The following is a 72,089-nucleotide window of genomic DNA, read 5'->3' as shown; positions in this document are numbered from 1 at the left end:
TTGAAGCTGTTAGACTATTACTTGCATATGTTGCTTATAAAGATTTCAAGGTATATCAGATGGATGTCAAATTTGCCTTTTTGAATGGTGATCTTGAGGGAGAAGTCTACATTGATCAACCTAATGGATTTTCACTATCAGATGATGGAGACATGGTATGTAATTTGAAGAAAGCTCTTTATGGATTGAAACAAGCCCCTAGAGCATGGTATGCTAGATTGGCTAAGTATTCGCTGAAATTGGGATTTAATAAAGGGACTGTTGATAGTAATATGTACTTTAAGATTGAGAAAGATATCATGTTAATTGTTGAAGTCTTTGTTGATGATATTATCTTTGGAGGTGATGATAACTTGAGCATGAAGTTTGCCGGTGATATGTAGAAAGAATTCGAGATGTCTATGATAGGTGAGATGAAATTTTTCTTGGGTTTGCAGATTTCACAGACTGGAAAAGGTATTTTTATATCTCAAACTAAATATGTGAAGGAATTGCTAAAGAAGTTTGGGTACCAGTTGGAACTGCTATAGTGACTGGCTAAAAATTATCTAAGAATGATGAATCTCTGAAAGCTAATTAGAGTTTGTATAGGTCTATGGTTGGTGAATTGCTATATCTTACTCATAATAGGCTGGACATTATGCATGCTGTGTGCATGGCTGCTAGATATCAAGTTGATCCGAAAGAGAGTCATGTCACTATTATGAAGAGAATATTCAAATACTTGAAGGGAATTATGGATTATGGTTTGTGGTATCCGAAGAATGATGATTTCATGTCATGTGCTTACATTGATGCTGATTGGGTTGGTGACGTTGATGACCGAAAGAGTACCTCTAGTGGTGCTTTCTTTTTGGGTAAGAAATTGGTTTCATGGGCTAGTAAGAAACAAGATTCAGTATCCTTATCTACTGTTGAAGCTGAGTACATTGCTACTGCTGGTAGTTGCACTCGGGTAGTTTGGATGAAGCAAATGTTGAAAGATATCAGAGTTATTTATGATGAGCCTACTGTCATATACTATGATAATTCCAGTGCAATTTACATGTCAAAGAATCTGGTGCAACATTCAAAAACTAAACATGTGTTAATCAAATATCATTACTTGAGAGAGAAAGTCAATGAAGAGGAAGTGAAGTTGGAATATGTATCTACAAAGGAATAGATTGTTGATATTTTCACTAAGCCTTTGTCTGCAAATAGATTTGTCTATTTGAGAAACAAGTTAGGGATATCCACCCCTCCTGATGAGAACTAGATGCATTATGTTGCATCAATCCGGTGGACTTCACAGTCTTATATTTCTATTCGGATTGATGAGTTTGTGTTGCTCCTCTGGTGGAGTAGTTTGGTTATGTGTTTTGAGGGTGATAGATTCATGAAGATGTGTTTTGGGGAGAGAAGCATAATCTATATTATGTCTTTGACATTGTTGTCAAAGGGGGAGAGAAGCATGCGAAAAATTATTTTACCTGCTTGATCTTAGGGGGAGTTTATTGGAGATGTTTCTTTCTTTTCATTGTTCATTTTTCACATTCATATGTTGCCATCAATGCCAAAGGGGGAGATTGTTGGACATTGTTGCTACTAGAATATGTTGTTATCATTGATGTCAACATATTCCTGCTCCAGTGACTGCATATTGGTTTGTTGGGATTATGGTTTGGTATTTCTTGTATCATTATATTCTTCTGCATTGGTTTTGGTGATCCGGGAATCTTTGTTGATCACATTAGATGATCCGGTTTTGCAGTTTGTTTATCTAATTAGTGCTTTGTAGAGTTCAGTATTTCCTCCGGTATATTCTGGTGTGATCAAATCTTGTGCTGAGATTTTGGGATATTGTTTGGGATAGTCTTGTGTATCTTTAATTTAGATGGTTCATGATTTGGTACTCTACAAGTTATCTTTTCTTCATGACAGTTGTTGTTGGTTGAGTGTTCTTGAGTTTCAGATGTTGATCAATGAAGATTTGATAAGTGGCATTGGCGCAACTATTGTTGATGATTATAATGTTCTTGCTGGTGTTTCCTAAGTATTTCCTATTTGTCTTGATGATCCACATTGATTGTTGTGCAATTTCTTGGAGATTTTGCTATGTCGGCGATGTTCTTCATGTTATGCGGTTTTCCTGGTAGTGTACGTGTTGCGGCTGATCTTGGCATGATTTTCGGTGGTGTTGCATGTTTGGATATTTGTTTTAGGTCCATGTTATGTCATGTAAATCATTATATTTGTCCGGTGGTTGATCTTTGTATCGTGTGATGTAATTTTGTGATTGTGAGTTGAGGGTTTAGCCGACCTTGTTATGAAGGTTGATGAATTGTAAATATAAGTGATATAGTCATGTAAATTAGGTGTCGAGGTTGTGTTTAAATTATCAAAGAGTGGTGTATGTGTGATCAAGTGATTCATCCTTTGACATTGTGATTGAGTAGAGTTTGGTGTTGTAGAGCAAATAATTGTGCTTAACCGAAACTGTCATCGGGCATTTGGAGATGCTATTATTGCAGTTCATTCCTTCCAGATTGTAGTCAAAATCTTGTTGTAAGTTAGTGAGACTTCCCTGAGGGTTGTAGCATTTTGGGTCATTATCTTTTGAGAAGTGAGCTCTAAGCAGTGTGCCTGAATGCATGTGCATTCCCCATTGTAATATTTTCATACACTATTGCAGAGTATCATCTTATTGTGGGTAGGTTCCCACCGTGGTTTTTCCCTTAATCAGGTTTTCCACGTCAAAATCTTGGTGTTGTGTGTTGTGTTATCAATTTTCTTATCTTTTTTATTGTTGTAGTTTATCGGATTTGTTTTGTGATTAAGTTTGTAGATCCGATGAAAACTGATTCACCCCCCCCTCTTAGTTTTCCCTCATTGGTGTTGCCAAAAATTGTTTCTTCCATACCATACCCTCCTCAAAATGGAATCACATCTTGTTTTAAAAATAACATGTATCCCATTGAAAAATATTTATCAAAACATGAATTATCAAGGCAAAGGGTTAGGCCTACATGAAAAAGGTATATTAGAATCCCTTCATCTCAAAGCAAATTTCAATTATCATGGCCTTGGCTACACAACTCACTGTCAAAATTTGGTGTCCCTACTAAATCCCACATTCCTCCATCTAAATCTAAACATACACAGTCCTTATCCTCCAAATCCATTTTGGGTCTTTTTATCTCAAAATAAGTCTTCCTCCCTTTCATCCATATTAGGCCCCTACGTCCCTCCATACATGATCCACATGATCCATAGCTTACAATCCAATTACCCTATCATAAATCAAGATCAACAAAGGCATACATCTTTGAGCACCTTCCAACCATCTACCTACATCAACCCATCCAAAAAACCTTCATATCATTCCTATCTATCCATGAATCCCATTCCCTTTGGAAGCAAAATGGTTGCCAAGAATAAAATCCACAAGTCCAAAAATCCACATACATCCAAAAATCAACATGTTCCATCTAAAAAACATGTCAAATCAAAGAAAAATTTGATCCAAAAGAAAAAAAAAAAATCCAAAAGGCTACAAAGGCCCATTAGGAGAAAATAAAAAAAACAAACTATATGGGTTCCTAAGTTGCTCATAGAAGCAATGCATTCCAAAGAATCGGAAAGAACAAAAAAATTAAAATCAATGTGGATTTCCATAAAACATTGCATCTTAAAGAAAAAACAAAATTGGCATCCAAGCTTGGTATTCCAAAAGATTCTTTCAATCGTCCATCTACACATCTCCCACTTTCTAACTCTATTCTTCCTTCATCCATTTTGGGTCCTTATGTCCCAAATTCTACATCCACTCCTCCATTAAAATCTCAAAATCCAAAATCCACTTGTCCTCTATCATTCCACCACCTCTCAAGGTGTGTGCCAACATTGATCTTGAAGACATTTCCATCCATCCTTGTACAAATCTTCCAACATCCTATCTATTAACCAACACCTGTTTTCCATCCTTCCATCCCTCCCATTCCATCCTTTGCATAAATCGTCCTTTTGTGAAATAGGTGTTTGTGTCATTTTATCTTGTGTTTAGTCCATTTCCTAGATTTCTATTCATGAAACGCTTCAGAATCCGAGGTTGTTCCTCTTTAACACTATCTTTTGGTTGGGATGTGTACTCGATACAGAGAGAGAATCACTTGTTGTATCTGGATACCAACATCTCCTGATTACTATATTTCACACACTTAATCAATTGGCTTGAGTCATTGTGGTTTCTTAGGTGAAGACATGGCTAGTAAAAAATCTAAAATCTTGGTTTAGCACCACTATAATTCTCAAATCCAGATGAGCTTCATTGCTTACAAGCCAATGCACAAAAAATAAAAAATGATGATAAAAGCAATATCAAAAAGATCAAAATAAAAGAATGAGCAAGAAAATAAATATCGAGAAAAGAAAAGCAAAAAATGAAATGAAATGCAATATCAAAATGCTTGGCTTAGGGAACATGTGAGTAACTCCATTGGGGCTATGGATGCCTAGCTGGCATGGAGCAATATTCGTGAGACTATCCAAGATAATTTTGAAGTCAGGATAACTCACGTAGCTAGTCACATCGGATTCTAAGAATTATAATGATCATATGGACCATAATGAATGCATTTGCACACATGTGGGTAATCAAAGACTAAGTACCTTGATCTAGTTTGGGATTCTTCTTCCCTTTTGAGTATGTTTCCTATTCACTAGATATGTTTGGTTGAATTTTTTAAAGGTTTTAAGTGTGGGTTGGGTCTCTATCTTTGAAATGTTCAAGAATACTTATTCAGGTGGCACTATATGTTCTTAAGATTTAACACATCACCCTTTTGCAAACAGAGACCTCTACACTTGGGGGCAAGTTTCATCCACTTCATCCTTCTTGTCACATCTCCTCTTATCCTTCCTTTAATGTCCGTCACCTTATCTACATCCATCTTTTTTTTCCATCTTCGATCTTGACAAAGCTAAGGATCTTCATAAGCATTAGACATCTTATTTGCTTCACCTTATCCATACCCTTTAGTCTATATCCCTTATCATATTAATTCCTTCCTTTTGTCATCCATTATTACCTATGATCTTACTTCTCCTATCCATATCCTATATCCATCCATATCCCTTTTTCCATCCTTGATGTTGAATAAAACTAAGGATAAAAAGAAAAATGCAAAAAACATTATTTCAAAAAAGCTCTTGATATGTCCCTTCATGTTTCATAATAAGCTACCTCCATATTTCTCCTATCCATCTCCACCTCAATATTGCATTCATCTATTCATAATAGTCCTTGTCTTGCTAGACATTGGGGGCAAATAAATGCATCTTGCTTGTAATTAAAAAAATCTAAAAAATTATTAAAAAAATCGTAATTTTTTTTTGAAAAAAATCTTATAATGTCCTAAAAAAATCATAAAATGTCCTAAAAAAAGTCCTAAAAATCGAAAAATAAAAAATTGAAAATCAAAGCAAGAAAGCATAAACCATCCATCGAATCAAATCAACAACATACAAACTCTCAAAGTCTGCAATCAAACTGATCAAATGTCTTGTTAATTAGTCCATCGATCAAACTCTATCAAACATCAACATGTCTTATACAGGGAAGTGTGCACTCCAAACCAATGGGGTAGTCACTCTCTAAAACCAGACATTCTTATCAATCATCACATCAAGCAATCAAAACAATGATATAGATCAGTATGGTTGTTGGATTTTGTCCTAGTTGGTCTTATCTTTATCAATTGATGGCAGGTCATATATTTTTTTTTCAAAAATCTCTCTCTAAAAAAAAACCCTAAAAAAAAAACATATAATGTCTTGAAAAAAATCCCAAAATATCAAATAAACTCCAAAAAGCCTAAAAAAACTAGAAAACAATAAAAAACACAAAAACTATCCATCAAACATAATTCACAATAAATTATCCTTTGCAAACGACAAGCATTTCAGCAGACAAAACACAAAACAAATCAAAACATTGAGCTTAACAAACCATGCATCAATAGACAAACTACCAAGAAAGACTACAACTTAATCAATCAAATGCCTATCAGTTTTCAACATACTTATCACACAATATGCCTTTATGGATACATCGTTCCTAAAACAAGCACCTATTAGATATCATGTCCTAATGGATACATTTTTCCTATAATGGAAATCCTATCAAACAATCATCCTATCCAGAAACACTTATCCTTGGCAAGAAGATAGATATGGCTATTGACTCATTTGCTCATGTTAGTCTTATCTTTTATTTGATTTATCTTTATCAATTGGTGACAGGTCATGTTCTTACGCTACTCAAAGATGTCCACAAATGACTAGAGGAGTCAAGATGGTTTGTGATCCTTTTTCTTTGTTTGTTGTTTATGGTGTGAACCAATGAAGTTTTGGGGCAATGGTACTTTGGGTGTCTATGTTGGTATGTTCATTTGGCAAGTATCCTATGCAAAAATGAAAGTCAAGGATAGCTATGCTTGTGACTATCTCACATACCTCAACCCTTAGTGCTACACTCAGAATAGAGGGGTTCATTCCTTATCTCCCATGATTTATTTATGTAATGAGATATCATTCACACCTTGGTTCCTTATACCCTAGTTTGCAAAGCTCCATTGAAAGATAATAAGGCTCAATGATGAAAATGTTGCGCTATAATAAAGACACAAGAATTCGTGATAGTTTCATTTCCTCATATCAACTATTGTATCGATCAATCAATTCTATTACCTAACATTCTTCACTTCTTACTAATCATTCTTCACTTCTTATGAATCATTATTCACTTTCATAATATCTTCATCATTCATCCAACAATCATTTATCATCTGTCTTATATAGGATGTGTCCTTCTTGAAATCGGACGCTGTCATCTATCATTTGTCTTATATAGGATGTGTCCTTCTTGAAACCAGATGCGATCATCTATCTTCATCTTATACAAGATGTATCCTTCCTGAACCCAAACAATTTGATCATCTTTGTCTTATACAGGATGTGTCCTTCCTGAAACCAGACTTGATCTTTATCCCAATCAATCCAATCAATTTTATCAATCAATCAATTTACAAATCATTACAATCATCTCTTCTATCCAATCAAAATCATTCACGTCATCAACTAACCGTTCTACTATCTCAAATTCTTCTTCTTTTGAGAGATCATTCGTGTCTTTAATGCACAAACAATCTCTTGAGGGGGCATACTGAGTTAGGAATTTTTTATTTTCTTTGAAACAACATTGTTCCAACATTGTCTTAGAAAGGGGCAAATGTAGACACCTAAAAATGTCTCATTGCTAACATACTAATTATTTGTCTTTATTTATTAAATAATTCTTTAATTATTTAATTTATTTAATGTTTGTTCTTCTAAAACTAATTTAATCATCATTTTCATTATTACTAATTATTCAATTTCTCCCTAATCAATTAATCATTTAACCTCCTTTCTTATAATTAATTTTAAATTGATACTTTTAATTAAAGAATCTTTATTATTTAATTAAATTCAATTTCTAATAATCAAATAGTTTCTTTTTTTTTGGTCGGTAATCGCTTTTGACTGGAGCTTGAACCAATGAGTCCACATTGTTGAGGGGCCTCATCCTCATTTTCACGATGTTTTTCTTACACTCTTATCTCTCCTCGATGCCTTCCTCAACCTTATATCTCCAAAGCCAACAACACAAAACGACGAGCAAGGTAGCCCAACAAGGATTACGAACCAATAGAGGTGAAAGACCCGCGAGGGCCCGATACAAAACCGCCAAGCATGAAAGACCCGTGTGGGTCCGACAGAAGTCCATGAGCAACACACGCCAACGAGAAACTGGATTTGCGAGCAACACATGCCTATGAGGAACAGGGGCCACGAGAACACTTAGCCCAACAAGGGACGAACATGGTTAGTCAGTCCATGCGTTCACCAAGATCACCTGTAAGTCCTCCAAGATCAGTCGCCATCAATATCTCCTACCAAGGTGGGATCAAACCGGTATATTAACATACCACTTTGGTCCAGGCGGGGACTTGAACCTAGGTTGGACCACAAATAATGCAACCATTTCATTGTTATACTAACATGTGATCCCCTAAAAGGGTTTGTGGTAATCCTAGTGAGAATTGAACCCGAGTTGATGCATAGCACCAAGATCATTAGCCTAACACTACGCCTCACAACTCACCTTCACACCAACTCGACTACACACACACCCTTATAACTAAATAGTTTCTTTAAATTATTTAATTATCTAATTCAAAATTCAAAAATCCCCAAATTCTAATTTTACTTAATTTCAATAAACGTGCATTTCATTTCACGAATTCTAAAATCCAAATTCAAACCAAATGCAAATGAAATTTGAATTTCAAGTTAATTTCCTACAACACATGTCAAAATCCTAACCGATATTGACACTCAATCTAACTGACAATCACCTTTTTCTAACCAAGCAATCAATACAGTCAACTTTCCAATCAATTCAGTCATCTCCTTAGTTAAATCATCAATCAACTTTTTTGAACAAACTCATCTATTCAGTCATCTAATCAATCTACCCAATTCACTAATCAATCAATCCAGTTAACTCATCAATTAAACGAGTTCAACTCTCAATCAGTTATGTCTCAACTGATCTCAACCATTGATTGATTCTGTTCTCAAATGCTTATCAACCATTCAATCTTCTCATTTGAAATCTATAAATTGAGCATCCATTTCCCAAATTCAATAATCATGAACTTCAAATTCTTGTGTCACATTACAGGTTAACAAGCGCAACTCTGAGAGTCAACATTCTGCAAGAAGTAGGAGAACAATAGAAGCGATGCTGAAATAGGGAGGTTTTTATTAGTTTAATTAGATTATGTTATTGTATACTTTCATTGTCATTATGGAATTCAACTAATTAGTTGGGTTTTTCGTGTTTTTCCTTATTCTAATTAACCTAGTTTTGATGAATTTTCCTGTAATACACTCGCCTCCTAGTGCCTTTTTCCTGCCCGTTGATTCCCTTTGAGTCCAGTTTTCACTCACTTGAACTTGTCATCTTATCCTTATCCCTTCTAGCCTTTTTCTTTTCAAGAGATTGTCCGAATTTTTGAAAACAAATTCACCCAATCTCTCAAGGGGGCATACCACTCTCGTACTGGGGCAAATTTTGTATTAGTTAATCTTATCTTCTTTGAGCCAATGCAACAAGATGCATTGTCTCAAAGAGGGGCAAAATGTAAACGCCTCAAATTGTCCTAACCTAATTAAATAAATATTTTATTTATTTAATTATTTTATCCTAAACCTTTCATTAATTAAATAGATTATTTATTTGTTTAATTAATTCATTAATTCTCTTCTAGCCTTTCCCTATTTAAATAAATTTATTTATTTATTTAAATTATCATTTCCCCAAAATTAAATAAATATTCTATTTATTTAATTGGCCCCTCCTTCTATTAATTAAGTAGATATTTATTTATTTAATTAATTCATTAGTTTTTTTCCCTCCATGACACTTGTCATTCATTTTATAATTTATCTTTAACCACCTCTATAATATTTTCCTATTTTCTATACCTACCCTCTAATCTTAGCCAACCATTTATCCTTCCACCTCTTAATCCTATCCCTCCATTTTCTAAGGTGTTCTCTATATAAGAGGATCCTTTCATCCTTGCCAAACCCTAACAAGCTAATCAATTTTCATGCGAACTTTCATAACGATTAAATAATCAAGTGACTAAACAATCACAATCCGTTCTTTATTGAGCTCTTATATACAATACAAAATTTGAGAATAATAATATCAAACAAGATCAATGGAGATAAGAAAGAATGGAGATAAGAAACAATGAAGATCAAACCCTACTAAGCATGTGAATGGTATAATCTTTCAAGATTTTGTGTTTTGCATGTTTTAGGTTCTTCATTGGTGTATGGTGGATTTTAATTGTAGTTTTTGGGGTTTTATGTGGTTGAATCTTTGTTGGTTTTACAATAGTTTAGCATACCAATTTTACCATATACAATAATAGTAATACTATAAATTAAATACATAGAAATCATTATACAATTCAAAGTTCAAAAATAAAAAATAGTGCTTAAAACTTGTCTAATTTTCCTCTCACACAATTATGCATTTTAGCTATTTACTCAAGCTACAATATTTCTTCCAAAATTTGACACCTAATCTACACATTAACCATTTCATTGCATTTGTTCTATAGGTCTCAAGACAAATGCCATATATCACAAAATCTAGTTGTCAAAAAGACAAAATGATTTTGGAGAACAAGACTACATGTTCATAAAATTAAGCACACAAAATTTTGTCTTTTTTAAAATTGTGCTAGTTGCATATAAGATACCTCAATGACCAACAACAAATGTACTATACATAGCCAATCTCTCGACTTAATGATTTTCATGTGTAGTAAAATAATTTTGAATTATAAAAACATTTTGCACAACATGCAGTTTAAATTAAGTTACATTTAGTTACAAGATATACCATTAACCAACGACAAGTGTACTCAATCCATTCAACCTTTTAAGTTAATTGTCTCCTTGCAATTGTAAAAAACATTTATGTTATAAAATCATTTATCATAACATATTTGTTAAAATTAAGTTCCATTTGTTCATTATGTCGAGTTATGTCGAGAAGCATCTACAATGACATACGAATATCCGTAAACAAAAAATTGGTTTTGAATAAATTTGACGTGTAGATGACAGGTAAATGCATGCATGTTTCAGTTTCTCTATAAGTCTTATTTTATTACTCTGAATAAAATAGAATCATTGCCACTTGTCTCCAAGTATATAAAACTGTTACATCTTTAATGAGAGTGAAATAGTGTAGCATTATTCAGTTCCATGTCCTTCTTGACAACTAATAAACATGCAAGACAATTATGTGATATCTCTCCGCATTATTTTACATTTATTTTTTAGAATATAGGTATATTAGTAATTGGTTCATCTCACATACCATCATAAATTGACTTGACTTTTACTGTAAATAATTAGTCTTAAGAAAGGAAATTTTATGGGGAATGGAGGGAAAGGGTATCTTCGATGCACTTTACCTTTCAAGGCAAACTGGGTTGGGTAAAGTGCTAGGTAAAGTGTTGGATCCTGGGGAGATATGACAAGTAGGTTCCTTCCTTGGGGCAATGCGACCTACATGACCTGAAGCATTGGTTTCACAATCGGTTGAGCGCTCTTCATCATAGTATCTAAGCCCTTCGATATATTACCAAAGTATCTCTGAATGCAACCATCACACCCGTTAAAATGCAAGTGCTATTTTTATTAAATTATAAATTAAAAACAATTGCCTCAATGAGAGTCTCATATATTGAAATTTGAGATCAATATTTAGGGGCTATTAAAGGTAAAGCATGGATGCTAATTGTACAACTGAAAATCAGGTCACTCCACCTTAGCTGCGAGACCAGTAGGTGGAAGATACCTAAAGAAGCATGGGAGGAAAGAACTTGCGTATTCTGCAATAAAGGGGTTGTAGAAACAGAATGACACTACATCATGGAGTGCGCAGCTTATGAGGACATCCACACTCAGTATGAAAATAGATTAAAGGTGGACAACATGCATCGGTTATTTGAAGAAGATAGAATTAATCAGATTACTAGTCTCTTAGTCAAAATCAATAGTAAAAAATTGGACAGAAAAAAGAATCCGAAGATTAATTAAGAATGCTATCTTTGATCCCATAAACTGATCAGTCTCGTGGACATCATTAAAATCTTTTTTCATTCATTATTTGCTACTTCAAAAAGACTCTTCTCCCTGACGTTATGCAAAAAGCATTGTACGTTTTAAAAAAACAGAGAGACAAACCCATATTTGAATTCATGGTTCGTCTTATATGACCAGACGACCAGAGTGTTCTGCCCGCCAATAATTATGCAAGTCAAATTACAACAAATTTCTATAAAGAATACCAATCGCTCTGACAGTGCCAGAGTTTGAGGAAATTCCATATAAAGACGAGGAACCTGAAGGGAATTTTATGACTTTCTGCTGTATCAACAATTTGGGATTATGATTTGCATTCAAGGTTGGTTTTATGTTTGAACTTTAATTCATGCCAATCTAAACATTTGTCTCAACTGTTGTTGACCGTCATTACACAGGCCTGGGTTGCCCATTGAATCCAAGCTGCCTTTAAAATAAGAAATGTTTATGAGGGCTTCTTTATTCTTTGCTATCTATCTATTTATTGTTTAGTTCATTATTATTGTGCAAAATCTTCATTTGGCTTATCTGAAATGTGTTGCCCACTATATTCAGACTGTTTTGTAATAAGAAATATTTATTTCAGTTGCTTTTTCCTTTTCTATCTATCCATAAATTTACGTGTTTTTTCAGAGCAAGCAAAATGTAAATATGGGTTAATCTGAAATCCTTTTCTTCTTAAAGCACAATGCTAGTTTGATTGAATACAGTTTGGTGTGGGTTGCTATTTTTTATTACGAGGATTGCACCATACTGCATAGCTATATGTGTATGCACCATGTAAACGGGGAACTAAATTTTTTATTGCGGGTGTTTAGGGCAAGGAAGCGGAGGGTTGTATAGGCAGCACATTTCAGCTAGAACTTCACTTCTTTATTTTGGAAATTTTGGCTGAGATTAGAGGCCCCTTATAATGTTGTATATTGTAGGTTCTGACAATATCTTAAGATTTGCTAGTAGGGGTTTTTGCAACAATTTTTATCTCACAAGCTAGAAAATGGCTGTTAGATTTTATAGACGACTTTATTACAGTGTGGGGAATTCCAAATTAGGCTACGCCCTTGATAGTTTTCTCTCTTATGATTATCTGCAACGATCAGTGCAGAATTTCATCCGACTGTACCGTAGTCAGGTCTTTTTTTTGCAAGATATATTTAGCATGAGGCTCTGGGTACCCTTTGTTACTTTGCGAAGTAAGATTCGGCAGCATAGTCAGGATTTAAACCTATTTCAAGGCTTGAATGCATCCATATGTTCTTACTAATGCCTCACATTACCATTAAAACATATCCGCTAGGCAGTGTTGTCACATGGTATGAAACAATACCCCGTAATTTTGAAAGGTCCTGACAAGAATGCGATGGACAGAGGCTGACGTAATTTTTACAGAAGGTGCTGCTGAGAAAATGTGGGAGCCATTAGCAATAATAAGGTTTCATGAAACATGAAACATTCCAGTCTTCCCGAGAGTTTTTCAGCATTTTGGGTTCAAATTTATCTTTTGCAAATTTGCCGGAATATTTTACACCATAGAGCCCGCCATTTGGAATGAAGATCAAGATGCCCTAAAATTTCCAGCATCTGCACAAAGTTTCTCTGAACTCAATGAGTCAACAGTATTGCTAATCTTTATTTTTAGGAAATGAATGTCTCATTGGACCACCCAAGCCAGCAAAGTCAGAGCTAGCTGTCTCCATGGAACTATGTACGAGTGCAAGTCTATTTTTAAAGGTGAGATCACTGCTTGATGTTATTTGAGCAAAGTTGGTAACAGCTTGTTTTGGATGTTTTTTGTTTTCAGGCCTGTGATAATTTTGCCACTGCTGCTGCTGCTGCTTCTTGTTTGGTTGCAATGGCGAGGGGATATAATGAGGAAACAGTAATTATGACCTGCCTTTCCTGTAAAGACCACTATAAAGCATCTGATGCTGGAACCTGTAGAGAATGCTACGAAGAGGCAAGTGAAACTGAGGAAGAGCTCAAGAAAGAGATCGAAGAATTGAAAGCAAAGATTTCTTTTCTGAAAATGTGGGCACCTGAAATCATGCTCGATGAACGTACTGACATTGCTCTTGAAGTTAAAGATGGTTCCAAGATAAAAGTTCACAAAATTGTGTTGGTAATGCTTTATAGCTTTCATCTTCCTGAAATGTTTTAAACTTGAAGGCAGGCAAGATAACATGCAACTGACATTATTCTTTTTTGAGATTTTACCGTATAGATAATTACAAATATCTCTAAAAATTGGATTAAAGCACACACATATTAGAAACATACAAGGCAATAGGATTTGAAGAAAATCTTATATATACATTATTTACATACTTGCATATGGGGCTAAGGAATATTTAAGCTGCCAAAGTCAACTGGTACTTGCACCATTATTCTTTTTTGAGATTTTACCATATAGATAATTACAAATATCTCTAAAAATTGGATTAAAGCACACACATATTAGAAACATACAAGGCAATAGGATTTGAAGAAAATCTTATATATACATTATTTACATACTTGCATATGGGGCTAAGGAATATTTAAGCTACCATAGTCAACTGGTACTTGCACAAGGTTATTGTTTTTACTTCAATGTGACCTTGGTGATGTAATATCCCAAATGGAATAGTATGTAATATCTGACTAAATGTTACTTTGCAAAAATTTCAACACCTTTTGATCATTAAGGTCTTCAGAAGGGCAAGGTGAGATCATCCGGTAATTGAATTTTGTCTCAAATCAGAATTATTGTAATGAATGGTAGATTCCAGAAATTAGATGTACTGTTGCAATGAAATACAAACCCTCATGGAATATAAACAATGAACATAGCAGCCCACACAACCCAGCACTTATTCCTTATTCAGTGAATTATCACCAAAAGAACAATTCTTAAAATGCAAATCTTCACCATTATTTACAGAAATAACATAATCAATAAATGGCGCTGTCCTAGCTACCATCAGTCCCAGAATGGCACTAAAAAGGCTGCCTAAGTGCCCCTGAAGGATGATTCTGTGATAGCTGCCTCGGGTTCAGAAATAGGTGCTATGGAAGCCACCAAACAATCAAACTTGGCACTGTGAAAGCCGCCCAAACCTGCAAAAATTGGTGCTTATGGAAGGCATCTTAATATCAGAAACATGGCACCATGAAAGCCGCTTAAATACTTCAGAAACTGGTGCTATGTGATACTCTGCAAAATGGGGGAAGGTTAGACTAGAACCTGTGGTGGAATAACACACAACAACCCAAGAAACCGTTAGTGTTAATCCATTCAAAAATTAATCTAAGCAGGCATATCAAAAGAGACACCAAAAACATAAAGAAATATTTAACTAGGAAAGTAAATATAACGAGACATCTCCAAATGCCTCCTAACATGCTCTTAGCTCCTCCTTTGTTCCTCTCCTCTCCAAGTTCCAAACTAGTGTATCTCTCAGTAGCTTTTTGCATTATGGATGTTTATGGAGGCTCAAGATTGAAATGTTTATTTTAAAATGTTATGCAAATGTGAATAAAAGCTAATATTAGATGCTATGATGTTAAAATGATTTATTTTAGGCCAAAATAACAAGATATTAGTGATTTATGCTAAATGCTCTCTAAAATTTTCTATAACTTAGATGCATACAAGTTTTCAGGATTTAGATTATGAAGAAATGGGCTCTATTTATAGGAAAAATGGAGCAATGGATGGTTGAGATTGAGTAATCTCAACAAGGGTCAAGATTGAATGATTTTCAATCTATGTGAGGGCTTTTCAACCCAATCCCAGGATGACAAGTGTCAACATGAGAAGGGTTGAGAGGAAAGGGAACAAGCATTAAATGCTTGACATGACTTGAGAGTTAATTTGGGAGTTAAGGTCAAGGTTAGGTTGAATGAATAAAATCTTTATTCAAAGAATAAAGCTTTTATCCAATAGATAAACTCTTGTGCAAAGGCAAAAGGGATAACCATGGTCAAAGCAATAAATGCTTGAGGAGACACATGAGTGCAAGTTGAATTAACCATAAATGGTTATATAAGAGCCATTAATGGTCATGTAAGAGCCATTAGTGGTTTTGGAAGACTTTAGAGGTTAGTTTGTTGAACACATAAAGCATTAAATGCTTTTCAAAGACTTTGGAGTCTTTGAGAAGTGACTTAAAGTTGCTTAGGAATGTGACAATAATTAGGGGATGGATTAGGTTAATTAGGAAGGGTTTAGAAGAATTTAGAAGGGGGTTTAAGAATGCAAGTGGATTTGGTGGGTGAGGGAAAATAAGATTTTAATTAAAATAAAATTCATTTATTTCAATAAATGTGTGCAAGTTGCATTTGTAGGAAAATGCAAGTGGGGGGGGGGGATTTATGATTTAAATAAATGTTTTATTTAATTTATTTAAAAAAAGAAAAAGGGGATTAAATGAAATAAATATGATTTATTCATTTAATTGATTGTGAATTTGGTTGAATGAATGAATTAAAATAAATTGAATAATTTATTTAATTAATAGGAGAATGTTTGAAGATGAATTAATTAAATATTAATTTAATTAACTAATGGCTAGTGGGTTTTTAATCAAATAAATATGAAATATTCATTTAATTAAACTGGACAGATTTATGTGACTACATTTGCCTCTCTTTGAGACGGTGCGGTTTATCGCGTTGTTTCAAAGAAAGAAAAATAGGTGTGAAGAAATGCCCCATAAAATATTAATTTAATGGGTGGTATGCCCCCTCGAGAGATAAGTCGAAAAAGTTCAAAAAAATCGGGCTATCTCTCGAAAAAAATTGAAAATTGGCAGGGTGGTAGAAGAGAAGAATTTAGCAATAATGGGGAAAGAATGGGAGAAAACGGAGAAACAACAAGCCAGTGAGTACCTTTAGGTTATGCAAGAGATACAGAGCAGATGTAGTGTGTGGTTTGGATTGAAGCTATACAATTGATCAAAATTAGTTGGACAATCTGGTGCTATCGGTTTAATTGCCCCGGTCAAGTCAAAGCATGACAGTTGATGTCAGTTGGTCGCTTGGACAGGATAAAGTCTGAGTAAGTGAATCAAAGTGACCTGATGTGACTTAGACAATTGATGTAATTGTCCGATGAAGTCAAGGTATATGAAGCAAAATACTCGTTGAGACTTAGACAATTGATGTAATTGTCCGTTATGATTGTGTTTGATTGGTTGATCAATTGATAGTGTGTGCATGTGATGGATGGTTGTGGTGAATCATAGCAGCCTCGTTGAGACTAGGTCATTATGATAAATGCCTGATGTAGTCTAGGATTACCATGATCGATTACCTATTGAGACTCGAAGATACTTGATCAGAGTATCTGTTGATAGTCTAGGTGTGTGTGAGTCGATGTACATGTGCAGATAGAGTAACTTGCTTGGCTTATAGGATGACTTAGGATAGGAAACGCAACCCCTCCTATTAGAGATGGATGGTGATGAATGTGGCTTGATTGATTGGATGGGAAACGATGAAGGGATTAGGATGATGTTGATGATTGAGATGGGGAGGGTGGGGGGTGTTCGATGTTAGATAGAAGAAATGGAGGACCTATGACTCATTCCTATGGAAGAAGAGGAAAATAGAGTATGCACCCATTGTCATTACTATGTATGAATGATATGCAGTTATTTATGAATGTATGGATGGATGGAATGCAACGGAATGCAATATATACAGATGAGGTGAAATGATGATCCATAGTGCTTTATTTTTCATCATTGAGCTTTAAAATGTTGTAAGAAAATACAAGCAACTTGACATAATGATTCAAGATGACCTCAGTATTCCTTACATGAATTTTGATATAGCAAGTTAATACAAGCAACGTGATATAATGGATCAAGTTGACCTAAGTATTGCTTGCGGAACAGACAAGGATCATCTCCTTTCATGCATGACTTGGATTGTCCTCCTTGATCTTGGGCTGATCATATCCTGAGACAAGTTCATACCGTAATAAGAGATAAAAACCTTTATCCCGTTTGGATGAGGTAGGAGGAACCAAAGAAAGAGCATTGTACTTGTAAGCAAACAACATATATAAAGAATAAAGAATATGGATCCTTGGTAATGGTTCATGCTCATATGGTCAAGGTATACGCTGTAGTTAGCAAGCCATAGTGGTCTATGACTGTGTTTTGCCTATGATCACGTAGCTTAGTGAACTTCCCACGTAGATACCATTAGGACATGCCTCAGTACTTCATTGGAATAATTCGCAGAAGATACACAAACAAATGTTGTAGGAACCTGATATGAATAAATAACCCACAAATCAACCAAGTATTTGATAGCTTAAACAAAATTTTCTTGTTAAAGAAAAAGTCATTTTGTTTTTGTTTTGGTAAGGAAGGATGCATCCTTGTGGAAGACAGTTTGAGTGTTGATGTTGATTGTTTGGTTAAATGTGATAAGTGGTCGTCGTTGGAGTATTTCACAGTGTTTGTTTGGTATCTGCTTTGAAAAACGTATGTACAAGGTGTTGTCATGTTTTTGATTGATTTTTGATGTTTTCTGATGTTTTTGGATTTTGTGATTGTTTTGAATGTTTTTGGATTTTGTGAGACAAATTTCCAATGTTTTTGGTATTTTGGTGAAATAGTTTTTTTGAATGTTTTTGGATTTTGTGATTGTTTTGAATGTTTTTGGATTTTGTGAGACAAATTTCCAATGTTTTTGGTATTTGGTGAAATAGTTTTTTGAATGTTTTTGGATTTTGTGAGACAGTTTTGAAATGAAGAACGTTGTGAATCTCAAAACAATGTAGTATCCACTTCCATCAAACTTGATTAAGGGCATTGCCCCCAGTTTCTAGACATGACTATGAAAAAGCGGGATACAAGACGCATGAAGTACTTTCTTGATTGCAGATTAATAACAAGCCATGGTTTGGATGGATGGATGAGTGCATGTAAGGAATGTGATCGCAACAAGCCTGAAAGACAATGGAGCCATAGCCTTTACGAGTGGCGCCTGTTTGCTAGGTTTTTACCATCGTATCTACCCAAGGTGCCACCGGAGTGGTTGTTCACCGTTTGGATGTATGATTTTTCTTCACTTTTGTGATGTTTTTGTATTTTCTTCAGGACATTTATTTGGATGTTTTTGGTGTTTTCGCCGATATGCGTGGGAGCCTGATGCTCTGTGCAGCTTTATGTATAAAATCGTTTGAGGTGCATGCTGTTGATCGGATCTGCTAGCGGTTCTCCTTCTGAAGTAGCCAATTGATATGCCTCGGACCCAAATACAGCAGTAATAACATATGGCCCCAGCCAATTTGATTCAAACTTTCCCTGATGTTCTCGGTTGGGTTGGTTACGAGGATTTTCTCGAAGAACAAGATCACCTACCTCGAATGTACGAGGTCTAACCTGATGATTATAGCTTCTGCTCATGCGCTGCTGATAGGCTTTGAGGTGATTGTATATAGCTTGTCGCTTCTCATCAAGTAGCTCTAGGTCCTGAAGACGGGATACTCTGTATGCCTCATCATCGATGAGATTATGCAATGAAACCCGTAGAGATGGTATCTCAACCTCAATAGGAAGGATAGCTTTTGCACCATAGACCAGGGAGTAGGGAGTTGCGCTTGTAGGGGTTCGAATGCTAGTTCGATACACCCATAGTGCTGGATTCAATTGAACATGCCAATCACGACCGACATCATTGACTGTCTTCTTGAGGATTCTCAATATGTTTTTGCTTGATGCTTTGGCTTGACCATTGCCTTGTGGGTAATAGGGTGTGGAAAAACGGTGTTGGATGTGAAACTTCTTACAGAGCTCACGAACATCTTGATTTTTGAATGGAAGACCATTATCTGTGATGATGGACATGGGTACACCATACCGGCAGATGATGTAATTAAGGATGAATGAGGCGATCTGCTTGTCGGTGACTTGGGTAAGTAGAACAGCTTCGATCCACTTTGTGAAGTATTCGGTGGCGGTAATGATGAATTTGTGGCCATTGGATGAAGATGGATGGATTTTACCCACAAGGTCAAGACCCCATTGACAAAAAGGCCATGGTGTTGTGATTGGTTGCAACTCTTGTGCTGGTGCGTGTATCAGGTCTCCATGAACTTGGCATTTTTTGCACTTTCTGACAAAGTAATAGAAGTCTTTTTCCATTGATGGCCAATAGTATCCAGCTCGCATGATCTTCTTGGCTAGTGAAGGACCGCTTGCATGAGTTCCACAAATTCCTTCATGTACTTCTTCCAAAGCCTTTGTTATCTCATCCTGTTCCAGACATCGTAGGAGAGTACCATCAAGATTGCGTCGGTATAGGGTTTTAGCAATAATGGTATATCGAGCGGTTTGGCGAATGAAGGTTTTACCTTGGTTATTCGATTGGTTAGGAGGAAGTGTGTGATCGTGGAGATAGGTGTAGAACTCACCGTACCATGGGGATTCGGAACCAACAAGGCGACATATCACCTCGGATTCGAGAATAGCATAAGTGGGAATCCAAAGCTGTTCGACCAAGAACTCATAGCGTGTTGAATTTTTCGGAAGATCTAGGAGAGAGACAATAGTAGCCATAGCGTCAGCCGCTCGATTCTGATCTCTAGGTATCTGTTCAAAGGTGATAGTAGTAAATGATGCCTTTAGACTGTCCACCATTTGTTTGTACGGCATGAGTTTGTCATCTTTAGTCTGATATTCATTGGTTGCTTGTCGAATGACCAGTTGGGAGTCTCCATATATTTGCAGTTCTTGTAACTTCCATTGTATGGCTAGCCGGAGTCCTGTGATCAAGGCCTCATATTCAGCTATGTTGTTTGTGCATGGAAATGTGAGCCTGTAAGACTTCGGGATACTGTCACCTTGAGGTGTGATAAACAGAATGTCTGCCCCCGAGCCATGCCTAGTGTATGAACCATCAAAGTATAGTTTCCATGGTTGTGCTGTTGTGATCATGAATATCTCTTCTTCTGGAAAATTGGAAATGAGAGGATGATCGCCTATGAGGGGAGCATCGGCCAACTGATTTGCAATAACTTGTCCTTTGATAGCCTTACGATACACATACTTGATGTCAAATTCACTCAGAATCATCACCCATTTGGCCAAGCGACCAATCACTGCTGCTTTGCTGAGTAAGTACTTTAGTGGATCGATCTTTGCAATGAGCTGTACCTTGTGTGTTAACAGATAGTGCCTCAATTTAGTGGCTGCCAAGATTATTGCTAGGAAAGCTTGCTCAATAGGTGTGTAGTTGAGTTCATAGCCAACCAGTGTGCGAGAGATGTAGTAAACAACACACTCTTTCCCTTCCGCATTGTGTTGTGCCAATAGTACTCCCAGAGCTGTATTAGTTGCTGATATATAGAGTAATAGAGGTCTGCTCGGATCTGGTGGGATCAGCAATGGTGTATTTATGAGATAGTCTTTAAGCATTTGAAATGCTTGCTGGCATCTGGCATCCCACTGAAAGCGGATGTTTTTGTGTAACAGTTGTGTAAATGGATGACACTTGTCTGCTAGTTGTGCAATGAATCTTCGGATGGATTGAAGCCGCCCTTGTAATGTCCTTAGCTGGCTGATGTTCTTGGGAGGTGGCATGTCCATGATTGCCTTGACCTTTGCTGGATCGACCTCAATACCTTTGCTCGAGACAATGTATCCTAGAAGTTTCCCCGAGGTTACTCCAAAGACACATTTCTTTGGGTTGAATCGAACATGATATTGTTCTAGTCTATCAAAGATTTTCTCTAATATGCTTAGATGACCTTCTCTTGTGAGTGATTTTGCTAGTAAATCATCAACATAATCTTCCATTATGGTATGCATCATATCATGGAAGATGGTAGTCATTGCTCGTTGATAGGTCGCTCCTACATTCTTTAGACCAAAAGGCATGAGATTCCAGCAGTATGTGCCCCATGGGCATATAAAGGCTGTCTTATTTTGATCCTCAGGTGCGATTTTTATCTGATTGTATCCTGAAAAGCCATCCATGAGTGAAAGCATGGCATGTCCTGCTGTTAGGTCTACTATGATGTCGATATTTGGTAGGGGGGAGTCATCCTTAGGACATGCCTTGTTCAGATCTTTGAAGTCAGTACAAATACGGATGCCCCCATTTGGTTTGCCGACAGGCACAATGTTAGATATCCAATCCGCATAATCAATTGGTCGAATGAAACCAACATCTAGGAGTTTCTTAAGTTCTGCTTTGACTAGCACCGCAATCTGAGGGTGCATCTTGCAAAGCTTCTGCTTGACAGGCTTGGCTCCTTCTGCTATTGTGAGGTGATGCATGACTAAATCTGGGTCAAGGCCAGGCATGTCTACATATGACCATGCGAAGTTGATCTGACGCTTTTGGAAGAACTCTACAAACTTAGGTTGTTCCTCTGGAGTTAAAAGAGATGCCAAATGTATGTGGTGAGGTGTTTCAAGAGTCCACATGTTGTATTCTTTTGTTTCCTTGATGATAATCGTTGATCTTTCTTGCTGTGTACTAGAGGGAAGAATGGCAAACTTTTCATCCTCGGGCGCCTCAGAGAGGTTTTCACCGTTGGATACGCTCTTTCTTTTTACTTTTGTGGGATCAAACAGTGCCACAGTGTGGTTTTCACTGGAAGATCCATCTTTTATTATTATATTTTTGCAGCTGAAAGGTTTGGCACCCGCCCCGAAGTATGCTGCACTATTAAGTTCAATGGCGAATCCAGTTTTGTGATCCCCGCTTGGTATGTTATCCCGTAGTTCCAGAAAGTCAATGATCGCCTCATCGTTTTGGAAATAGTCAAGACATGGGGGATTAGGTTGGTTCCATTCGATGAGTTCAGGATGGATAATGGGCATTACTTCATCGATTAAGTTAAGTTCATTAGATGTATTAGTGAGGGTTAAGACGTTATGGTGAAGGTCGTTGATGGTACTCTCCTTGTCAGAATCAGGCATAGGATGCGACGTAGGGTCTGTGGAAGATGTTTCCAGCTCAGGAACCCAAGAGGTCTTTATCTGTGCTTCTCTGTAAACAGGGATGTCTTTGCGGGGTGGAGGTAGTGATGTGTCTTCCTCATCTGAAGTGTTAAGCTGTACTGAATCGAATTCCCACTCATGTGAGTCAGTTTCTGAGTCACTTTTTAGTAGCCGATTACGGTACCATACTGGGATATCTTTTGAGTTAAATACTGCAGGTGTGATCGGTTGATGTACCTGTGTAGATGAAATGATCGGTGCAGTAGGAAGGATTATGGGGATCAACGAATCTGATATGGGGAGTATTGGTAGTGTTGACTCTGTTGCTTCTGCTGGAACTGCTGATGTCGTAGATATTGCTATGGGTTCTGATACAGTTGCTGCTGCTAATGGTGTTATTGTTGGTTTGATTGGTGGGATGATTGGCGTTGTGGACGGTCTTGCTGGGATTTTTAGCCTCAATGGGGCAATTGCTATGGTGCACTGCGCTGCTTTTATAATCAAAGGTGACCTCTTTGTATTAGGCTGATATAGAGGTTGGCTGGGTTTCCCTTTGAATTTGAGCTTAGGAAGGATCTCCTTTTGAAAGCCTAGGCCAGTGTTATCCTTGGGTTTTAGTTTCGGCTACAGTGGTTCATGTCTTCCTTGTTTGTAGGGTCCCAGAGCACTCTGGCCATCATAACCCATTCTTTGCATAATGAGAAGGCCTTTGCCATACTGATTTGTGGGAAGCTTAGCTTGCGGAGTGTCGGTAGTGATAGGATCTTTATAGATCCATTTTGCTATGTCCTCATCTCTGGTTTCCTCTTCTTGACTCTTTCCAAGGATGAAAGGTGTTGATGTACATGCTGGTTTGACCAGTGACGTTTGAAGTACTTGTTGAGGTTTGCCATGTGTTTTAGGAGAAGTGGGCATTTGTCCAACACAAAAGAGTTGGCTTAGATTGTATTCTCCAGGACCTTCCTCTGCAATTTTCATCTTGAGCTTCTCTTGCTTGGGTATAATGGTGTTTGAACTGGAAAGGGAGGCTGGACTTATGTATGATGTGGAGGAGATGGCTTCTCTATTGTTGGGAACGGTAATCTTTGGTTGATGATTGATATTATGACAATATGCAAAGGGGTTTGCATCGCCCAAGATCGTGATTTCTACACCATTATGTGGGAACTTGATACACTGATGGTAAGTGGATGGAACGGCTTGCATGGCGTGTATCCAAGGTCTTCCCAACAACAAATTGTATGGCAGAGGAAGGTCCAGAATCTGACATATGATGTGCTTTACTACAGGGCCCACTCAGATTGGTAGCACAACAACTCCTTTGGATGAACGTTCTGCATCATCATAAGCTTTGATTGTGATCTTCTTGCGGGGATCTACTGATTCAATTGCATATCCCAAAGCTGTGACTAATTGTAGTGTACAAATATTCAGGCCTGCTCCATTGTCGATCAAGACTCGCTTGATCCTATGTTGATTGATGAATCCTTCAATGTGTAGTGAGGCGTTATGAGGTTGCTGGAAGGAAGAGTTGTCACTTCAGAGAAAGTGAGACAAGGTGATGACCTTAGATTTTCGACCATGGCTTGGAACTGATCTGTGTTCAAATTGGCAGGGACTGACGCCTCTTGGAGAGCCTAATCCAAGATTGTTTTATGAGATGGAGATAGACGCAACAGCTCTAAGATGGATATCAGTGCAGGCGTTTTATCTAATTGGTCCACAAGGTTGTACTGCTTTGGGATAGATGGGGTGCCTTGTGGAGTTGCTTTTATGGTAATCTTTCCGCGACGTGTAACAACATTGCAAGTGGAGTTGAGATATTTTTATAGTAATAGTTGCAATTTGTTCACTGGCATCGTATAGGTGATTCACAGTATAATTATATGCGGCTTGCGTATAATTGGTGGTATCTGTGTTTCGCCCTGAAGTAGAAGGACCCCTTTGATCTTGTGATGGAAGTGGATTTTTGAACATTAGATGATCATTGTTTGTTGTCTTTGGGTCATGTCCTTCGATTTCGATTTCACCTTGGTCAATAAGATCCTGAATAAGATCTTTCAATTTGTGACAATTGCTTGTCTTATGCCCTTTCCCTTGATGGAAATCACAATGTTCAGTATCCCTCCACCATGAAGGTTTGACTTGAGGTTCATAATTTGATGTTTTGGGTAAGGTTACCAAATTTTGAGAAACCAGCTGTCGTAACACTGTTTCGATGGGTTCCCCTAAGGGAGTGTATGTTCGCTTTGGTTTTTGTTGACGCGGTCTGGCTTCGTCTTGAGATGTGATGCGGCCTTGATTTGGAGGAGCAACCGTGTTAGTCTTAGGTGGGGGATTCTGTCCTGCAAATCGAACCACATGTTGTGCACTTTTGATAGTTCTTGCATCCACAACCCCGTTGTTGACGACATTTTTGTTTTTGTTTCAGAAGTTTGGTTTGTCACTATTGAAGCGTGGACGAGGGCCATCCTTTGGTTCATTGTAGATTTTGATAAGTCCTTTCTTGATGAGAGCCCGCTCACATTTTAAGCCTTTGGTGATCATGTCATTGAAAGAGTCTGCGTCTTTCACGTCTAGGTGAAATTCTATTTCTTTGTTTAAGTTGGAAATAAATATTTCAACTAGTTCTTGTTCAGGTAACTGAAGAGAGCGTCTGCTAGACATTTGACACCATCGTTGCAGAAAGACTGAGAATAGTTCACCTGGTTTTTGTTTAGTGTTACATAGATCAGCCATGGTGATATCACGTTCAATGTTGTGTGAGTAATGTGGCAGGAACTTTTGGATGAGTTCTTCAAATGTCCTAATGCCACCTGGTAATCGAGAAAACCATGATGTGGTTGTTCCTCCCAAGCTTTGGGGAAAAAGGCACATGAGGTACGTATCTTCGTATGCCACTTCGAGGCAAGCTGAATGGAATTCTTTGACATGATCGCGAGGATCTCCTTTTCCTCTATACTTTTCGAACTTGGGTGTTTCAAACCCTCGTGGAAAATGTGGCATATGAAGATTCCTATCAAAGGGATAGGGACAAATGTCATTGAGTGAAAATTGATTGGTTTTTATACCACTATGAAGTTGTTGGGTGAGATTTTCAACTTGTTGCCGCAACATGTCTATTTCATTTGGAGGAGGAGGTGGGGATTACCTTGAGGAAGGTTGTATCTGATGTGTTTCGACCTCTTGCATCCTCATTATGACTTTGGCGTTCTGATGCTTGTCTTAGTTGTGCTACATCAAAGTCAGAGGGTAGTTTAGCCCCTTCTTGAGCAAGTCTTAAAAAGTGAGCATCAACATTGCTCCTGAGTATTTCATCAAAAAGTCTATTGAAGAGAGGGTTGTGTTGTGCCCTTTCTATTACTGCTGGAGTAGGAGTGTTTGGATTTTCATCATTTATATTTCCTCCAATGGCTTCTTGGAACTCATTGATATTTTCTTCCTCTTCGTCTTCGATTTCTGGTTGTCTAGATCGTGATTTGGTATGAGCCATTTTGTTTACAAGTTTTTGTTGAAGTTGAGTGAAAATGATGACGGATTGTTGATGAAATGAGAGATGTATGGTTGGTGTGGTGTATTGCATATGGATCTCTAGCACTTAAAGGTAGATGTGACCAAAGTTCTTTCTTGAATTGCTTGTTGTGTTTGATAAGGTTTGATGTGATAAGGTTTAGAGAAATCTGAGATGTGTTACAGACTTAACTACCTAGTAATGAGAGGATTCACTCATATACTAGTTTTAACCTTCGTAGAAATGCCTCCTAGAATGAGCTTATCCTAGATGTAGAGACACTCTAAAAAAAGTGATGTTTTTGTGTTTAGTTCAAGCAATGTCGAAAATAGAACTTAGAACAAGAACCTCTTAATGTTTTGAGAGTTGAAAATGGAGTGATGATGTGAATGTAGGAATGGATGAAATGTTTAACTTCAATAGAAACTTTGTGTTACAAAAGGAACAAACTCTTCTTCTTCTTGTTCAGGAGTTGGTGGTTCTTCTCTAGCTACGTTATATGTGATACAAATATCTGGAAAGAAGTCAGGATTGATCTTGCCTCCTTTGTTTTTGTGATAACTCAAAGCGCGATGTTGCGTAAAAGCTTGGCGGTTTAATGACTCTTGATCAAATTCGTTTGATTTCTCTTGAAGAGACAGATGCATGTGACGTAGGAAGGTTCTATGAGAGACAAAGATTTGTCTATTTAGATAGAAGAATTTCCTCCTTTTGATTAAAGCCTTGGAGCTTAATGGTCTTTTCTTCAAGTTGATGTGTTGATGAAGATTCTTCTTTCTCAAGATGTGAAAAATGGTCATATATTTTGATACTCTTGCTCTTTGTTTTTGATCTTTTGTGGGTGTTTGGAAATGTTTATGTTGGATGAATACTTGTTCTTGGAACTTGATTTTTGATTTTTCTTTGACAAGAAAACAAAGCAAACACACAAACACAAGAATGTTGCCTCAAAAGGCACAAATAAGTATGGGTCTAGATCAACCCAATCCTTGAACTTTTTATGACCCTTTTCCTTTAAGTGTATTTTTAGGTGTTTTTCCAAAGCGTGAAGTCGACTCAATTTGCATTGGTCTTGACTCAAATAAAACGAACACACTCCAAATACTTTTTATCCCTAAGGTCAAATGGCCAGTTGCGATAAATTCAGCCCACATCTTGATATTTCTTCGACTTTGGTACTACATACCTTATGAATCCCGCCATGGTAGGTAAGGATGTGATATACTAAATCTTGTGCGCGCATAACAAATAGATGATCCTTATGATGGGGGAGTCATCACTTTCATCAAGCCACAAGTGACCTTTCAAAAAGCTATGTTTCTATTCAAGGAAATATGTATGGTGAGTATCTTGGGAGCAAAACCATCTATGCTCTTGCACTGAATTGTATCACAAATAACCTCAATCAATAGAACGGGTGGGCTACTACTTAAAGGTGTTTAGTAATGTTTGATGTTTTTGGACATAAGTTCATTCTGCAGTGACTCACTCAAGAGCCTTGTAACTTGTGGTGGGGCCCATTTGTCATTTCGGCAAGTTACACTGTAGGAACAGCTATACCCAAGGCTACAGCTTTCGCTTTCACCTGATTTCTATAGTGGCTTGAAGGATTTACTGCATGAGGTCGTTCTCAAGAGTGATGTGTCTCTTGGAAGGCCTCTCTTAAAAAGATAGAACTTGAGTGTTACTAACATTTTTCTCTTGCACCTAGGACCACGAAAGCCAAGGGAGAGGATAGTGTGTGTTAGAAGTAGGACCACTCGACAAACTCTTTTGCACAAGTGTGCCAAACACAAAATACACTTGTTCTTTTTAACTTGCCATTGCAATGATGTTTTATCTATTTGGAGATGTTGCTCCAACAACCATGATGTTCTTTTTAACTTAAAAAACAATGTGTTTGCGTAAACTAGAATTTGAAATCCTGGTCAACTGAAATAAGAGCACGTATGCATGAAGTAAATCGTTTTGCAAAATAAGACAAATTGATTGTTCTTTTTAGTTGCCCAAAAATGGAAGTGTGGATTGTGAATTCTTAGTTTGACGCAAGAAATAAATTTTGCTTTGTTGATTTTAAGCACCAAATAAAATGAACCTGACTTGCAAGGAAAACAAATTTGTATTGTTCAGTTTTAGAGCACCAAAACAAAATTGATCTTAACTTGCAAGAAATGAAATTTGTGTTGTTCAGTTTTAGAGCACCAAAACAAAGTTGATCCTAACTTGCAAGAAATGAAATTTGTGCTATTCAGTTTTAGAGCACCAAATGAATTTTTTTTTTTTAAAACTTTTAAACAACAAAGGGAGTTAGTTTAAACCTGCACAAGAAATGAATAGTTAGGAAAATTCGAACATATGGTGGGCTTCTACAAACCTAAGGAAATTCATTTTCTCGGTTACATGACATTTTTTACAACGTTTTGTTACAATAGCGCTAGTCTGTGTGAAAACAGAAGCACTACTTAACACAAACACGCTAAAAAGAAAACAAAAGCACTAAAATCAAAATCTTAACAGCAAAACCAGATGCGCTTAAAAAAGACAAATGAGCTACTTAAGCCTCAAAAGCGCTAATATACGTGCAATAGCACTAAATTTGAGACAATAGCGCTATTGTAAATACAATAGCGCTAGAATATCAAATTGCAATAGCGCTAAAACGCGATCAAAAGCGCCAAAGCACGACCTATGTGTCAAGCTCAACAGTCAAAAAGTTAGTTTTGTTAAAAAAAATGTTTTTGGGTGTTTGGATTCACGTCAAGTTCACCAAATGATGCTCTGCGAAATGGGGGAAGGTTAGACTAGAACCTGTGGTGGAATAGCACACAACAACCCAAGAAACCGTTAGTGTTAATCCATTCAAAAACTAATCTAAGCAGGCATATCAAAAGAGACACCAAAAACATGAAGAAATATTTAACTAGGAAAGTAAATAGAACGAGACATCTCCAAATGCCTCCTAACATGCTCTTAGCTCCTTCTCCTTTGTTCCTCTCTTCTCCAAGTTCCAAACTAGTGTAGCTCTCAGCAGCTTTTTGCACTATGGATGCTTATGGAGGCTCAAGATTGAAATGTTTATTCTAAAATGTTATGCAAATGTGAATAAAAGCTAATATTAGATGGTATGATGCTAAAATGATTTATTTTAGGCCAAAATAACAAGATATTAGTGATTTAATGCTAAATGCTCTTTAAAATTCTCTATAACTTAGATGCATACAAGTTTTCAGGATCTGGCTTACGAAGAAATGAGCTCTATTTATAGGAAAAATGGAGCAATGGATGGTTGAGATTGAGTAATCTCAACAAGGGTTAGGATTGAATGATATTCAATCTATGTGAGGGCTTTTCAACCCAATCCCAGGATGACAAGTGTCAACATGAGAAGGGTTGAGAGGAAAGGGAATAAGCATTAAATGCTTGACATGACTTGAGAGTTAATTTGGGAGTTAAGGTCAAGGTTAGGTTGAATGAATAAAATCTTTATTCAAAGAATAAAGCTTTTATCCAATGGATAAACTCTTGTGCAAAGGCAAAAGGGATAACCATGGTCAAAACAATAAATGCTTGAGGAGACACATGAGTGCAAGTTGAATTAACCATAAATGGTTATGCAAGAGCCATTAATGATCATGTAAGAGCCATTAGTGGGTTTGGAAGACTTTAGAGGTTAGTTTGTTGAACACATAAAACATTAAATGCTTTTCAAAGACTTTGGAGTCTTTGAGAAGTGACTTAAAGTTGCTCAAGAATGTAACAATAATTAGGGGATGGATTAGGTTAATTAGGAAGGGTTTAGAAGAATTTAGAAGGGGGTTTAGGAATGCAAGTGGATTTGGTGGGTGAGGGAAAATAAGATTTTAATTAAAATAAAATTCATTTATTTCAATAAATGTGTGCAAGTTGCATTTGTAGGAAAATGCAAGGGGGGGGGGGGGATTTATGATTTAAATAAATGTTTTATTTAATTTATTTAAAAAAAGAAAAAGGGGATTAAATGAAACAAATATGATTTATTCGTTTAATTGATTGTGAATCTGGTTGAATGAATTAATTAAAATAAATTGAATAATTTATTTAATTAATAGGAGAATGTTTGAAGATGAATTAATTAAATATTAATTTAATTAACTGATGGCTAGTGGGTTTTTAATCAAATAAATATGAAATATTCATTTAATTAAACTGGATAGATTTATGTGACTACACTATGTAACCCATCTTAAAACTAGAAATATGACACCATGGAAGCCGCCCAAATACCTCTTAAATTTGTGCTATGTAAGCCATCTCAAAAGCAGAAATATGACACCATGGAAGCTGCCCAAATACCTAAAAAATTTGCACCATGTAAGCCACCCCAAACATTGATTTCGGCCATGAACAAACTCCATTGCAACCTGCAATCTTTGAAGCTCAAATACAATCTCTGGACAAGATTGTGTGAATCTAAAGCAGGATTATTTTTGTTTGCTAATCTAGTGATGTAAATCAGTGGGTTTCCATCTTCCAATCTCCGGCATAGAGTGTTTCTGTCCTCGATGTAATAGATGAAAGGGATGCCCAATCTATATAAGAGAATTTGATAAAAATAAGCATATCTCCTTTGATTATTTGCCTTGCTTAGATAGACCTTTGGTACCCCAATTTCGTTCAAAAAATGCACTTTTCAAATTCTCAAAGTGCCTTTTTCCAACACTACTTAGGAGGTTTAAATTAAAGAGTTGTTTTAATTACAAAGACATCCATACTCTAGAGATCCACCTTGTGATAACACTCAAGTGGTTGCTTTATAAATACATAAAAGCATAACACACTTTAAATTTCATAAAGTTGTTTCCCTAGTATCATTTGCCTAAGCCCATGGGAATTGGGAAACGGTAAATGGGCTTACGGTTCATCACAGAAACTTATTGGAAAAGGGGACATGACAGATGAGTGTCTTGAAATTCCAATCCATGCACCATGCCCCATTCCTCAAATCTAAGAACAAAAGTTTTTTTATTTTTCTTGAACAATCTCTGACGACAAGCACAGTGGGTGTTCAATAGCACCAGACGTTATGCTAAATAGAAGTACTATCATAGTTGCATCGGTTGTACTTATAACTTCAAATACCTGTGAACACGTTATGAAAATGCGAAAATATTCAAAATTGTAAGTCAAAAGACTGTTATACAAACAATATGGGACTCATGCACACATGTTTGATGTTAGTTTCTGAAGCCATCCATTTGCCACAGTTTGCTGTGGGCTTGCACTCAAGCTCAACCCTTTATATTCACAGCCGTTGAGTTGGGGTAGACCTCAACTTGAATGGGAGGGATCTTACATTTAATGCTAATCTTTTCACAAGCATAGAGAGTGGTCATCCAAAGCAGCCAGATCTTAGGTGAATATTTTGATGGAATTTTTAGCACAATGGGTGTTCAGCAAGAACTTGCTAGGTCTTGTGCTAAAAAGTTCAAACAAATACCAGGCCAATTCCAACATTTTTCAGTTATAAGTGACAGTATCTTAATATAATTTTTAAATTTTGGAGTGCATGAAGAAAATTGTTGCTTTCTTTTGAGTCTGTATGAAGATCCTCGGGCAAGGTATTGCCTAGGTGACAACTTATGGGCTTGAGAGACCCCAAGGTATCTTGCCTAGGTGACACCTCAAGGTTTTGGCTAGAGGAAACATCAAGGTAGAGCCCCGGTGACACTTATAGTTGTTGACAAGAGGAAATTTCATAATACCTCAAGGCTTTGGAAAAGAGAAATTTCAAGGTATTGCCTAGGTGATACCTTGAGTTGTTGGTAGGAAAAATTTCAAGGCATCATCCAAATGATACCTCAAATTCTTGAACTTGAATTTTTTTCAAAATATTCAAAAAGTTCATCAAGGAAAACAAATCAAGTTATCACCGTTGTGACACCTTCAAATTTGTGGCATGAAAGATTGGGTCACATTGGTGATAAATTTGTTAGGTCTTGAAGACTATTCTTTGGATTTTGATATTTGTGAAAATTGGATATATGGAAAATAAAATTGTTGCAAACTTAATTTGAGCTTTGTAAGATTAGATGGAAGTTTGAATTTGCTTCATAGTGATGTATTTGGACTTGAAACGGGTCTTCATTAACAAAGTCCTAGATTACTTTCATTAATTGATGATTTAGGCAGAAGTCAAAGGCCTTTAGAGGTTCAAGGAGTTTAAGGCTCTCTCATGGAGAATCAAATTGAGAAGAAGATCAAGGTTTTGGGAAAAAACAACTTTTGAGAATTTTTCTTTGCAAAGTTTGAGACACTTTGTAAGGACAATGGTATAGCTAGATTGAAGACAACTCTATGCAACCCTTAGTAGAATGGAACTGCAGAAAGGATGAACATGATGCCAATGCAAAAGGCTAGGGGAATGTTTAGTGGTGCTAGGTTGGACATGAAGTTTTAGGAAGAAGCAGATAATATTAGCTATCATCATTTCAGCAGATCTCCTACATTAGCATTTGTTGATAAAACCTTGAAGGAGGTTTGGGCCTTCTCTTTGACATGTCAAAGTTTTTGGTTGTGATGAATATGCACATGTGTGCAAGGAGAAGTCTTAAGTGAATTTTAAAGTTGAGAAATGTATCTTTATTTGCTAGAGTGAAGGTGTGAAAGGATACTGTTGATGTGTTTTTTAGGACACCTTGAACATAGAATAAAATACCTAGTATTCTATCCTCTCTTGAACAAAGAAACTTCACATGCTAAATAATATGATCAAATGAGACAACTCCAAGGTTTACAATGCGAACAATCGAATTTATGCTCAGGATAGACTCAGTGATGTATGATGTGATATTGCTGGAATCACAAGGGGACTTGTATTTATGAACATTGCTGGAATGTGGAATCTTACTTAACTCACTTTGAAAATAAAGATAAAAGGAGATAAGGGCTAAGAGATCTAATCTAATCCTAGAAATGTAAGAAATGATTGTTGAATTGGTGCAACCGAACCAAGCTTTGCTTCGCCATGAGGAAACAACTACACAAAGATGGTGCAATCTCCTAGGGATGAGCAAATGATTTTCATATCACCTATGCACACCAACGTTATGAATAACGAGCATATAGTAATTGAAGTTAAGCTTTAAATCAAGTTTAGTCTAACAATTCTAACCACGCACTGCAATTTGCAATCAACAAACTCCAAGTGGTATGAATGTTCGGTTTGACCATTCATCAACAATAAAATATTCCATTTATCTAACACATCTAAACTATGAGAAGTAGAGACCATGCAACAAATTGAAATAGCACACCAAAATCCACCATCTCTTTAATGAAAATAGTATGTTCATTACAACAAGCCTTGGCAACAATCTCCTTTCCTCCTACTCTACTCTAACTGCTAATTTCTTTTGCTACTAACTATTAACCTTTACAAATGAGAGAGCTGAGCCTTATATAGAGTTCTCATTAATGGCCAAGATTACATGATAAAACCCTAGTTAGGGTTAGTTATAACTAACTTCATCATGGCCAATGACAATATTACATTATTTGGACACATGTCCTTGAATTCTAACCAATGGGAAATGAGGTTAGGTGAGATAAACAATATTTGATAAAGTGACACATGTCACTTGCTCCTTCATGAGATGAATCAAGTACATTGAACTTAGACATGCTAACTTGTCACAACTTGAGTGGTTGATGATGAAGAGGATGCCACCTCAACTTGTCTTGTAGATCATCACAAAGTGTTTGTGATTTAGGCATATCTCTTGATAATCAACATTATCTAGATGCTCAATGTGACGAAGATAGGAGATGGGGCATATTCCCAAATTTTATCGCCTTTGGGTGATCAAGTTTTCTAACTTTTATTAACTCTTCTGAAACTATATGACTTGATCACACTTATTCATTTCACATTTCATCTCCATATGTGGGAATTTGCCTTTATGATGTTGAATGCTTGATCTTCATGTGTAGTCATGTAGTGGTATTGCATCTCCATCTTGTTGATGTTTTTTTAATGTAGACCTCGTGATGCCTAGATTTGATCTCCTTGCACAAGTTCATCTTCTTGCTTATGAACTTCGTCCTTATATAACATTTCATCTTGGATCTTGCATTGATGTAGGAGTATCTCCATGGTGCAACATCCTGAACTGGGATTACCTTCTTGCATTGACCCCTATTCTTGGATTTCCGAAGGAAATTCAAGATTGTCTCATGTCTCTCCTTGTTGAATCCTCATTCTTGAAGTACTTGAACTTGTCATCCCTTGTATTGCAATGTTGAAAGTGTGGGTCATACATAGGTTTTGCTTTCCTCCTAGCCTTGAAGTCTCGATGTTGCTCTGGATTTGTTCCTTCCTCTGCTTGTCAATACTTGACTACTTGACCTTGATTCCATTTAAGTCCTTATGTTGCCTTGAATTCGTTCTTCATTTTGCACATTATTGAGCGCATCTTTTAGGTGAGGAGGAAATTTACAAGTTGATGGGCGAGATTGCAAGGTAATGAAGGAATTCTGCCCTCTTTGGATTTGAACTTAGACAATTTTATTGCAAACACTTGAGTGCATTTCCCATGTGGAAAGGAAAATTTCATGTCTTAAGGGCGGGATTGCAATAGAGACAAGGAATTCTGCCATGCTTGATGTTGCACTTTTGAAGTTGAAGTCCTTCATCCTTCACCACTTTGTACATTATTGTGAAGTTCTCTTTCCAAGCTGCACCTTGAAATTATGATGTTGTACCTCCTTGATCTTAACATTGGAAATTTGTCATAGTTGAATGTGTGGAACATGCCCTTGTTGCCTCTCCTTCATCCCTGTGCTCCATGCACTTCATGATGATCAAGGGCGCAAATGAAGTGGTGCTAAGGACTAATTTACCCATATTGAACGCATTTGGAGTATGCCCATGGACTAATCTCAAGATAGGGCCGGATTCCTTGGTGTAGATGGACAACTTGAGGAGCGCAGCTTCACCTATGTAAAGGACAAGCCAAGGGACACTTCCTGAATGTGGAAGGACAAACTAAGGTGCATTCCTCCACAAGTCAAGGACTCGATTCAAATTTCAAAATTTCATACTTTGTAAAAGACTTTTACCCTTATTTCTATCATGTATCCGACCTTGACAAGAAATACTCTTTGTCAAAACATCTCGTCCTTAGACTTCATCACTCTCAACACTCGTACTTTTTAAACAACAATCCACATGACAATCCTCCTTGACAACTTTGCAATCATTTTTTGCAATTTGGACATCATCTTGCAATATTGACAACATTGACAACTTTCACACCTCAATTCTCAGTCCTAACGCCTAATCAAGGATTCCAAACTTGGAACTTGAATTCCTAATCTGACCACACCCTACGGACAAGACATTAACATCATCAACACTCACGCTATCCTGGGCCGACAAGACATCATCCTCCTCACAAGCAAAGGTTAAAGCCTACAATCATTGCCAAGCTTAGACAACTAAACCTAAACAGCTAAGACAAAAAACAAAAAGTGGGGGTCCCAATTTGCAATAGGGTGATGTGTGAAAACGTCACAACAGATACAAGTTTTTAAATTTGGAGACAAGGAAGGTGGTACACAGTTGAAATATTATATATAGAGAGATTGTTTCTTCTCCTATTGTGCAACCTAGAGAGGGAGAGAAAAAGATGGTGCAGTTTGAGCCATTTTTGAGGAAATAACATCTGAGGATAAACCAAATGTTTAGAAAAGACCAGTAGTGGAAAGAAATTCATACAAGGAAGTAAAGGATCTGTTCGCTCTACTCTTAAGGTCAATGCAACAATGGAAGCAACTTGTAAGGTATTTGATTTTCATTGAATTTCTGCATTGTTTACTAGTGTTGACGAACTTAGAATTATGAGAGAGCTAATAAAATCAAATGATAGTAAGCCCTAGATGGCTGCTTTAGAAACAGATAGGACTTGATATATGGTTTAGTTGCTTGAAGGAGGGAAACATGTTGGATACAAATGTATCTTCAAGAAGAAGTTTGACTTTGATGGAAAGGTTGTTTAATACAAGGCATGATTGGGTGCTAAGGTATATTTGATTTTATCACATGTTGAAAAATTAACTTCAATTAGATTGTTATTATTCATGGCAATTGCTTACGATTAGAAGGTTGAGAAAATGATGCTGAGCTAACATTTTTGCATAGGGATTGGAGGGGGAAATCAATATTGAACAATTCAGCACTTTGTGGCAAAGGGCAAGGAAAATCTGATTTGTAGGTTGAAAAAGCCCATGTATGGCTTGAAATAGTCTTCCTAGATGTGGTGTCGAAAGTTTGATATTTGTGTTTTGAAGTCAGGATTTGATAGAGCTAACTTTGATTGCTGTGTATACTTGAAGCAAGTTGCTAAACAATTATCTTATGTGTTTATATGTTGATCGGTAACAATAAGGATTTCGGTAAGGTTCTTAAGCGTCAACTTCACTTCAGCTTGATACAACATTCATCTTGGAATGGTGCTACAAAGAGATTGAGCTAACAATCAAATTTGGTTGAGTTAGAAGCATGTTACTCTATATTATAGTGGTTTAGAATGCAAGATGGTAAGCTAGTGAATGTTCCTATTCCTAATAGAATTAAATTGTCAGTGGAACAATGTTCCAGGTCAGAGGACGAGGTAGAGGATATGGATCATATTCCATATGCTAGTTTTGTTGAAAGATTTATTTATGTGATGGTTTCTACAAGTCCATAAATTGTCCAAGCAATGGGAGTCCTGAGCAAATTTATGTGCAATTCAGGGAAAGAAAATTGGGTTGCTGTTAAAAGGGTTTTCAAATATCTTTGGGGCCCTTCAAAGCATTCTATTTGCTACCAAGGAGGACCTAGTTTGGGTAAGGTGTTAAATATACAGGGTTTTTTGGGTGTAGAATGGATTGATGCCATTGATAGTGAGAGATCCAATAGTGTTTGTGTTTAACTTATTTGGTGTAGTGAGTTGGATGAGTAAGAGAAAAATTGTGGTTGTTTTTTGGACTACAAAAGATGAGTACACAGCAAATACTCACATTTGTAAAGAGGCAGTGTGGCTTCAAGGTCTATGTTTAAATGTGGGGCTTGAGACATGATATAGTTTGGATTAACAATGATAGTCAAAGTGTTATTTGTTTGGCCACGAGCCCTATGCTTCATGAACGAACAAAACACGTTGATATGGTGGAGGAAAAGAGGGTTATCACCAAGAATAATATTGCATATTCCTTGATGAAGCCAAGGAGCATCAAGAAATCCTGTCAGTGTAGATTAGCTATGGGTATTTCTACCACTTGCTGTTCATCCATTTTGTAAATCCTTTTGCAATGCATATTACAAGTGGGAGAATGTTAGGTTAGATGGGTGTCATATACCTTGCAAGTCTTGCAAACATTGCAACTCACTTAAGATAGCTGAAGTTGGGTGCACTTTTCTAGGTAATAATTGAAATCATCCAATAAGTTAATTCCTAGTTTTGTGGGAGTTGGGATTTGATTATGTTGCAAGTTTGCCATAACTTACAACTCAAGTTTGCTTTTAAAGCATGTTGTTCCAGGGAGGTGGCTTTTGCTTTATTCTGTTTTTGCTTGAACTAAGGCACTTAAGTTGCATGGATAATTATTGGATTTAGAGTTAAAATGATAGGTTTGTAGTAGGTAATTGCTGCAGGGATTGTTCCAAGAAATTGGTAGTTGTGTTGCTACTTGAAACTTCTGCATGTTGAATATCTATTGAATAGAACAGGCTCGATTCTTATTTTATTGGAATATTCTTACTGTATATAAAATCTGTATGTTGATATTGATTTCTGGATTTTTTATCATAACGGTTTTCTAGGTTAAATTCTAATTTCTATGTTATTTGTTACTATTTGTAGTAACTCTTTTGTCAAGATTAAGTGGGATTGTGTTCATAATTCTCTTCTTCATATGCATGCATGGTAGCACCTATGCACACATGTAACCTTGCATTTTTTTGCTACTCAATTGTTAATAACATTTGTTATATTTCTTTTTAAGAAGTGTGTTTTTTGACTTTCTTTTTATAGAAAACTACTTTTCTTCTGTCCATCTTACAACGTTCTAAAAGATCAATGGAGGAGGGAAGTATGAAGGCATATGTTTTCATTGAACTTGTATATTCAAGAATAAATTTCCTGATAAGGGAAAGGAGAGAGTGGGCTACTTATTTAAGTGGTTCACAACTGAACTAAATTGATTCCTGCTATCGGATAACTTTTGAGAAATAATTATTAAAGATATAATGGCTCAGGCAATTCCCATATTTATTAACAGGCCTGTAAATGTTCGCAATGCACAAAATGGACCACTTATTGTCTATTGTTTGGAGGAGGAAGATTACTTATAGCGGAGGGCTCACATTATCATCTATGTTGCTGGTTCTCTGTAAGCAGTAAAGGGGACATGCTATTACTTATTTTGGCCATTGCATTTGTTTTCAAGTTATTGATATGCTACAGGAGAAAAGCGATGTAATTGACTCTAAAGTTTCTAGCCAGGAATATACCATTTAAATAGACCAAAACATTTATACGAGAATCAACTAAAAGTGGATTGGATAATCACCTAAGGTTAACGCCTCATAGGTAGGCTGTGTATTCCTTCACTTATAACTGTCTTTATCTTTGTGACCAGCTTTTTATCACTGAGGGCCTACACAATTTTGCTGCAGGCTGGGGGTTATCCTTCCATAAATCTGGTAGTTCCATAACAGAGAAAAAGTTAAAAAGTTAAAGACATTACAAAAATCAAGGAAGAAGGAGACCATGAATGTGTAAAAGGATTGTAATTAAATGGAGACAAATGCATAATGCAGTAGGGTACTAGGAATTCCAAGAAACTTGCATTCAGGTAAGTTCCATTTTTTAAGGAGTTCAAACGACTAGCATTTAGATGAGTTGAACTGGTTAGGAAAATTAAATAACTGCAATTTAGAAATTTTGAACATTTTAGGGAGCATGGAGTATCTACTTGTGACCTTTTCACACATCGCCCTATTGCAAATGGGGACCCCCTCTTTTTTTTCACCTGATTGTTTGCTTTAGGTCTCTTGGCAGTGTCTTTGTGGTTTGGTGAAAGGTAATGCAAATAAAACTAAATATCTCCAAGTTTAGAGTGTCATCAATTTTTAGGGTTTCTGTCTTGATAGTTTCGAAAGGAAAGGGTTGTGTTGAAAAGAGAATCTTTCAAAGGGCCTACCAGTGAAATTTGAGCGTTTTTTGAGAACTTCCTATTTTTAGCAATGTCTATTTTTAGAAAGTTTCATCGTGGTCCTAATTGACCTAATTTCACATTTGGACAAAACTTTTTGCTTCAAAGGGCCTTCCAGCGAAATTTGAGTGTTTTTTGAGAACTTTCTATTTTTAGCAATGCCTATTTTTAGAAAGTTTCACTGTGGCCCCAATTGACCTAATTTCACATTTGGACAAAACTTTATGCTTCAAAGGGCCTACCAATGAAATTTGAGCATTTTTTGTTAGAAAGTTTCACTGTGGCCCCGATTGACCTAATTTCGCGTTTGGACAAAACCTTCTATTTTTAACAGTTTCTATTTTTAGAAAACATTAGAATGTTGACTGTATGTGGGGTAGATATCTAGGTTCAACTCTAGTAGAACGAAGATGAAATATAGAGTGTAAAGAAGTGAGTGTAGAAGGAAAAATCCTCCTCCAGCCCAAAAGTGTGCCCAAGAGTGGAAATTCTTAATCGAAGGAGGAATTTGGCAAAAAGGAAAAATCCTCCTCTAGCCCAAAAGTGCGCCCAAGAGTGGAAATTCTCATCGAAGGAGGAATTTGGCGAAAAGGAAAAATCCTCCTCTAGCCCAAAGATGCACCCAAGAGTGGAAATTTTCATCAAAGGAGGAATTTGGCACAAGAGAAAAATCCTCCTCCAGCCTAAAAGTGCGCCCAAGAGTGGAAATTCTCATCGAAGGTGGAATTTGGCGAAGAGGAAAAATCCTCCTCCAGCACAAAAGTGCGCCCAAGAGTGGAAATGCTCATTAAAGGAGGAATTTGGCGAAAAGGAAAAATGCTCCTCCAAGCCAAAAGTGCGCCCAAGAGTGGAAATTCCACTCCAAGGAGGAATTTTCCACAAGGAAAAATCCTTCTCCCTAGCAAAAGTGCACCCAAGGAAGAAATAAAACGTGGGACATGAAATAATTAATATTTTAATGCGTTTTTAATAATTTTAGAGCATGGGGTCCATACATGGAGAAATAATTAATTATTAATTATTTTTTTGAATAAAATTGGCTAACCCTAAATGAAACTGATTGTTTTCCCCTTTAATTGACCAATAAGACAAAGAGGTGCGAGGCAATATTGCCTATAAAGGTAAATTGGTAATTCATTTTAACCTCACAACTTGGGAATTCACAGCCACAGCCAGAAGAGTAGGTGCGACTTTGAGAAGGTGAATTTGGGGCGAATTGACCAAGGTGTTTTTCTTCATTATTATTATCTTGGAATTCTTTTTGGCAAGGTTAGTTGTTTATTTATTTATTTTTTGAGTTTGGAATTCTAGGTATGTAGTCATTCCAACCAAAATCACGCTATGGACTTGTTCATTTTTCCTTGCAGTCAAGAATTTTGAATTTATATTTTATTAATCCTTGCAATGAAAGTTTATACCATAGGGTGGATTAATAAAATTTCCAAGTTTTAAAAGAAATGATTTTAACATTATTTATCCTTGGAATTCCAGGAAATTGAATGGCGGAAGTCAAGGTCACGGTTGAGTCCAAAAGGCGCTGATCAAGAAGGAAATGAAAGGATTTCTTCCCGAATTCAAAATCCAATCGAAGTGGGAAAATGTTGGCGACATCAACTTTGGGATGTTCAACTTAGAAGATTTTAGGTGAAGGATGTTTGGGCATGATGGCATGGCTCCTTCAACATTGGTGCGAATAGTAGTCCAGAGTGGAATTGTCCATGTAGCTGGATTGCCTCTGTCCATCCAGTGTCCAGAATTGATCGTTGAATGTGTGAAACATTGCAACCTAGAGAGGAGAATGATCTCAGCTCTTGATGGCAAGTTATAATTAACCTCACTCCAGGAGCAATCTCAAAGGCATTTGGAATCAATACATATCATTCTATGGAGTACAAGAATAAAGAGAAACGTGGAAGTTCTACCATGTAGGAGTAGATGAATGTGCAACTATTGTCAATTGCAAGTGGATGGAGAAGCCTAAGCCTCATCATTCTAAATTGCCAAAACAATTCATCATAATGGACTTCAAGCAGGAGTACAATGATTTAGTGGTCATGATGAACACACTCATGGGAAGTCAACATGCCTATGCCTATGAACCATAGATATTCTTCTACATTGCAAAAGTTCTACAGGGAATCAGAGTTATAGACTGGTCCAGATTGATAAGTGACAACTTGGATGAGCAACTAAGGAACTTGGAGCAATCTCGTTCTTTCTACATGAGTTCATACTTAGTTTACTTGATCGCCAGAATTCAGAGGTATGATGGGCGTTGTTGTGATGTTCTCACACACTGCCCCATTGCAAATGGGGACCCCCTACTTTTTAGGTTCTCTTGGTCTTTTGGTTGTGTTTCTCCAGGTCTTTTCGCAACAATCCCTTCGATCTCCCCGGTCTGCAAGTATTTTGGTGAAATTTGATCAAGTCTGCAAGTCGTTTGAGTAAATTTGGCTAAGTTTGGAACTCATTTGGTTTATTTTAGGGTTTTGTCCTTCAGACTTATATTTGAGATCTTTTCCTTTGGGTTTTGGAAAAGCTGAACGTTGTTAGATTTGAGATCTTTTCCTTAGGGTTTTGGAAAAGCTGAACGTTGCAATGAAATCAAGACCTTTCAAGGAAAGCTACCAGTAAAATTTGAGCGAATTTTGAGCAACTTTCTATTTTTAGAAAGTTCCTATTTTTTAGGGAATTTCATTGCCTCTTGGATTGTCTGTATTTTGCCAAAAATCAAACTTACTATAATTAGCAGTTTCTATTTTTAGTTTCACCTTGTCCCAGTTTGCCCTAATATGATGTTTGGAAATACTTACTATTTTTATTAAGTCTATTTTTGGCAGGTTCTTCACAGGTAGAGGTCCCAACACTAAAGGTAGAACATTCCTGAGAATATTTGTCTAAATCTGGAAAATGGAAAAAGCAGATAGTCGATCATAAAAATGGCTAAGTCTAGATTCTTTCCTAAAGTGGAAAAGCTTGAAAAATCTTCTAAGGCAAAGAAAATCACTTCAACCTTGAATTGGCATCCCAATCTGGAAAGAGCAAAAAATGGCTAAGTCTGGAGAAAATTAAACACGAATTCTTCACCCCATGGAAAAGGCATTCCAAGAATAGCATGGGCGCTAAAGTGACCCAATGGAGGAAAGCTCGTTCATGCCAAAATCCTCCACATATGCAAGGTTTAGTGCTCAAGTCATGTGTATGGGCGCCAAATAGGGGGTTGTGGAGGAATTTTCCTCCCATACCCAAATTCCTGCACAACATGGTTTTAGCACCCAGGCAGAGGTGGAGGGCTCCAAAGTGAGGTCATGGAGGAATTTTCCTCCTTGATCAAAATTCCTTCACCACGTGTTTCTAGCGCCCAAGATGGATGCGTGAGTGCCAAAATGGGGTCATGGAGGATTTTTCCTCCATGACAAAATTCCTGCAGCATGCCATTCTAGTGCCTAGACTAGAGGGATGAGCGCTAAACTGAGGTCCTGGAGGATTATTCCTCGAAGGAACAAAATCCTCCATAGGGTCAATTCAACACCCAAGTAAGGATGCATGGCACCAAACAGGTGGTATAGAGGAATTTTCCTCCAATGGCAAAATCCTCCAGAGGGTCAAATCAACACCCAATTTAGGAGAGGAGTGCTAGATAGGGGTAAGGAAGGAATTTCCTTCTGGGTGATGAATTCCTCCATGTGATGAAATTGGCATTGGAAGAGGGGCATGAAAATCCCAGTCAAGGAAGAAAATCAAAATTCCTCTCTCAGGCATGGAAATTCACCAGAAGATAAAGAAATTTCAAGATGAAGGAGAAATTGGCTCAGAGGAATAATTTTCTCTCTCCTGAATTCTAGAGCTCAAAATGGAAAAAATTCCTAAACAAATAGGAAAGGTGATGAATTGATCAAAAATTTCTTCCCAAGGAGAAAATTACACCCAAGATGAAGAAATTCTAGGAAGGTGAAAAATTGATTAAGTGTTGGAAATTCCTTCCTTCAAGATAGAATTCTTGGAAAATGTGAAATTTGGCTTAGGATTGAAGAAATTCCTTCCTCAAGGGTAAAGTCGAATCAAGGTCAAGATTGGGCACCAAAATGAGGTTAAGGAGGAATTTTTCCTCCACAACAAAATTCCTTCACCATGGAGAAAATGTGCTCTAGGAAAGGAATGGACGCCAAAACGACATCAAGAAAGAAAATTCTAATTTTCCAGAATTCCTCTAGGACAAGTAGAAAATGAAAAAACATGATCTGGGAGGAAAATTTCAAAATTTCAAAAAATTCCTTCTGCAGGGAAGAAATGCACCCAAGGTGAAGAGTTTCAAGGCATGAAGAAAATTCACTGTGAGAGAATTTTCTCTCTCCAAGACTCAAGTTGATAAAATTTCTTAGGTGTGGAAGAAGTGGTTAGTTGATGAAAAATCCTCCCTACAGGATGAAGTGTGCACATAAATTTTCCTTAAGGACAAAATCTATGTAGAAAGATTTTCTCTCCTTGAATTCCAGACATACAAGAATCCTTCAGAAGTGGAAAAGATTGTTATAATTCTTCCAAGGCAGGAAAATCTTCCAAAGTGTCTTTTGTGAGCCCAGAATGGAAATTTTCTTGTAAAGGATGAGTTGGTGACATGCAAAGAGAATATTCTATATTAATGAAGCACAAGTCAGGAAATTATAAAAGTTCCTATGATGGCAAGGTCCATTTGCATGGCGAGAATCTATTGAGCGAAAGGTAACATGATGGTGCATTTATTGCTAGTGGACATCTTGACCGAGTAGTGGCATGCTTAATACATGGCGGCTACAATATTCTTGGAAGTGAAGGTGCATTCAATGCACATTGGGCGAATTTGGAGGTGATGGCACATTTATTGCACAATGGGTGAATTTGGAGGTGATGGCACACTTATTGCACAATGGGCGATCTTTTGCATGAGGGTGCATTTATTGCATAGTGGGCACTTTTGAATGTAGTGGTTATTTAATGCTTTACGGACGCCATTTTTTGGTAGGAATGTAATTAATTGATAATGGGCATAATGGGTCATTAATGTTTATTCCCACCTTGTTGCATCATGTGTGTGGAATCTTTTGGGTCAAACCCTAATTATGGTTTGCATGTAATCAAGGTTGGAGGCCTATATAAGGGGGTGGCCCCTTCATTTGTAAAGCAGGGAGATTTGTATGAAATTGTTGTGATAAGTTATTGAGATAATAACAATGAAACATTGTTCTTTGATGGTGTCCACTTATGTTAATTTTCAAAACTTGCATGGTTTCAACTTCCTCACTTAGGGTAGAATTTTATTTTCCAAGCATTTAGATGAACGAGATAGATGATATTGTTAATAGTGAAATCTTTTGCTCATACCTTTTGCAAATAGATAATTTTTACTTGCATTGTAAGGTTAGTCTAAGCCATTTTATGTGAAAGTTTAACTTGATCATCGGATGAACATTGTTCTATGATGGTGTTATTGGTGTTACGAAAATCTCTTGCACAACCTTTGAAGATTGCACCACCTTTGTGTAGTTGTACGAAGTTGGTGAAACAAAGTGTGGTTGATTTCACTTAAGCAATCATTGTCTCCTATGTTCTTAGATTTAGCTTAGTCTTCATAAACCCTTTCCCTTTTAATTTCAGTTCATTCAAAGTAGAGCATCACAAAATTGCTATATCTGATGATGAAGTTCCAGCCACAACAAAGAAGTGAAAGAATGATCAAATGTAAGTCCCCTTTGATTACCAGCATTTCACATCAAGCCAACTGAGTCACGTCCACTGCATAATCGGAACCTTGGAGTCAATTGTTTGAATTGATCGCAATCTTAGCATGCAATTGAACTTTGATCAAGAGAGAGTAAAGTGACCATTGGAAAAATTTATTCTGTGTTGCACGTGGTCACAAAACCCATGTCAACATGCGCATATGCTAGGTACTGATTGGACTAGGTGAAGGAAAGTTCAAAGTATATTAATGCTTTCCTCAGCTACAATTGACCAACACTATTCATTTTAGGAGAGTGAACGATGCATTTTCAATGCATATTGTTCAGAGTTTGCAAGGAGGTTTTCACAAGAGGTTATCCTCAGAGGCTAGAAAATTGGTGGAAAAGAATGGCGCATGGTTCATCCAATTTCCTAGGTTCACGTATATTAGAGTCCAAGGGTTTGATGGCAATCCTCTTCGGTTACCAAGATACCCAATTGATAAAATAATCCTATTGGAGGTAATGATAGTCATGGAGTACAAGCATGAGACTACTCCAAGTGTCTTTGTAGATGAACTCGAGATAGTGATGTCCAGGTTCATTGAGTTTGCCAACAAAGAGAGAGATAAGGGACGCCTACTTCTAGATAATGAGTTGTTTGATGCTCATTTGACATCTAGTTATTGGTTCTTTACTCTAGTTCTTTTTGCATAAAAGGTGGTCATTTACTTTGAAACCCTAATTAGGGTTTTCTCTCATTGCCTTTTGAAGGCCTATATAAAGGGATTTACCCCCTTCATTTGTAATACGGAGAGATTTTATGAAATTGTTGCTGAAATACTGCCAAGATAATAACAATTCATTCATTGATTATTTGGTTAATATTTGTGTTGTCTTGAAGTTCTTTACTCTAGTTCTTTTTGCATAAAAGGTGGTCATTTACTTTGAAACCCTAATTAGGGTTTTCTCTCATTGCCTTTTGAAGGCCTATATAAAGGGATTTACCCCCTTCATTTGTATTACGGAGTGATTTTATGAAATTGTTGCTGAAATACTGCCAAGATAATAATAATTCATTCATTGATTATTTGGTTAATATTTGTGTTGTCTTGAAGTTGCATGGTTTCCTATCCTTCAAAATAAAAATAGAATTTGTTTCTTTGTAAGTTGTTTAGTGAATGAAAGACCTGATAGTGTTGATTAGTGGTAAAATCCTTTTGCTCGTACCTTTGATGGATAGATGATTTCTTTACATTGTGTAAGGTTAGTCTAAGCTTTTTTTTGTGGATGTTTAACTTCTATCCTTAGATAAATATTGTTCATTTTGATGGTAGTTATTTAAGGTATGAAAATTATAAGCACAACCTTTGAAGATTGCACCCACTTTGTCTAGTTGTTTCTTTGGGGGAACCTAAGTGTGGTTTGATTTACACAATCATTCACCATCTCTTGAATTCTTAGGACTAGAGTAGAATTCCTAACCCAATCCTTTTTTTCATTTTTTTGAATTCCGTGATCCAAGATCTAAAAAAGACAACCACCATTGCTATATCTTTCGTACTATTTGTTCTTGGAGAGTGCATCATTCCAAATCCTCATTGTGATCAAAGAACAACAAAAGCGTATGCCCTCCTTGGATTACAAGCATACTTCATACCAAACGAGCTATATCCATCATATAGTTGCAAGTTCGTGTAGGAACCTTGGAATCACTTTTATGAACTTTTGCAATCTTAGCATAAAAGGCGATTTTGCTCAGGAGAGGATAAAGTGTCTTTGGCATTTTTATTCTGTGTTGGTGTGGTCATAAAACACCCATCAACATAACTCATGCAAGACAATTGAATTTATCCAATCCCTTAACATTACACCTTTTCAGACAAGAAAGTGAAGGCACCACACTGAATTATCCATGATCTTCATTCTTGTAATTCTATATTGCTTCACAACTTTGCACAGTGACTTACGGCATTACAATTTACCTGTGCAAGGTTATTTCAGTGCCAGAATCAACAACACCGTCGCAGATAGCCAGTGAATATCAGTTTCATAAAATTATCACTTGAAGAAATTCAGATCATGTATGGTGTCCTGTATTAATTCTAAGCCATACAAGTGGAACAATTCTCTCTTAACATTTTAAGCTAGACATCCTTGTAACAAAACTTACTGTCCCTATTTATCCTCATTATATAATGTGAGAAGAGTTTGGAACTGTGAAAATTTTGAGAAGTTAAATTGAGAGTGAAAATTGACATATATGAACTATTGTATCAGTGATAGGGATGCTGTTGATTGTATATTTGGTCTGCCTTTCTTGTTTGGCTTGCTCCAGGCTAAGCTCTTCTCAATGCCACTCCACCCAACAAGTCTATGCTAGCCCAGGACCATCATTCTCATGCCATGTTGCTGCATTGGTGTTGGCAGCTGTGTCTGGTCCCCTGATTTGCCTGAGAATATTCAGGTCCTGTTGAGCTGCCTGAGAAAGAAGGCAAAGGTGGTATCAAACTCATATCAGTTGAGAGAGCTCTGTACATTGGGTAAGCCACATTGGCTGTGATCATCGGCAAAGGCTGTATGGTTGTGTGTGTTGATTAATACAAGAGAGCTTTCTTCAAGACTAGTAAGGCAGGCATTCAGAGATGATCTTGGCAAGCTTAGTAACTTGCACTACTCAGTACACTTGCAGTTGCTGTTTAATATATATTGTAATTTTTTGAATGTCTATAACAGAACTTATTAGGTCATGCAAGCCCCTTATCTCTCTGTTCTATGTATGCATTGTTTTAAAAATAGTTGAAGTTTGTAATTGTTTGAATTATTAATGTGTTATAATAGTGGGGTTAAATATATTATATATTGTATTAATGCAATTTACATTATAGTTGCCCAATGTTAAAAGAAACTTTCAGCATTATTTACCAAAACATATGAGGTGAGCTCTATTTTAACCATATAGGATAACCCCAGTTAACAAGTCAATAGGACACAATTAGAGTAATGGAGGACTTCACATGCTTGCTGTATTTTTTTTTGCGAAGCGCTAGATGCTATTGTTAACAAATTAGAAATCCAGATCAGGGAAATGTATTTCTGAGCCATGCGTAAAACTAAAACTAAAATTACGACATAGAAGTGCAGTCAGATTACAAAGCAAACTATCTAGCAACATTTTATTTTCCTTTCTATGCTATCTTGGATAATGATCTGTAAAGGCTGCAATCTCTGTGTAATTATATCTCTAGAAAGGAAGTGAACCATTACATGCTTGATAAATCAAAGGAAGGATTCATAGCATGTCAGTACACTAAATTTATAGGGAAATCGGAAAACTGACTGTAGGATCTTTTTCTGCTAAAGTGCCAACTGTTGAATCAGATGTAGAACCACAACAACATAGAGAATATAGATATTTGTGCCACCATCTAAATTGAAGGTCATTGTAGATTGGAATACTTCGAAACGAATTGTATCAGTTAAAGAAGGAACTTGGTGAAACTAATTTACCATTTTTTTGTGTTGAATGGGCTACTACCAGATTGAGAATATCATCAGTCAGCAATAATAAGGTTTTAAAGTCAATGGTCTAGATGGCTTTGCCAAGTTGCAGTTAAATTGTGCTTTAAAAAAATGGGATAGTGTTTGGAATGATGTACAAAATGAGAACTAGGAATATACAAGAGCAAACTCAAGTAGGCTGGCATTGGAAAATTGTTATAAATAAATCCCATTCTATGATTTTATGAAGAATTTTGCACCACAGATGCTTAATAAATTCTTCTAAATAATGGATGAAATAACTGTGCAGTCATTTTGGTTAGTGAATTTGTTTTGAGAGGTTGTGCATTTTTAGATATTAATTTATTTTATTTGTAGATTGATTCTTCAGCTCATTTATGTTTAAATTTTACTGATTTGAATGGAAGGGTCAGCAACTAAAAACTTGGTACAATGTCAATGGATAGCAGATAAATAGTGTTGCAGACCTCTAAAATGTTTAGTTTGATGATGATCATTTGATACATCCAAATCGTTATTATTCTGCCATATGTTTGAATCAGTATTGTAATTCATTATGCTTTTAGCTACAAATCAACGTATCTTATCTAAAGATTATTTATATGCATGCTTTGTCATAATTGTGATAGATGATATTGTCTAGATGGATGATTTGGCTATGTTTTGAAGTTTTTCCTGATTCTCATTACAAATTTGACTGATCAATTAGATCAGCAAGTCTCCTGTTTTTAAAGCAATGCTGGAGAATGAAATGGAGGAGAGCAGGAGTGGCATCATCAAGATTACAGATTTTAAGTATGAAGTACTCCGTTCTTTTGTACATTATCTTTACACAGCTGAGGTTTCGATTTTTCCAGATGAGCACATGGCCTGTGACTTGCTAGTGCTAGCAGAGAAATATCAGGTGAAGCATCTTAAAACTATATGCGAGAAATTCATAACCTCCAAGGTGAACGATGACAATGCCATAATGAACTTTGCCTTCGCTCATCAACATAATGCCAAACATCTTCGCGAGGCTGCACTATCATTGATTATTGAGAACATGCATACCTTGACTACAAGAGAGGAGTACCATGAGTTAGTGGACAAGGATCCAAGATTGGTAGTAGAGATCTATGAGTTATATCTCTCTAAACAAGAGAATATTGCGGTAAAGGACTCCACAAACACCTAAGTAAGATATTGGGCTTTGCCCATCCACTCCGTCATGTTTGCAGTACAATCTGCATTATTTCTGTCATGTAGTTTTGAGACCTTGTATGCTTAGAATAATGAAATTTCAGTTGTGGCCTAAACCAAGGAATCTGGCCCATTCTTGCAAATGTAAATTTTTTTGTTGAAAATTTCCTTAAACTGAGGAAATAAGACAACTAAGATCATCTTATCAACTTCTTGAGTCGCAAATCACATCTAACGCTTCATGAATTAGTAAGCTGTTTTTATATGATTTTGTGTTTTGAGGAGCTATACCAATGGAAACCAAAAAAACCTTAGGTGAAATCATAGAAATTAGGTATACTAGTCAATAGAACATATATTTGAAAGCATCTAAAGAAAACCATGTATATGGGATAAGATAAAAAAAAATGTAATGCAAATTATTAGATTGTTGGGTGCATCACAGAGCACGCAATTTGAATGAAAAACAAACTTTCTTGACTAGCCTTATGCATGGATGTCATTACAGGAGAAGCTAAATGCAAATTGTTCTTTTTAAAAAGTTTTTAGTGTTTTTAGCATTTTTTACTACAAAAATTAAATGAAATTTAATCTAGTAAATAGAGTAGGTTATGCATTCTTAAATAAAGACATTCTTTCCAACATTGACCTTATATTTGATCTTTATTAGCATGAGTTCAATATTAAAAAATATGAGACCTTTTTAATGTCATTTGATTTGTTTGGTGATATAAATAGTTTTCTACACATACAATGCATTGATTCATGATTCTCACAACTAGGTGACATAATAAGCTTATTCTTTTATAGATTATTTTGTGAGGTTTTTGGAAATAAATTTTTGAGTTGGGTAAAATAGCTTCCAATATATGTTTTTTCATAGAACATTGTCTAATTGTTTATTCAATTATTGCCAACTAAACATTTCGGACTCAAAATATTGTAAGGCTATGTCAATCATAGTATAATTTGGTATATTGTGAAGTTTAAATTGTTGTTCTATGAGTCTCATATGTGAAATTACATTTCTACCATCAAATTTATGAATTCTTATAATTGGTAGGCATGATTCTTGACCTTTAAAAGGTTCTCCTATCCTTTGATTTGGTTTGTTAGGGTTGTACCCACTTTGCTGGTTTCTTTCGGACTTTAACTATAATTCTGATAACAATTCCTTTATAAATTTAGCCAAACCCTTATTTAAAGACTTTACAAATGGGTCAAACAATTTATCTTTGATGAAATATATATATTTTTTGTCTGTGGAATTATTTCTTTAATTTTAGAGGGTGGAAAATAAAACGGGTCCTTAAAATTTGTATGTTTGGATTGACATGGTTTTAATTATATTTTTATTTTAAGAACTATTAAGAAAAATAGTTTCAAAGAACTAACCCTACTTATCTTTTTATAATCTTTTCAATTTTTTTTTTTTTTTTGAGAAATTCCAAACATTATAACCAATAGAATAAATTTATGAAAATTTTCACTAAACTTTGATCATTAAATTAAATGATATATTTATGTTTAATAAGCACTCTACCTTTGCTCGCTTGTTAGTCGACATCGACATCTCCTCGCCTCTCTCCAAGGATGTTGTTCTTATGGTTGGGGATAGGCCTTGGTCTCGGCCATTGGATTATGAGGGCTTGCCCTTCCGTTGTCAAAAATGCTTCCCAACGGGGCATCGTGCTTCTGATTGTTCCCTTCCTCGTCACAAAGGTGCTGCTACTTGGTGGAAAGATGCCACCATTGAACATTTGACTGTCAATGCATTGGATTCTACTTGTTCCTCTCATGAGGATGATGTTTCCTCCTGTGATGAAGAGCCTCTCACTGTTACTAAACCTTCTATTGATCCTCTCACTGCTATTCAACATCCTTGTTCTACTATTGTTGAGCCTACTTCTGGTGCTGCTCTGCTTCGACGGCCTATTTCTGCACCCTTGCAACAATCTGCCGTTGTTTCTTAGCTTCTTGTTGTGGTTCTACAGCAACACTCTGTAGCTACTTCTGATCACAACTCTGCTGAATCACTTCCACCTGATCTCTCTCTTGGTCCTAATGATTGTATCATTTGGATTGTGGTTCGTCGTAGGCGGAAGGGAAGGTCCTCCCCCCTTGTCCCAACCTCTCCCTCTCAAGGCTTGGGTGTCTCTTCCCCTCCTTAAGTTGGGTCTAGTTTGTTTTTTGATCTGACATTGTTGTAAAGGGGCTTGCTTCCTTGGTTTGTTTTGTCTTTTTGATAGTCTCTGACTATGTTAAGGGTCGACGCCTTAGTTAACGCTGTTTTTTTAATAAAAAACAATCATTTATAAAGGACTAACCCTATCTAATTTTTAATAAGCTTTTCAATAATGTAAATTGTTTAATTTTTTCTTGAAAATTGAGGCCTATCAAATAATTTTATGAAAAAACATAAAATATCAATAATTTTCATAAAACTTACCTTGAAGGTCTAATACATTCCTCAAAACCCCAAACCAAACTTTACGATAGTTTGGAAGTTATGATAGAAACAAAATTGTTGGCCCAAATGATAGCTCTTGATACTACTTGTTATGATATTTCTTGGAAACATTTGGTTCAATAATTTATTGTCTTAATTTCAATCGACCCTCTTGACATTTAATTCCAGTTGGCACCCTATTTGAAATGATGTAATGGGACCTTAACAAGGTTGCCCCTCTGAATTGCTAATACATATTTGTCCAAGTTTACTATAATAAAGGCTGTAAATTTGTTTTTATTAAGGTTATGCCTAGTGTGACAAGGGCATGTAAATATTCGGGCCACCATCTAAATTGAAGCCCATTGTAGATTGTAAATCTGCAAAACGAATTGTAACCTGATGAAAGTATCTCTCTCTCTCTCTCTCTCTCTCTCTCTCTCTCTCTCTCTCTCTCTTTGTTGAATGAGTTCTAGTAGGATAAAGTGTTTGGAATGATGTACAAAATGAGAACTAGGAATATATAGTTGGGCTTAACCGACACACTCTAAGGCAGGGGTCCCATGGAGGGGGCTTAAGCTCTATTTTTAAGAAAAAGGTGGTCTCATGAAGAATTTTTTTTTTGCCATAGGATCATTTGGAATCTTTTCCCAAAAAACAGAAGCCCTTACTTTTTAGCCTTGTAATTTTAAGCAGGCGAAAATGGGGTGGGGCTAGAAATTGCCCCACCAACTTAGGAATATTTTATGTCACTCAATAATCATATGAATTTTAAAAGGAAAAGCAAATTTATTTACAACCATTTTTGCTTAAATTTAGAAGTTTAAACTTAAAATGGGATTGCCAACATCCTTAAATTTGGGAGCTTAAATTTTTAAGTTGAAGTGCAATACACAATTAATAGGACTACCAACTTAAAAATATTCCTAAAAAATCTCAGTAGTTCCAACTCTATTCTTTAAGAAGCCCCCCTCCATGAGACCCCATCCTAAGTACTAATCGTACTAAGTACTAATCGTACTTAGGTGGTTGGTGTGGGCCTAGCCATGATCCATCCCCTCATTGTGTGTCGTTAATTGATGTCATTTGGTGGATGTTGACGACTTCACAATTTTAAACTGCTTCTCTTGCATGCCCGGTATGACAAGTTGCTGTGTTGTAGGAGTAAAAGTAAAAGCATGGACAAGTTTACTGAGATTTGTAGTTGGAAATGCTCCAATAGACATGCATGCAAAATATAGAAACAAAGACGAGACACCAAATTGCTTGACCATAGTAGAAAATGGGTTTGTTGAAAAGGCTTTAGAAACTTTCAAGCAAATACAATTTATAGGTGTTAGACAAGGCTTCTCAACCATTGCCAACATCCTCCTTGCTTGTGCCAAAATGAGAGCTTTGGAACAGGCGTGAAATGTTCTAGTTGCAACTACCTTAGTAGACATGGTTGCAAAATATGGAAGCATAGACAATGCACAAGAACGGTTTAATAATCCGCCTCAAGGAAATTTGGTCTCATGGAATTCCGTGACTACAGGATATGAACAAAATGGATTTTTTGACAATGAAACTTTTGAAGTATATGGATATTGACACCTGTAAAGCTAGCATTCTCCATGCCTGTGCCAAAATGGGAGCTTTGGAACACATTATGGACATCCATTAAACAATAATGAAATGGGGATTGTTGTCAAATATTATAGTTGGAAATGCTCTCATGGACATGTATGGAAATTGTGCAAGAATAGAAAAGGTTCATGAACATTTTAACAAAATGCCTCTAAAAAATGTGACCTCATGGAATTGAGATGTTTGCAAGGTACGGACAAAATGGATTTTTGAAAGATGTTCTCATAATGTTTGAATTAATTAAGCACTCTAAAACGTATCCTAACATTATAAGCATTGCTTGTGTTCTATGAGCATGCAACCATGAAGTTTTAGTGGATGAGGGCTGTACATATTTCAATATCACAAGTGACCTTTCTCACATTGCATTTGCAATTTATCATTGTGTGCATGTTTGAGCTTCTTGCTTATATCAAGATCTCAAGGACGCTTTACCTAACCTTTATCATTAAGATGCTATTTAAATATGTGGTATCATGTGTGGATGTGTTTTTTTGGTGCCTGTAGATCACCTATGGCTAGAAGGGTAGGAGCATTTACAACAACATTTTTTTATTTGGATCCTAAAAGTGTTATGACTTATGTTCTTCTCTCAAACATCTATGTAAATACGCGAAGATGGTGTTTAAATGGTAAAGAGATTGATAAATAATACAAGAAGTAAAGATCCCTAGATATAATTGGATTGAAGGTTATAAAAAGGTGTGTCTTTTATGCAAGGGGTAGATCACATTCACAGACATAGGAGATATATGCAAAGTTAAATAGATTGGTTTGGAAGATGAAGGCAATAATAGGGTATTCACAAAATTCAAGACATCTACTTGGTGATGTGAAAAAGAAGGGAAAAGAATTATTTTTTTTCCACCATAACAAAAACTCAACAATTACTTTTGGTAGCCCTCTTAGTGCCTTTGATTACCAAACACATATTCCTTACATGTTCTTCCTTACCGTAATTTTTAAACCAAAATTTATTTCTTCTAGGTTGTGGAGAAGTCTCAACCTTCTCAACTTTCATTAGAATTTATAACTTCAACATTACATTATCGCACTGTAATTTGAAATTAACAATATAATCCTCTGCCCGTCTGTTAATCGATATTGACATATCTCTGCCCCTCCTTGGGGATGTGGTTCTGATGGTTGGCGATAGGCCATGGATTCAATCGGTGGATTATGAGGGCCTCCCCTTTCGTTGCCAAAGATGCTTCTCAACAGGTCACTTAGCTTTAGACTGTTCTCTCTCCCGCCACAAAGGTGCTGCAACTTGGTGGAAGGATGCTACTGAAGATCATTTGACGGTTAATGCTTTCGAGTCTATTTTTTTCGACTCCTCTCTAGAGGATGATGTCTCCTCTTGAGATGAGGTTCCCCTTATTGTTGATGAAGCCTTTTTTGATGTTATTGCTGCCGCAGACTCTTTCGCCCCTTTGGCTCCAACTTCTGTTGCTTCTGCTCCACTGCCTTGCTCTTCTCTTGGCAATTCTGCTCTCGTTGTTGTTCTATAGCAACAATCTGCTATTGTTATGTAGTAACAGTCTGGTAGTGACTTTGCGGGGTCCCCCCTGCCTGATTTTTCTTTGAATGTTCCTAATGATAGTGTTGCCTAGACAGTTGTTTGTCATAGACAGAGGGGAAAATCTGCTTCCCTTTCTGATAGGGAAGATGCTAGTTTCTTGAGTCAGCTTTACTCACTCCAAGGCTTTCTTCCTAGCCTAACCCGGGAATACCTCACTCTATTCCCCTAATCCACTCTAGGTCCTCACTACCGAGGGTTATTGCTCTGCTCTTTGTGAATTCACTTTCGTAAATCCACCAACTCACTAATCCACTGAATCTAACTAGACATCTTGCAGGGTTTGCTCTACCATGGATTATTCCTACAACTTCTTCTAAGTTGTTCTCCTCCTCATGCGTGGGTCTTTCTTCCTACTGATCCCATCTTCCCCCCGATCTGAGGCTAATAGCCTAGATTCCAATCTACCCTGCAAGTGATTCCTCTTGGTCACTGATACCTAGCCGGGCTATCATCAAGCTCGCCTAGGGCTAGTTTGCTGAAACGGCTGACACCATTCCCCGATCCTCTACAAATGGAACTCTATTATACATGACTGGCTCTTCTTGACAACTTCCAATGATCGTGTGGATCCCACGATGGAGTCTCAAGACAAAGCCATATTTACAACTACTTGTCACCAACAGAAAGCAAGAAACAAAAAGACGACTTTATTTATAGAGCCGAGCTTGGCACAAACTCAAAATTGGAACTCACAAAACACAGAAAAGAAACATATACATTATCTGTGTTATCACTTGAAGATTTAAGCCATGTTAGCAACATAAAAAGAACCAGAAAATGATCTTCCAATTGTTATTCAAAAAGAAGTCTGTTCTTGTGGAATCAACACTTTCGAAAATTCCAATCTAACCTATCCAACCTATCCAACCTATTACAGAATGCCCATTGGGTCTTATATAGCCCCCTAGACATGTCGTGAATCATCCTTAACGAACGAGATTCCAAATCGACACAATCGGTTTCTGTCTATAACTGTCTTTCTATTTCCATTGGGTCATCGGAGTAGCCTCAAAACACTCACTCCGATGTCCGATGTCGGTTTACAAATCGCGTAGTTCTTCATCGGGTTATCGGTGTAGCAAAAAACAACTCTTTCCGATGGCCGATGGTGCGCTCCCAACAGAATGCTTCCTTATCGGGTCTTCGGGTTAGCACCAAAACAATGTTGCCGATGGTCGATGGTGCGCTCTCAACAAAAACTTCCCTATCAGGTTGTCGGTGTAGCTCCAAACATGTAATATCGATATCCTTCTGCCTTCCCATCGGGTCATCGGTGTAGCTCCAGACATGTGACACCGATAGCCAATGGTGCGCTCCAAACCGCATGCCTTCCCATTGGGTTATCGGGCGACACACAAACTAGTTATGCCGATACCCGATGGCTCCACTTCATCTTGCTCCGCTCGCTGCCTTCTCGTCGGGTCCCACCATGCTCGCCAAGTCGCGGGTGATAAACCCCGTGCAACTTCCCATAGCGGTATAGCGACCGATGTAGATCAACCCGAGACTTGCTCACCTGTTAGCTGGCGGTTTCGTCGGTCTATCGAGGTAGGTGGAAAACACTCTCGCCGATATCTGATGGTTCGCTTTGACTCGCTCCAACCGCTGGCGACTTCATCGGGGCAAGTTACGTCGAAAACATGAATCATTGGGGCAAGTTATGCCGAAACATGAAATTTTCAAAAAGAAGTAAAAAATGCACTCCAAGCTCCAAACAAACAACCAAAAGGACTAGAACAAATCCTTATGCCAAAATTGTCAAAATTTGCAGAGGGTATTTTCTCACCCTTAGGTGCTCCTGCATCGATTCCCAACCCCCCCATTTTTGAAGATTTGGGTGTTCTCCCCTCTCTTGAGTTGGGGGTGGGTTGTTGTAGGTTTGACAGGTGTATGGTTGTTTGACTTGTTTGTTTGGGGTTTGTACCCCTACTTGGTCTGTTTGCCACCTTGGGGATATTTTTAAATTTTGATAGTCTTTTGGCTATGTAAAGGGTTAGCACCCTAGTTAACGTTGCTTTATTAATAAAAGATAATATAATCCTTTCCTACTAAATTAATCTCCCATATCTCTGACTAGGATTTTATTTTGGTGATCAATTTTACCGCATCCTTATATGAAGAGGAAATATTCTCTTCTACTTTTGCTATAATGTGAGGGGTTAACACTAAAATAAACCATTCAATTCATTTCTTTTATATCAAGGTTTCTTCTAGTTGTCTAACCACACTTTTAGATAAATCTTCATAATATTTTAGTAATTCACTATCTTGATGCTTTTTATACTTCTTATATTTTCCATTATCTTTTCTCTTAGGGCTAGGATTGTTTCAACTTTCTTTCTCCATCCTTCTTCTTTTCTATCATGAGTATTAAATTATCTTGAAAACCCATCTTTATCTCAAAAATAAATTCTTTTAATCGCTTGTTGTCAATTTTTTTCATAAATATTTAATTGATTTAATATATCCATCCTAAACTCCTTTCTTTTTAATACCTTAATTTATTAGGAGGTACTGCAAGAAACCTAAAACTACCAATACTTGCTTTTTGATACCTTCAATTATCTCTACCTTATTTTATAGTCCAACACACTTATTTTACAAGACTCACCTTCTAGTGCACTTATGAGTTTTCATCATTAGTCTCCATTAGGCTGCTCTTTTTATTTGTCTACTTAATAGGAATAGATCCATAGTTACCCCTTAAAATTTTTAGTAAGGCATACACAGGGTCATCATGGCTAAGTCAAAAATCCTGTTTCAAGTACTAATGTGTTGCACAAGACTAAGGACATGGAAAATATTATTGGTGGCAATCTAGACCTTTAATGACGACGTTCCTTGCAAGATAGTCTTTAAGAATTGAGGGTAGATTCCCCATCTATTTGAGGATACCAATAGAGATTTTTATATTGTGGAAGGCTTTTTGAGTAGTCACTATTTTTATTTTCAAGAAGGAATTCACAAGGAAACCATTGTTCAAGTAGGGGAGTTGTCAAATTTAATCACATAAAAATGTACTTTCCCACTTTCTTGAAGTGGTTAGGTGCATGTTTCATGTTGTTATTAGTCCAAGAAAGTGACAAGTTGACATATAGGAAATTATCAATATGGACATCACTATCAACTTGGTTATTAAAGGTTTACAAAGTGATTGGTTTTAATTAGTAGAATACATAGAAGTATGATTTGCATAGAGTAGTTGGGAACTAGGGTTTAGGATTACCATGTGGTGACTTACTTTAAGAAAGTTTATATTTTAATTTTTTTTAGGAGTTTGAAAGAAAAATATGCAAATGGGAGAAAGGATCATGGATAGGGATACATAATACTAATCAAAGAAGAAGTGGGATCAAGGTGAGGGTAAATATGATACCACTTTAGTAATATGAAAAAAAAAGGTAAACGAAAGGGATTAGGGATCATAGATAGAGAATGCTAGATGCACTTTTTGGTAAAGAAAAATAAAAAAATCCAAAAGTCTACAACTCAAGATCTAAATGGTTTAGGGATCATAAATGTAGTATGCCTCATGCTAGAGGAAGAAATAGTAAGAGAAATAGGGTGGAAGAGTTTCAAGGTTTAGAGATTGGTTTTACCACACTTATAACTTTCATGTTTGATATTATCCTACAAGTATGAGTTCCTCAAGGAAAAATGGAGATGGAATGTGGGCTGAGGAAATGTGTAGGGAAAATACTAAAAGCCCAAGTTTTTGAGACTTAAAGGAAAAGTGAACTCTCAAATTAGGAATTGTGGATAGTGAATGCTCAACGTTAAATGAGAGGAAGCATGAGAACAAGAAAATGGAAAATAATTGAGATTCATGGATTACTATCTTAGCTTAATACTTGTACACGATTATATAGAGACCTAAAATCCTAGGGCCAAAGACAGACAAAGTAAGGAGTGGAAGCATGTGGAAAGCCATGATAAAGTACCCAACTGAAAAATTGCTATGGCACTATTAGAGACTTTACAGATATGAATCTTGCAAAGGGATAGTGGTTTCAGTCAAGGATATTAGAATTTTCCTCAAATATTTTTACTAATATTTCCTTTGTTGACTTGTCCATGGGGTTTACATAGACATCTCTTTAAATTTTGACATATGTAGGCCTTTACTTTATTGGTACATTAGGAGTAGCCTCGAGCACCCATCAAGAATATTTAATATCCTTTGTTGGTACCTTAGGGAATGCATCTAATATAGTCTTGTACTTGATAATACATTTAGGGACAATTTATATAGTTTGCATGATTTTCCTTTCAAGTCTTATTCATAAACAATACGTTTATGATAATTTTCCTAATCCATGATTCATTCAATTTCTTGATCTAAAAAATTTTAAGCGTTCAAAGTAATTTGATAGAATGTATCAAGTTCTTGTTCTTTAAGATATGCAGTTAATATAGCTATTTTTTTCTTTGTCAAATTTGATAAAAAAATTATATGATCCTATCCACTTTTGAATCTCACCATATACTGCTTAAAATGCTCATCTACACTTGGAAAGATAATATCCATCATAATGATGCAGAATTATTTTATTCTTTTTTCTTGACTAATTGCTACAAATATAGGTAAATATATGTTGTGCCTTGGCACACTTCATTTTTCCCCAAATAACAATGAATCCCTTTTTTCCTTTTCAAGTTTATTGATCAAATGTTCTCCTAGATTTAACTATTCTAGTTTCTCTTGGATCTTGATGAGTTTATTAGATTGTGAGATTCAAATACTTGAGGTAGTTAGAATTTTTTTGATATGAGATATTAGTTTTGTGGTACTAATATTTGACTTAGGTTCTATTATCCATTTCTTGTTTTCTTTTTCTTTCTTAGCAAGTCATTGAGTTACTATCACTAGAATTCTTGATTTGAGTGTTTAAGGAGAATTTTCATGCTATGTTACAATCATTCATATATATGAAAAGTTTCAATGTGTTCACCATGTTATTGACCCCTTATAAATCTCATGAAATTGTCAAATAGTATTGGAAATATCTTAGAAGTTGTTTTGGAGTATTTACTACTTTTACAAACCCTCCTCGAAACATTGAAACCCTTTATTATCCTTCAAAATAAAATTTGGTGCCAAGAGCTTAAATTTAAGGTATGAAAGGAGGTTAGTTTAGAATGAAGGATTGAATAAGGATAACTGGAAATATGGTCTACCTTGAATGCACCATTAGGTTCCCTTTAGTAGGTGACTAATCACTTTATATTTTCTTAATATTTTTTGGTCTGAAATTAATAGTTTGGTATGTGCAGAAAACCCTCACCTAGGTATCAATATAATGCTATATTTGTCAAGTAAGTAGGATGAATTACCCTTATAAAATCTATACGAGGAATTTAATTTGGTGTGAAATCCAATACATGTGATGCATGATATCAAATCCCCTGTAGATGTTGCAAAGAAAAAAAAGTAGATTTTGAATATGTGTAATCAGTGTTCGAATGTGGATTTACATACTTGAAACATCATTTCTTATTGGATTTTAGCATTAAAGTTAACCAATTGTAATGAGTTATAAACTCATTTTGAATCTGAATGCTAAATAAGAATGCCATAGTTATGAAAGCCCTTTATTTCTACAATCTTGACAAATGTGTCCTAACATATTAGGAAATTAATATAAAATAGGTAATGGATGCATAACTCTTTAATTATGGGCAAGGATAGAATTACAAGGGTTTAGCTTTTGTGAGATTATTAAAAATAATTTTTATTTATTTAGTATGGTGACATATTTTTAAAGATTTAGGTAAGTATAATAATGCATAATCTAATAAATTTGATTTCCATTGTGTAGTTGAAATTCCTTATTTAAAGGTCGAGATCATTGCTTAGATCGAAGAAATACATTGAATCAATAAAGAAGTTTGTTTCATGTTAGTTAGCATTTCACCATTAGGGCATAAGTATGACTGTAGAGAAAAATATATTTGTTTATCATCCTACAAGATAAGACAAAATGAACATTATATTCAACACCATAAGACTGCCTCAAGTCACAAGTACAACATTAGGAAATCCACATGGCATTATTATTTATATCTTTCTCATAAAATATAATATTCCTCAAATGGAAGAATATTATCCCAAGAGAATGCATTTAATGCCAAGACTACGAAAATGAAAGATATATAGTCCTTTACGACTTACTATCAAATCACTACCAAAGGTCCCAATATAAGTTATCCATAGCTACCCATGACATCATGATGAATATTTCCTAATTGAAGATTATCCATAGCCACCTCATAAGAAATAACTCATCTACAACATTAGGAGCTTTGAACAAGAAAAACTATGACATCCAAAGGAGGATAACTACTATAGGTTCCAAGAAGATACTACTAGAAGTGATGCAAAGTACTACAACATGAATCACATGTAATTAAACCATTCATCTCATTGTCTCATTGTTGTACACAACATGAATGCACCATGATTGCCAAAGGACCACCAATACTAAAATTTGCAAATCTATGGGATTTGAACAGTTTGCATCAAACTGTTCTACAACAAGACACCATATGGAACATTGAAGATCTATGGGTATAGTCAACCGAAATTTGGGTCTTCCATGAAACATGTGGGTTTAGATAAATCACATAACTACCATTCAAATGACTTCCAAGGTGAAAAAAACTATGACTAGTGCTCCAATTGAAACCAAGGAAACTATAAAACCTACTAAAATTGAAATAATACACAATGTATGGATCCACAAAACTACACTAATAACAAGAAAACACATCGATTCATATGACAACATAAATCCAAAGATAAACACAATCTATGTCACATTAGTAAGAAGCAAGTCATAAACATCAAGAGATAAAAAATGATGCAGGCTCTTCATGACACATTAGATCGAAAATCCACATCTAAAATGACAAAAATCAATCATTGTAGACAATTGAATACTTCAAGAACCCAACAAGAACCACCACAAAGATCTAAGTGATTGATCATGTACCAACACTTCTCTAGAGATAAATTTTGTAACCAGTCTTGCCAGACCATGCATGAAGCCCGAATGAAAATGTAAAACTCTCTTGTACTTTGAAAAACCCCATAAGAATCATAACATGAAATATAGTCTTCACTTTTGCAAAACCACAAATTTTGGTTAAACATGAAAAAATTGCAAAACCATCTATATGAGAGACATGCATGCAAATCTAAATCCACTTAACATCTAAAATACCCATGAGTCTATATACAACAAAATGGTTAAACCAAAAACCATGAATTATCACCAGTAAGAATAACCAAGAATTTAGATAGAAAATACATAACTTGTAGATCCAAAGTATCATGAATTTGAACCATGAAATACAACCATCCTTCAAAACCAATAGGATGTATAGGAACTCCAGGCTAGTAGAAAACCAATCCCACAATCATCACCATGTATATGCATAAAGAGGAACTAGGTTATTCCACGAGCTTCTAGGTCATTTAATGACTACATCCACAATCCACATGCATTTGGGGGTTAGTAAACTAGCTCTTTCTAATGTTAGGGGCTAAAAAACACATCCATTGTATGTACATCAAACAATATTTAAGATAAACCAAGTTTTTGCATGTGATTAGGCAGCTAAAACAAAACACCTAACATGGAAAATTTATTTCACATGACCATAAAATGAAAATACACATTCGCTACAGTAAATGGTAGTTCCATAGTGTCAAACAAGATCTTTAGGTCAACATAATACAAAGTGCAACGAGATGACCAACTCTAAAATACTCCACCTTTTACGTTCTTCAACTGCTTGCAACACTATATCCTGAAAAATGAAATCACTAACAAAGCATTCACTTGAATAAGGATTAATACAATTACTCTTGTTGCTTTTGGATTTGATTGCGTGGATATTTTGCATCAATATTTTGTATCACAATTCATTATCCATCATTGAGATTTTAAAGAGTATATTGAGACTAAGAAAAATAATGGATCATAAGGTGTAATTTGAGACGCTAATGCATAAAATTCACGTCATCAAATCGAAAAACAACAATAATAATTGTCTCATAGATATTGGAAATCTACTAACATTAAAGGATTAATACTCTGAAGAGACAACTCCTAAAACTAACAAATGGCTCTGATAACAAATGTTAAGAAAGTACCTAGTATGCAACTCCTCTACCATAAAATATACAAAATAAAAACATGATACAAATGAATAAATCATACCAATAACTTAAAATCAAGACACAAATTCATTTCCCACATTAGCCTGACCCTTGAGATTCTCCAATTTGACTGTACATGCAATAATATCCTTGATAGTGTACGCCATCAGTGACATTCCAATGCCTTCTGATCTCTTTGAAAATCCCAAAAATGTCCTTCAAATGCTCAATGTTTTCATGCTTGAGGGCAGTATATTATTACTGTTAATACAGGTCAACTTCCATGGGACAGTTTTGTTTTCATTTGAAATATAATATTATTTATTAGTTTATTACTATCGATTACTGATTTATATTTATTTATCAGATGCTTCTGGGATGTTCATTAGTTTGGAAGTTATCGTTCATTTATTTATTAAGATTTGTATATATATTAGGTTATAGTTTTTAATTTTAGATTTGATAGACTAAACAGATGCAATCGGCATTATGGAAACTATTAAGATTAATTGCTTAGTTTAGAAAAAAAGTATTACATGGAGGGAACGATTCATATTATATATTTTTGATATAATTATTAAGATTATAAATCTTTCATGAACATTGAGGAATTCGTTTATGAGATAAGAAAGATAGATAATTATTTGAATAAGAATGCATATTAATAATCAATTTAGAATTATGATAGATATAAATTGAGACATTTGAATTATCATGATTGATAATAATATAACAATATCAAATCTTCTTGTTGCAATTATAGGTTTATTAATACAATTTTCATCTTGTTAAGTACAAGTCAAAGTTTAGGAATGTGTTGAGTTATTTATTAAGATGCAAAGAATATTGGTGTTACTTCAAGTACTAATTAAATGTTCATAAATCTATTATGAACTTTAGATTTTAATTTGAATGAAACTATTATTAATAATCACGAGTTGAATAATTATTTTATCATCTTGATATTTGTTCGATGTATTAGGGCATAAGGATTCCTATTTTACCTATGATGATGTTATACCCAAGTTTTCCTTTATTAGCAATTCATTTGAGAGATCCCATGCAAGTGATATTAGGCCTAAAGTTACATAATTAATATCTTTCTTTGACCTTCTTGAAATTTAGCAAACGATGCATATAGTGTTGGATATTGTCATGCATTGCTTCTGTTAGGATATGTTGTTGTCATTGATGTCAACATATTCTTGTGTATTGCTCCGATGATTATTGATTGAGAAGATTTTCTGATCTGGTTTGCTGATCACTGTTTCCCAGAGTTCGGTATATCCTCTGGTATATTTCAATGTGATCGAATCTAGTGTTGCGCTTTTGGGATATTGCTTATGATGGTCTTGTGTATCTTCATTTTAGATGGTTCATGGTTTGGTGTTTTGCAAGTTATCTTTCTTCGTGACAGTTGCTGATTGGTTGTGTTCTCGAGCTTTCAGATGTTGAACAATGAAGATTTGATAAGCGGTGTTGGTGCAACTGTTTCAGATGGTTTTAATGTGCTTGCCGGTGTTTCCTAGTCGTGTCCTATTTGTCTTGGTGATCTGCATTGATCATTGTGCGATTTTTGGGTGGTTTCTATCAATCGGTGATGATTTGCATGTTATGCGGTATTTGTGATGGTGTAGCGTGTTACGATTGATCTTAGCGTGATTTCCAATGGATGTGATCATTTGGGAATATGATTTAGGACCATGCTATGCTATGTAAATCATTATATTGGTTCGGTAATCGATCTTTTTATCATGAGATGTAATTTTGTAATTGAGGGTTGAGGGTTTAGCCGATGTTGTTGCCAAGGTTGATGAATTGTATATATAGGTGATATAGTCATGTAATTTGTGTGTCGATGTTGTGTCTGCATTATTAGAGAGATGTTTATGTGCAAACAAGTGATTTATCCTTTGGTGTTGAGTTTGAGGTGAGATTGGTGTTGCAGGGCAGACATTTGTGCTTAACCTGAATTGTAATCAGGCATTTGAAGATTCTATTTCTCCAGTTCACTTCTTTTGGATTGTAGTCCGAATCTTATTGTAAGTTAGTGAGACTTACTTGAGGGTTGTAGCCTTTCAGACCATTATATTTGAGAAGTGAGATCTAGGTAGTGTGCCTGAATGCATGTGCATTCCCCATTGTAATATTTTCAAATACTACTGCAAAGTATCATCTTACTGTGGGTAGGTTCCCACCATGGTTTTTCCCTTAACCAAGTTTTCCACATCAAAATATTGGTGCTGTGTGTTGTGCTGTTAATTTTCTTATCTGTCTTATTACTGCAGTTTATCAGATCTGTGTTTTGTTTGTTATACTGGTGAAGACTGATTCACCCCCCCTCTCAGTCTTCCTTCTTGATTGTTGCTAACAACTGGTATCAAAGATAGATCCTTCGGTAGAAGATTAACAACTTGAGGATATCTGAGATGACATCTCAAGGTGTAATCTTTAAGAAGGACAATCCAAGATTTGATAGAAGTAACTATGCTATATGGAAGGACCGGATGGAAGTGCACTTGAAATGTCTTGGTGAAGATTATTAGAAGATTACAAAGAATGTCTGGGTTGTTCCTCAGAATGGATCTTCTACTCCTGATGAGGTTAAGGAAGCAAAACATAATATTAGAGCGAAAGAAGCATTACTTAGTGCCCTGATTGATTCTGAGATGACTCACTAATACATTTGGTCTAGATTTCCGACGGAGGTTTCCGATGGAGAAGGTATATTGTGACCAAATTTGATTTTTTTTTGAAAAAATGCCCGCATTTGTCAGAATTCCGACAGTAATTTTACATTTGGTTTCGACAGAGAAGGCATTAGTAATAAAATTTGTTTTTTTTTCAAAAAAGTTCCCGTGTTCGTCGAAATTCCAACGACAACGGGTATTACTTAAAAAAACAAACAAAAGAGGGCAAGTCATTTGTGCATTGCAATCCTGCGCAGGCGTCCGTGTCGACTTCAACCCCTGACAAGATCAAACGACACACTCACCATTGGAGGTAGATTATTCACCTTAATTTCGGATTTGCATAATGAGGAATTGTTGAATCTTCACCTTAATTCACTCATTGGATCTTTGGATTTAATTTGTATAATATTTGCATGATTAATTTCAGACAACTCACACTTTCCTTTATACTTTGTGTACATTGAAGTTGGATTTATGTATGTAGAGGAAGAAGTTGAAATGCTTGTAGAAAGAAGGAAACTTTCTAGTTTGGGTGCAGGGCTAGGAACAAGTTTGTGGTATCTTCACACACCCTGCGCCTATCCCTTCTCCAACCTTCCAAAGCCTGATATTTTCATTCACAACCCAACTCACCATCAAAATACTGTCCTAACAAACCGAGACACCCAAAAATCAGTCCCTCCAACTCATGTAGCACGTGGAAGAATGATCATGTGGCCCTGCAAAGACAAAGAAGATTAAATACATGATTACTAGGGTCATCCCACTCCTTGACAAGGATTTTCAATATGGGAATGACCCCCAAATCATTTTCTTACTGTCTTGGGTTACCCTAGTTTAGGGTATTGGTAGTTTTTACTAAATCTTCTCTAACTTTGTAAAAAATGAATGAAAATGGATGAAACCAAAGGGAAATGACAAAGAATTCACTCTAACACATCCAATGGATCTACCAAGTCGATGAAGTAGTTAATACAAAGAAAAGTTCATTTTAGTAGACTTTTACGTCTGAGAACACAAGAAATCACTAATAGTATTTAGATGGGCCCTTAAATAAAGATAAGCTTGCTAGGTCATCACTTCGAATTAAATAAGAATCCATTATTTTCCATCTACTTGATCAAAATTTGAAACAAATCAATTCAGACTTGGATTTCTTGTGGAGGAAGCCTTCTTTTGCCTTTCCTTATACTCCTTATAATTATACAAATATTAGCCTAAAGATCTTTCATTTTGCCCATTTATCCATTTGATTTGAAAGTCAACAACTCTAACAACTTTATTTAGTTTGGTAATGGAATTTGTAGTCACATAAATCTGTCTATTTTAATTAAATGAATATTTGCTATTTATTTGATTAAAAACCCACTAGCCAACCAGTTAATTAAAAATAACATTTAATTAATTCATCTTCAAATCATTCTCCTATTAATTAAATAAATTATTCAATTTATTTTAATTAATTCATTATACCAAATTCACAATCAAATAAATGAATAAATCCTATATATTCAATTTAATCCCCTTTCCTCTTTTAAATAAATTAAATAAAACATTTATTTAAATCACTAAATCCCCCCCCACTTGCATTCTCCTAAAAATGCAACTTGCACCTATTTGTTGAAATAAATGAATTTTATTTTAATAAAAATCCTATTTTCCCTCACCTACCAAACCCACTTGCAATCCTAAATCCCCTTCTAGATTCTTCTAACCCCTTCCTAATTAGCCTAATCCATCCCCTAATTATTGTCACATTCCTAAACAACTTGGAGTCACTTCTCAAAGACTTCAAAGTCTTTGAAAAGTATTAAATGCTTTGTGTGTTCAACAATTTAACCTCTAAAGTCTTCCAAACCACTTATGGCTCTTACATGACCATTAATGGTTAAATCCACTTGCACCCATGGTGAGGGACTTTGACCCCTAAACTCAACCCTCATGTAACCCATGTGTCTCCTCAAGCATTTATTGCTTTGACCATGGTTATCCCTTTAACCTTTGCACAAGAGTTTATCCATTGGATAAAAGCATTATTCTTTGGATAATGAATATATTCACTCAACCCAACCTTAACCTTAACTCCCAAGTTAACCCTCAGGTCATGTCAAGCATTTAATGCTTCTTCCCTCTCCTCTCAACCCCTCTCATGTTGACACTTGTCATCCTGGGATTGGTTTGAAAGCCCTCACATGGATTGAATACCATTCAATCATGACCCTTGTTGAGCTTACTCAATCTCAACCATCCATTGCTCCATTTTTCCTATAAATAGAGCCCATTTCTTCATAATCCAGATCCTGAAAACTTGTATGCATTTACATTATAGTCATTTTTAGAGAGCATTTAGCATAAATCAATCATATTCACTCTTTTGGTTTAAAATCAACACTAGCTAATTAGATAATTTCTTATTTTAGCTCTTGTTCACATTTGCATAACATCTTAGATTAATCATCTTTTCATCTCAAATCTCCATAAGACATCCATAGTGCAAAAAGCTGCTGAGAGATACACTAATTTGGAACTTGGAGAGGAGAGGAACAAGGAAGGAGAACCTACCAATATGGTAGAGAGCATATGGAGATGTTTGGTTACATTTTGTAGATTTATTATGCTTTTTATCTATTTCGTAGTGTCTTTCTTGATATGCTTGTTTAGGAAAGTGTTTTGTTTATGATTTCTAACACTAACAAATTGGCTTTCTTCTTGTTTGTGTTGTTTTGTTATCATGACTAACCTTCCCATTTTGGAGCATCAGAATTCTCCAAGGCTTTCACCACATTGGCAGCATGAGATGTAGCCACAATTAACCCGATACATTCATTCAAGACTTGTTCATCAAATTTACTATTTGGCCCAAACTTCCCTTCCACCTTCTTATCCCATTTAGACAAAATAAATTATATAGTGTCCAACCGATCCTTATTTGGTCTAAAGGGATGGGCCCCAAATTGATTGTTATGTATTCATCATAAGCCCGATGCTCAGTTGACATGGGATAATGGCAATTTACCATCTTAGTTATTTTTCCTTATGTGATTTCTAGCTTGAATATTAGCTCGTCTAGACTACTTTGAATGAAGCCATTATCTTCATCTCTCAATACATCAGCTTCTTTGATTTTATTTTCACTCATGTTTTAATTTCACTTCCTCGCATCTTTCTCCCATTGATTAGCATAGGTTGGCATTATTAATTCCAACTTACTAGCTTCATCATAAACATTGTAGAACTTAGTAAAGCATCAGTATCCCCGAAACTTGAGAAGCTCTAGGGGCATCAAGATCTTTAAAGAGTTATTTATGTACTATGGTACTAAATAGCCTTCCTTTCTTGTTTAGATTAGTATCATTTTTGCATCCTTACCTTTATAGTCTCAGTAGTTGCATCTAAAGTTGCTACTTCTCCCCATTTAGTTTATTTTCTAAATTTCACTCAAGTTCCCTAATGATCAAAAGGATCCATTTCTCAGTCATCCTTATTTGGCATTGGGATAGCGATGTTTGCAACTATCTCTCCTTTTGCATAGTTTTAGGTGGCATACAAGGTCATTGCCTTCTTTGGTTTCCTTGCGGCCTCAACCTCAATGATCATCTTTTGCATACTTAATTTCTTCAATACTCTCTTCTTTATCCTTTCAAAGTTGAATTGTGGCCACTTAGGAACATCTAGAATCTCATCACTTTGGATGGATGGGTTCATGGTAGTTACAACCTACTTTGTCCTTTGTTCTTCATCTTGTTGCTTGTGCACCTAAGTTTAAAATTTTGGAGGAGTCATCTTGGGGGTGGGGGCCTAGATAGATCCTGTTTTTCTTGTTCTCCATGCTTATTTGACTCCATGTTTCTTCTCTCTTCATTTTGTTTGGCCTTAGGCTTTGAAAATAAATTTTATTGGTCTTCTATTGTCATGATAATTCTTGAGTTGTCTTGGTCCACACCCATTTCCGTTGCTTCTTGTGTTTGCACTTGGGTAGGAGTAACCATAGGTGTATCATGCTAACTTGGGTATCATGCTATGCATCATATTATGTTGTGTGTAGGGCTCCAAATTAGATTTGGTATGCGTTTGGGCATGAGGATAGTTTGATATCTCTATGTATCAGACAATAAAAGGCAGTAAGAGTGAAAAATTTGGTGGGAAGACTAAGCGATTGGTATTTTGAAGTGGTTGATGAAAAAGAGAGGCATGAGGGGACCCTATGCAACCTTCAGAAGGGTTTGTGGATCAAAACCAAATGAAATAGATTAAATTTCTATGACTGTCCTAAGGGCATCAATTGTCACAGTCATAGTTTTACTAGTGATATTATTTTTGTTTTGACAGAGTTGTGTTTGTAAATCCAAGTGTGGACATGTAATGGAGTCATGAGATGTCTTAAGACTACATCAATAATTAACAACAACATAGTGTGTAGGCACCTCAAATATGAAAGGACTACATATTGGAAGGAGATAATCATCCATACTTATAACAAGCTTCTGCAGCTCATGTAGACTCAAGGTGAGTTGCAAATGACCATCAATGAGTGTGAACCCTGTCTTCACAAATTATGATCAGTTGCCATGATACTTGACCCTATCCTCATGTTGTTGGCTCAATTAATATTAGTTCTCCCAAGCCTAGAAGCCAATTAATGTATCCAAGGGTGTCTAGAACAATGGTCTGTATGATCATTCTCAACAGTTTGATCATTCTCAATTCAACTAAAGGTCCAAAGTGCCCATTCTCAAAAGTTTGAGTTACAACTATCAATTCCCAACGCTTGACAACTCCATATTCTAAGTTCCTTATGACTTATATTTCATTTTCATGAGTCAACTTATAGTTCTTAATTTAGTTATAGGCTAGTATCTTGTGTGTTGATTGTACCTCTTAGTTTGATAAGGTTTTGGGTGGATTTTAATCTCTAATTTTGAGGAAAAAGTTTCCCTATAAATGTAATTTCAAAATTCATTTTGAGGGTCTAAGAATTGATTATTTAAGGTCCAAGTTTAGTAACACTACTTAGTTTGTTTTCTTTCAAAAGATATTTAGCAAGAGGTTGTAGATTGAATACTTGTGCTTTGCTAGTATATTTTGAAGAATTAATGGAAATGAAGTTCATAGTTTGCAATGGTATTGGGAGTCTTTTTTGATTGCTTGGTATTCTTCTATTTCTTTCATTTTCCTTAGTCCTGAATTAATTTTTATATTTATGAAACATATTCTTTGTTATAATCAATTTGTGCATCTTTCGTGGTGATTGAGGTTAATAATGAACACGTGAATGAATAGTAGTAGTTGTTCTAGAGCTTTCCTTGGTCTCATTTTCATGATAGAATTGGCAATTTTGGCATGATAAATTATTTACATACAAGGTTATTTCTAGATTTTGTTGATAATGTGGGTTTAGGTAATATTGATGATTCATTTTCTCGTAGCCTTGTTCTATCTTTTGCAATTTATTTTAACCTTTTAGCTTAGGTAGGTTGAGAAATCGATATTTCAACTTGATTAGTGACATTTTCCCCTTGAACAAGCTGGCCACATGAACACTTTGTTATCTTGTATCATTGTTACCTTGGGAGGTCTGTAATACCTTTAGTTTCTACTATTTTATAAGAGAGATTAAGTGGCGATACTTCGTCTATGTTGAGTGTGTCAAAAGACCCATCAACAAAATTGGCTCTAGAGGGAGGGAAAGAACAAGCTGGAGCGTATGCCATTGTTCTTT

General features: G+C 36.0%; 1 protein-coding gene across 1 annotated transcript; it reads left to right on the top strand.

Moving 5' to 3' along the window:
- Positions 1-11,783: 11,783 nt before the first annotated feature.
- Positions 11,784-50,105, top strand: LOC131048006 (BTB/POZ domain-containing protein At4g08455). Its single transcript, XM_057981833.2, has 3 exons — positions 11,784-12,082; positions 13,562-13,879; positions 49,384-50,105. Exons 2-3 carry the CDS (start codon positions 13,613-13,615, stop codon positions 49,849-49,851), a joined length of 735 nt encoding a protein of 244 aa, XP_057837816.1. The 5' UTR covers positions 11,784-12,082; positions 13,562-13,612; the 3' UTR covers positions 49,852-50,105.
- Positions 50,106-72,089: the final 21,984 nt, after the last annotated feature.

Source organism: Cryptomeria japonica, chromosome 10, assembly GCF_030272615.1.
Source record: "Cryptomeria japonica chromosome 10, Sugi_1.0, whole genome shotgun sequence".
NCBI classification, from domain to species: Eukaryota; Viridiplantae; Streptophyta; class Pinopsida; order Cupressales; family Cupressaceae; genus Cryptomeria; species Cryptomeria japonica.
The sequence above is the reverse complement of the archived record's forward strand: the minus strand, read 5'-3'. Positions and strand labels throughout refer to the sequence as shown.

What these genes read in the sequence shown, in the direction of transcription:
- LOC131048006 (XM_057981833.2), top strand. Translation starts at nt 13,613, where the DNA reads ATGGCGAGGGGATATAATGAGGAAACAGTAATTATGACCTGCCTTTCC. An exon ending in AAGTTCACAAAATTGTGTTG is followed by an intron (nt 13,880 to 49,383) that starts GTAATGCTTTAT and finishes CTGATCAATTAG; the next exon opens with ATCAGCAAGTCTCCTGTTTT.